General features: G+C 56.8%; 3 protein-coding genes across 5 annotated transcripts in view; 1 reads left to right on the top strand and 2 right to left on the bottom strand.

Moving 5' to 3' along the window:
* Window positions 1-1215: 1215 nt before the first annotated feature.
* On the bottom strand, window positions 1216-21657 carry LOC148090730 (adenosine receptor A1). The gene is made up of 3 exons (XM_087829076.1): window positions 21541-21657; window positions 20342-20721; window positions 1216-2029 (listed from the first exon to the last, which is right to left on the bottom strand). The coding sequence occupies exons 2-3, from the start codon at window positions 20680-20682 to the stop codon at window positions 1390-1392; spliced, it is 981 nt and encodes a 326-aa protein (XP_087685202.1). The 5' UTR covers window positions 20683-20721; window positions 21541-21657; the 3' UTR covers window positions 1216-1389.
* A 16809-nt stretch (window positions 21658-38466) lies between these two features.
* Window positions 38467-41071, top strand: LOC148090731 (myogenin). Its single transcript, XM_087829240.1, has 3 exons — window positions 38467-39056; window positions 39642-39723; window positions 40280-41071. The coding sequence occupies exons 1-3, from the start codon at window positions 38511-38513 to the stop codon at window positions 40399-40401; spliced, it is 750 nt and encodes a 249-aa protein (XP_087685366.1). The 5' UTR covers window positions 38467-38510; the 3' UTR covers window positions 40402-41071.
* Window positions 41072-44450: 3379 nt separating this feature from the next.
* LOC148090732 (liprin-alpha-4) overlaps window positions 44451-68610 on the bottom strand; it is a 25059-nt gene continuing 899 nt past the window's right edge. The window contains exons 2-29 of one of the 3 annotated variants that reach the window (XM_087829121.1): window positions 68273-68374; window positions 67796-67960; window positions 67462-67536; window positions 67173-67262; window positions 66423-66614; window positions 65981-66127; window positions 65622-65756; window positions 65153-65236; window positions 64791-64922; window positions 64610-64672; window positions 63900-63991; window positions 61946-62042; window positions 60487-60695; window positions 59476-59716; window positions 59078-59113; window positions 58820-58953; window positions 58429-58595; window positions 56648-56741; window positions 56115-56196; window positions 55504-55704; window positions 55144-55206; window positions 54545-54571; window positions 53051-53226; window positions 50902-50999; window positions 50168-50343; window positions 47168-47236; window positions 45046-45187; window positions 44451-44587 (exon numbers count right to left, since the gene is read on the bottom strand). In XM_087829121.1, the coding sequence (XP_087685247.1) occupies window positions 44538-44587; window positions 45046-45187; window positions 47168-47236; window positions 50168-50343; window positions 50902-50999; window positions 53051-53226; window positions 54545-54571; window positions 55144-55206; window positions 55504-55704; window positions 56115-56196; window positions 56648-56741; window positions 58429-58595; window positions 58820-58953; window positions 59078-59113; window positions 59476-59716; window positions 60487-60695; window positions 61946-62042; window positions 63900-63991; window positions 64610-64672; window positions 64791-64922; window positions 65153-65236; window positions 65622-65756; window positions 65981-66127; window positions 66423-66614; window positions 67173-67262; window positions 67462-67536; window positions 67796-67960; window positions 68273-68374 (3339 nt within the window). In that variant the 3' untranslated portion in view covers window positions 44451-44537. Of the gene's footprint in view, window positions 44908-45045; window positions 45188-47167; window positions 47237-50167; window positions 50344-50901; window positions 51000-53050; window positions 53227-54544; window positions 54572-55143; window positions 55207-55503; window positions 55705-56114; window positions 56197-56647; window positions 56742-58428; window positions 58596-58819; window positions 58954-59077; window positions 59114-59475; window positions 59717-60486; window positions 60696-61945; window positions 62043-63899; window positions 63992-64609; window positions 64673-64790; window positions 64923-65152; window positions 65237-65621; window positions 65757-65980; window positions 66128-66422; window positions 66615-67172; window positions 67263-67461; window positions 67537-67795; window positions 67961-68272; window positions 68375-68610 lie in introns of all 3 variants that reach the window. The other 2 variants (XM_087829123.1, XM_087829122.1) reach the window with 2 other exon arrangements.

Genomic DNA, 68610 nt, shown 5'->3' on the forward strand with positions numbered 1-68610 from the left:
TTTTTCAGGATCTTGCTTTCACATTCAGGGCTTGCCACGCCAAGATAATAATTATAAAAATAGACACATCCCTCGCTAGAACCCCCCTTACTACGAAGGCTCCACATCCCCCGCTCCCCACTTCTCACCCTCCCCACTGTGTCCTCTCTGCCAAGGTTGTCTGTCAGATGTGGTGGGTGGCTGCCCATCGGTGTGCTCTCCATGTGGTTCACAGTCTTTTATTAGTCAGGTGCCCCCCCTGGGAGTCAGGGCACAACCCACCTCTGAGAGAGGCAACAGCCTGGAATCAAGGCCTGGAGTCACCATTCACACTCAGGATCCTGCCCCTCCACCTCTCTGCACAAGGGGCTCTGGGCTTGGAAGGGGGTGGATCCTTACCCAGATACCCTAAATTCCTCAACTCTGCAGCAGAGCCCCAAAGCCCCTGAAGCCCGGGCTAAATGCCAGAGGTACTGAGGGCATTTAAATACCAGTGGGACCTTCCTGCCTACTCTCTAGGGACGGTGGTCTCCTCTGTCCTGCTCCAGGCTGTCATACCTCATCCCTTCTCCACTTCCCTGTCCATCCCCTTGCCAGACAAGCACAATGCTCCCAAGAGTTGACAGGTCTCCATCAGGCCCAGAAGCAGCAGGGATAGACGCTACTTAGGTGAACCTGGTGAGCTGGTGGCCCAGATGACAGGTAGTCACACTCCAGGCTCCTCCTCGGGATGCTCAGGGCTGCCACCTGATGGCTGTGTGAGGCACATACCACCACTCCACACTTGCTTCCGGGGCTCTGAGCCCCTACAGGTTCCAAAGGCTGGTGTGGAAGAAAGCAAATGTCGGAAATGATGCCTGGATTCACTCCTCCTGCCTCCTTCCCAAGTATGATGGGCTGCTCAGGGCGGAGGGGGGGCAGGCACCCTGGCACCCAGCATGGCAGGGAACATGGGGTTGTGGGAGGTAGGGACTGAGATTCCTTCATTTCTGCCCTCAGTGGCTCTAGTCACCTTCTCCTACGGAACAGGAGAGCAAGGCCTTCACTCATCTTGGAGGGTCCCCTCTTTTCCTTAGGCCTAGCCCCAGGTCTGCACGGCCACCACCACAGAGACAACAGCTCCCCTGCCTGCGGGAGCTGAGCTTGCCCTCCCTGCCCACGGGGCACCTTTGCCTGGAGCTGGGGCTGCCCGTGGGAAAACCAGGCAGGTGGGATGGCTCGAGCCACTTTCCTCTTCCCATCGGGTTACCTGGTTTCTTCCTCACGGACTGCCCCCTAAACCTCCTGCAGGGCCCCGAGGTGCAGGGCATCCACACCCCACAGCCTGGCTGGGGAAGGCTCATGGAGACAAGTTAGACAGGAGGGAGGTGAGGACCGAGCTGAGATGCTCTGGCTGTGGGCAGGTAGAGTTTAGTCATCCGGCCTCTCTTCCGGGGGGTCCCCAGCAATGGGGGGTGCGGGCTGGCAGCGGAAATGGTCATTCCAAATCTTGAGGAAGGTGACCCGGAACTTCTGGATGCGAAAGGCATAGACAATGGGGTTCATGGCCGAGTTGCCGTGCGTGAGGAAGATGGCAATGTAGGTGAGGATGCTGGGCTTGTGGCAGGAAGGGCAGAAGAGGGTGATGCAGTTCAGGATGTGCAGGGGCAGCCAGCTGAGGGCGAAGAGGAGCAGGATGAGTGCCAGCGACTTGGCGATCTTCAGCTCCTTCCCATAGTACTTCTGTGGGTCCCCGGCGGAGGCCGACACCTTCTTGTTGAGCTGCCTGCGGATCAGGTAGAAGACCTCCAGGTAGATGAGGACCATGAGCAGCAGAGGGGGCAGCACCCACACGAAGAAGTTGAAGTAGACCATGTACTCCATGCTGATGACCTTCTCAAACTCGCACTTGATCACCGGCTCGCCCACGCTGCCGTTGGCCACCCAGGCCCGCTCCACCGCACTCAGGTTATTCCAGCCGAACATGGGTGTCAGGCCCACCACAAGGGAGACGATCCAGCAGCCGGCGATGGCCACCGCAGCCCTCCGGGGCGTCACCACCGTCTTGTACCTGGGGAGGGAGGGCAGAGTGTGAGGCCCGCTGAGGCTTACCCGGCCCCAGGAGGAGGCCCCACCTGCCAGGGCCCAGGAAACAGGCAGTGTGTGTCTTTGGCTAAAGTGCGGGGTTTTCAGGATCTAATGTTTGGACACAGCCTGTAATGCGGTGGCCCGTCTCTCCTGGTTAATGATAAAAATCATAACAGTAAGCAAAGGATGCCCTTTAGGAGTTTTAATAAAATCACCAAAGTAAAAATTGCTGCGTGTGCTAGGCATGTCCCCCCTGGTGATCTCATCCCTGTTTCATGATGGCCCTCATGAGTGGGAAAGCACTGGCAGATGAAGAAACGGAGGTTCAGAGCCATCCCGTGAGCTGCTGAGGCTGCCTGGAAGGTGGCAGTGCTGTCCTGTGCCTCCCAACGCATGCCCACACTGACCACACAGCCACTGGGGAACAAACCACCCTCCCTCTGGGCTGACAACACTCAAAAAGCATCCACAACCTTCCTTCGGGCTCCACTCACACTCCACAGCCACTTCCCATCCCCCACCTCCCTTCCCCCTCCCCGTCACTGCACCCAAGCCCCTTGGGAACTACTGTCAGGAAAGAAAGCTGGTGTTCACTGAGCATCTGCTAGGCGGAGGTACTTGCATCTCATGTGCGTGCTGGAGCATTTGTTCAGCAAACACTTCTGAGTGCTGTTTGTCCCAGGCACCACTCTCTGCTAGGAGTGAGACGGGGGACCCGCCTCTGTGCAGGTTGCACTTTGGGAGAAGACATGGATAACACAAAAGTAAGGAAATTAGTCGACAAAGCAACTATAGGTTGTGACATGTACTTGGAAGGAAACGCAAGGGACAATATCAAGGGATGGGGCCACCGAGATTTTACATCATAACACACAGACAGCTGGATGACACGAAGAGTGACAAGAAGTCCATGGATGGTGACGACCCCGTACCCCACTGAGGGCTGAGGGTTTCAATGTCCCCACCTCCCCTTAAGCAAATCCAGCCAGCAGCCAGCATGTCCTCTGGCCACACATGGGCCTTGGAGAAAGTGCCAAAGGCTGGGCCTCTGGCTCTGCACTGAGGAGCTGGCTCAGCACAGCAGCTGCCCAGTTGTTATTTTCCAATGCGGCTTCCAAGACAGGAAGACGGGTGCCCTCCTGAGCCTGTAAACAGCTACTGAGACCCATGGGCGTGAAGGGGACCTCCCTCCAGCTGCTGCTTCTGTCCCATGCCTGTGGCTCTCTCCTTCATAGAGATGATACCTAAGGTGCCTCTCCTCCTGGAGGCCTTTCCATCCACTGAAACCCACTGTCCCATGAAGGCTTTATGGGAATGGAAGGGGACGGTTTGGGGGTGGGAGAAATCAGGTCCCCTCCCTGCCCCATCTACAAAGCGAGGTAGATGGGACCTTAGAACCTCATTTCTAATTTCCTTGTCTTTGCAGCGGGGACACTGAGGACCCCAGATGACTCCAACATCTTTGGTGTGGTGACCCCTCCCCTCCCCTGTGATCATAGAGTCCTTGTGCCTCCAAAGCACCAAGCCCTGAAAGCTGCCCACTTTGCTGCACCTGCCTGAGATTCTCTTCGCTTGGACCCTTGTTCTCTGCTATAGCTGAAGCCCATCCCCTCCACAAGGATTCCCAGCAGGAAGGCCAGCCTGGTGCTCCCATCTGCAACCACCTAGACCAAGTCTTCCTCTGTGAAACGAGCCAGCAGGACCCACATCAAAGGGTGAGGACCAGGTGAGATAACGTGTGAAAAGCTCTGTAAAAACTCCACCAATATTCATGTGCCTGGGCCCCCACACCTCCAAGCCCCTAGAAACATTCACACCTGGAAAATCTCTGGTATCTCTAGATGCTCAACAAACACAACCTCTGCAAACATCTGGCTCGGGGCTTGTTCTCGATGACCCCAAGTGCTCCCCAAACATCTCAAAGATGCTCTGGCCACAAGTCTATGGGGCCAGAACAAAGGGACACACATAATTCTGTGAAGAGAGAAGAAAGCTAAGGGGCAGCAGGGGGTCGGGGGGGGGGGGCAGCCTCAGCTGCAGAAGGAAGGGCAGAGTCCTGGCACTGCCCATCACCTGTAGGGTCTACATCACATCCATTATTGACAAGCCCTTTTACATTCATGCCTCAGGGAACCCATCACATCCTGTGAGGAATCCGTTTCACAGATTAAAGATTTAAGGCCCAGAATTGGGGTATCACAAGGCCCAGAAATGGGGTATCACATGCCCATGTCTCCTGTCTCCTGACTCTGACACCAGCTCTCCCTCAGGGCGATGGGCTCACTGGGGGCCGTTTGGATGACGGATGATTGGCAGATTGAGAATGTCTCTTTCCTACAAGCTTAAAAATGGGACCATCTGGACCCTCTTCAAAGAGGGTACCACACAGAGATGGGGGGGTGTAATGATGGCCCACCAAGAGAGGAGGCAGATACTGACAGTGTCCCAGGTGGGAGACAGGGTCAGGCAAATCATAGCTAGAGAGGTTCCCCCTCCCCTCCCTCTGGCCCTTCTAGACTTCCTGGAGCCCCTGGGTCAAAGCGTTCCTGGGGCTCCTCCAGGGCCAGGTCCCAGCAGACCCTGCAGCTCAGGGTATCAGTTCTCATCTGTTTTTCTTGCTATTTTCTCCATAGTGGGAAAGGGCTGGACACAGGACCTTGGCTGAGGTGGGGCAGGCTCTCACAGGAAGGGCTGCCACTCAGGACCGGGGAGCGACCCACCTCTCCTACACGTGGGAAAGAAAAGCAGAGGCTGCAAGTCCTGGGGTGCACATGGGGCAAGGTGTGTGGAATGTCCCTCAAAAATCAGGGTGCAAGGCCTCACCACCTCTGGGGTCATGCTGGGAACTAGCCAGTGAGAAGGCTGACTTTAGGAGTGATCAGTCCCAGATGAATGCAGGAGGGGGTGGCCAAGTGGAGTCAGGGACACTCCAAGTAGGGCCCTGTCCACAGGCAGCTCCTTGAAGGTGTCACTGAAGGGACCAGCCACACACTACCTCCAGTACCTCCCTCCCAGTGCCTAAGATCCAGGGGAGAAAAGAGTCAGACAACACTCAGATTTTGATCCAGACCACTGCGCAGAGCCAGTGCCATTCCCAGAGCCCAAGGATCTCTTTCCCGAGCCTTCCCTGTAATCTGAGCCCTGCACTCGCTGTGAAGTCCAGCCACTGCTGGAGGCCCCTCTGTGAACACATCTGGGCATCTTCCACCTGGGGCCCTGGCACCTGCTGCTCATCCCCAGGTGTCTGGGAAGGCTCCTCCCCTCGCCTCAGCTCTCAGCTCAGAGGTCACCTCCTCAGAGAAGAGTTCACTGAGCATCCCACAGAAGTGCCCGTTTAATCCCCATGTTTAATTTTCCTGATAGAGCTGATCACTTCCTGATTCCCTCCACAAGCATTTTATTATCTGTGTCTGTCCAGGAGAATGTAAGTTCTGTTGGGACAGCGCCTTTACAGGGCAGGCTCACCACGGCCTCCGCAAAACCAAGCAGTGCTCAGAAACCATCTGCACAGTGGGCCATACATGTAAAGATGGGGAAATGAATCTATACACCACTTATTCAATTACTTATGGCTTATTCAATGATAAATAAAATGTATTCAATGATAAGATGATCTCTTCAATCATTTGTGACTGACTGAGGACCTGCCACGGGTGACAGAGATGAAGGTTACATGGTAGGTACTCAGTTGGAGGTCGGGTCACAAAGGCAGAGCCAGAGCCCTGGAGGAAGAAACTTATTCCTAGGTCCTTCCCCGGTGCCTGGGAGCTGTGGGGAGCCTGCCGCCGAGTCAGGTAACTACTGGTCCCTGATCAGGTCCTGCCACATAAGGCTGCTCTGACGAGGGCCTCAGGAGAGGTGCGAGCCAGTGCCACCTGCCACCAGCCAGCTCCAACACGGCCAGGGCAGGCAGAGCCCCATGCTTCCCCGCACAGTGTGAGACCAGCAGAGGCTCCTGGCCAGATGCAGCCCCCATGGAGTCTTCCAACCTGCAGCCCAGAGAAGCAGGTCAACTTAAGCGAAATCCCAGCAGGAGCCATGAGCGCGTGTCCCAAGCTCCCCAACTGTCCTTTGCCTCATGAATAGGCCCTTTTCACGACTGAGTTCACTTCCAGTCTGTACACAGGGGGTGGCCTTTCCCAGCCCACAGCCTCGGACGAGGGCTCTTCCCAGACAAGTGGGGACTGAGTTCCAGACTGACACTGAGGTGCTTTATCATCTGGCATCAGAGGCCGTCCACTGTAAACACCTAAATGGCCTCTGTGTCCTGGCCAGACCCCAATGGTTCAGGCGTGACAGTGAGCAGGAAGAATGGAGCTCAGTCACCACAAAGAACTCCCTGCCAGAGGGACTGACCAGCTTCCTAATAAGTGTGTGTTGACTCAGAAGGAAAGAGGAGAGAATCCACACAGTGGGTTTGGAAAAAGCACAGCTGTGTTTGGAGCCAGGCCAGGGACGAGGAAGCATCCAGCCACCTGCTGAAACCAGGGCAGGGTCCCCAGACCTGGTGCCGTCTCCCTGTCCTGGCTCCTCACTCAGGCATGGGGCCCAAGGGCCAGTGGGGGGCCAGAGGGGTCGGCACCCTCTGCGCCCTGAGGCTCGGATGGCGCAGGCTGAGCCGTCTTCCTTCCTCTTCCTTGGCATCTGAGGCTCTGGTCCTCTCGTCCCTGCCTCCCTCCTTAGCAAGGATCTCAGCCACTTGTAACTAAAAACTTGGATCTCAAGACCAGGGAAGTGAGGCTTTCAGACTATTAAACTACTTCCTGCAGAGAGACTGTTGTCCCAGAGGAGAATAGGAAACCAGATACAATCAAAGGCACTGGGCAGACTCCAGGGGCCAAATATTTAGCAGTAACTTTGCCCAGAGGAGTCTGGATGAAGGGCCCCAGGAGGAGCCAGGTCAGCTGGGTCCCGACAATCCTGCTTAGAATCTTGCTGCTTGGGCCCTATGGCATGACACACCATCAGGGAATATCAGTGTCACTCATCCCAAAGGGGACCATCTGAGCCCCACGGCCGGCCTGCAGAGCTGCCGGCGAGGAAGGGACCCTGAGCTCCTTGAAAAAAGGAGCAGAGTAAGTGGATTAGATCATTAGTGTGATGGGCCTTGGAAATAGCTCCTGGTCACTTACTGAAGACAAATAATTCCACAGGCTGGTGGGAAAGACAAGTCTCTGGGTGCCTCCCCCACTCTCCCGTCTTCTGATTTGGTTATTCCCTTCCTGCATCGGGGCATCTGGGAGCAAGCAGAAGAAAGGCATCTCCTGCCCGAGGGAACACATCTGATGGGAGGCACAGCCGCTGAGCAAAGGGAGCCCCCAGTCGGGAGAGAGGCCAGCTAGTGCTGAAACATCCAAGGCTGAACCCCCTACTCAGAGGTAGCAGGGCATGGGCCTCACAAGTGCTGTGTGCCTTGTCCCCACTGTGCCCTCCCACTCATACAAAGAGGGGTTTCTGTTTGCTCAGAGGGTCTGACCAGGAGGAGTCAGGGAGTAGGGTGTTGGGAAGGAGGTTCTCAGATGTAGGGAAGGCACATTTTCAAAGCATATTTGTCTACAGAGCCCACCCTCTCCCCAAGCCCAGGTGTATGGAAACGAAAACAGGAGGCATAGGCACTGTGCTTTGAAATAAGGTCCTGGGTGATTCTGAGATGCAGCCACCTCCTCACCACCCCCAGAGGGAGCCAGCTCTCTGACCCCCAAGGCCAGGTGCAGCCCCCACATCCCAGAGGCCAGTGGTCCTTGAGGAAGAGGGCATCTGACTGGAACAGTTAACTCAGAAAAGTAAGCCCTGACCTCCACACTCCTAGCCATTCCTTGCTCTGAGGCTCGAATCTCTCCAGCCCTAGGTAAAGCCAGGATGGTGAAGACACCACAGTCAAATGGTCCCACCTGCTGTGGGTGACTTTCTGACTTAGCAGGTGGGATGGAAAAAACCATCCTGTCAGCACAGAGATCCAATGACCTGTGAGTGGCTGCGCAGCGAGACCTCCCCAGGCGTCCACAGTGTCAAAGGAGGTAAAATTCCTTTTGCAGCCAAACGGAAAGGCCTGACATTATAGGGAAAGGGAGCAGACTATGGTCACTTGCAAGAGGTGGAGAGAATCCCACAGCCTGGCTGGCACATTGGAGGGATACTGAAATGTTTACTGTTTCATCTCATTGTGCCCGGGCTCGAGAGTGCAGAGAAGGACCCATGCTGCTCAGCAAGGGGGGCCTACATGTGAAGCAGCCACATCAGGACCCCCGAGAGCAGCCTCCTGCTTGGTCAAGGCCGGGAGGGAGGGAGCTGGCCTTGTGAGACCCCTCCCCTGCAGGGCATCTGTGTCCTCAGAGGGATGATGTGACTGAGTGAGATATTCCCAAGTGCTGGCAGGCCTTGCTTCCCCTCTTCTAGACCAGCTGGGCACTGGCAGAAGGGAGGGAGGAACTTGAGAACCAGCTTGGGGAGGAGGAGCCCAGGGGCACATTCAATTACCCGGAAGGGCGGCCCCGGCTCTAAGGATGTCACGCTCTGCTACTCGCCCAAGGAGGGGATGAAGGGAGCACCGCGGAATGGAGAGAAAAATAAGTATTTGTTGAGTGAATGGAGTGCTGAGGAGTCAGATCTGAGTACAAACTGTGACTCACAAGCTAACAGCTCATAGCCCTCAGCAAGTCACAGTTCCTGGCCCTGGGTCTTGTCCTCCGCACAACGGGAGGAGGAGACTAGCTTGGTGGGCTCAGTGTGGCCACGAGGCTGGTGCAGTGACTGATGTAGGCCCCGCTAGGTGAACAGTAGCAACTGGTACCCATTGTTATCACCGCCCGAAGGACACCCTGATTGCTCAGGGAAATACAGTCAGTGCCTAAAGAGATACAAGCAGGTGCAGGGACAAAGAAACAAAAAGTTACTGTTTCACTTTGGGAGGCTCTTCGCATGGCTTCAGGAGCCACTTTGCAGCCAGCTCCCCCACCAAATTCAACCTTGGTACAGAATCAGTCTGAGTCAGGAGGGGACTGGGTGGGAGAGGGCGCTGGCTGGCCCAAAGCTTCACCCTGCTCCCCGAGCGCAGGAAAGGCCTCTGGAGTAAGTGGCCTGTCTGGAACCAGGGGTGACTCAGTCTCTGCCTAAAGGGCTATTTCTCAGCTGGAGAGACCCTGTGCAGACTGATGCCCCAGTGCCCAGACCTTCCCTGGCCTGGACACAGGAACGCCCTCTAGCGGGAGTCTACCCCCAGTTCCTCCTGCTACAAGACCAACCCTCTGCTCTCGGCCTGCCCTGGTGCAGGGGGCGAACAGCCAGTTCTCCTCTGTGGGTGTCGCCTGTGCCCCTGAATGGAGCAGCAGGGAGCCTGGCAGCCTCCCAGAGCAGGGACCTTTGAGGGGTGATTAATCAACTCATTCTCAGTCAGTTCTCCAACCTCAGCAAAGCCCTGTGTAGCACTCACATGTGCCAGAGCCCTGGATGGGGGATCTCAATGATGGTGTGAGGGTGGGAGAGGAAGCTTAGTAAATCAAAGCCTTTTTTTTCCATCTACCATTCATGAAAGCTTGAAAGCACAGTGCTTAGAGCTGGAAAAAGAACATCAGTTGCTGACAACAATGAGCGTTAGAGACTGAACCAGGCAGAAATCAGGCAGGACCCATGTTGCAGCTTCGGGGCAGGGTGAGGGCGACACCAAAGTGCCTTCTCTCACCCCACTGGAATCAGCCCCTCAGTGTAGGCCCTTTGGAAGTTCCAACTCTATGCTCTGGAACTGTCCCATCCATGAGGAATTAGAGCCCAGCACCAGCTTTCAGCCTGACTACCATACCTGTCCCTCCTCTAACCCCTGACCTCTGTGGAGCTGATGTCTGCTTGCCCGACAGAGGGACACTGGTTGACCTGGAACAAACACTGGCCACATTAGACAAGGTCTGTCTCAGGCTCAAACTGCTGTCAGCGAATCTCACCACCTCTCAAAGCCTGTTTCCTTGTCTGTGACATGAAGTGACATCTGTCGCCACCTCCCAGATTTCCAAGGTCACCAGGGCCCAAGCTTCCCAGCAGTCTCCTTCCTCTCCTTGGTCCACGCACCAGGGTGACTAGCCCAAGGTTATTCAGCTGATAGCCAAACAGGAATTGCAACTTAGGTCAGAAGCCTCTAAGGCCTGTTCTGCAGTTCAGGTATTGAACTCCCGGTGCCATGAGGAATCAGAGGACAGAGCCAAGTCTTACATTACCAGTGTCCATTACTGTTCGAGCTTCCCAAAGCCCAGTGGCACTCAGTATCTGGCTCAAAAGAAGCTCTGCCCCACTTCGTCTGGGGAGGAGGCTGACAGAGGAGCCCAGGAGGAGGAAAGCATTGTCCTGGGTCACGCAGGAAGTAGGACTGTGAATCCCCACCAGGTCCACGGCCAATCCACTGTCATGGACAGCAGCACCCAACACGTGCGGAGAGAAAGGAGGGACCAGGATGTAGACAAGGGGGCAGGAGCTCCCACCTCCCAGGCCAGCAGGTCCCACAGCACCACTCACATGGCTTTTGTTGTTGCTGTTTTACAGATGGGAAAACCACGGCCCAGGAAGGTTCAGGGAGTGCCCAGGGCCACAGCAGGGCTGGTTGGTGTTGGAGCTGAGCCTGGCCCATGCTCTCTGCACGGTGCCTCTACCTGTGGTGCATAAAGGGCCTCCCTGAACCCATCTCCACCTCTCACCTTTGAGCGCCTGGTGGGGTTATTTCTGCTGCCATGCTGCTAGCAACACCTCCAGATTTAGCTTCCCTGCACTTGTGATCAAGGCAGCCCTACAGATGAAACACACAAGCCCCGGGTCCAGGGAGGAAGCAAGCAGGGCCGACAGGAAACCACACCAGCCTGCGCCCACCAGCAGCCTCGGTCCCAGCTGTCACCCTCTCAGCTCAGCCTGTACCCATTTCTCTTGTCATCTGCAAAATCCTATGTCTGGTCTCAGCTGAGAAGCTCCCTGAGGACAGTGGCTGAGGCAGCGGGTTCATCACTCACAGCATTCACCTGGGCACCCGCCAGGCAGGTGTTCAAGTCCCAGTTTTCTACATATTAACTTGTTTTCAAGTCCCTTGGTCTCCCTGGTTCTCAGTATCTTTATTTGTAAAATGGTGTTGATACCAGCCTTGCAAAAGTAAATAAAATTAAATATGCTACAAAGTTGGCACCCAAGCTGCTCTGACGTCCAGGACAGTGTCACCTGGCAGGAGCCCCTACCCCACCCAATGGAGGGTCTCCTTTCCTGGGACCCTCTCCTTCCAGGCTGCCCTCAGGCTCACAGACAGGCTCAAAGCAGAGAAAGGGGTGCCCCAGACACACCCTCACCTGCACACAGGGCTCTATGTGGCTCCCAGCTGTGCCACAGGCACTTCCCCATGGTCCCGCTGGCCAACACTGTCTGTGTAAAGGAACCTCAACTTCACTGTGGGTGGGCATGTCAGATGCCCACCCAACCACAGAGACAGACAGACACACACAGCACACCGCTATGCACCTCTCGCTCCCTCCCAGCAACTGCTGGAAAGGGGAAGGAGCCCAAGAGGCTGGGGAGAGATCTGTTTTTACATAGGAGCCTCTCTACAATTCCCTGAGGTACATGTTAGTATTTCCAGTTCACAGATGAAGAAACTGAGGCTCAGAGAGTTTGGCCAAGGTGAGAGCAGAGCTCAGACTGAGAGGCCAGCGTGGCAGCCTGACTCCAGATGCCCTGGGTCCTGTGGCACCCTGAGAAGTCAGGCAGGAACAGAGAGTCCCCTTCCCGATGAAGTGACTTGTCAGGTGGGCCAGTGGCAGACCAGGCCCTGAGCTCCAGCCTCTGAGTTCCCAGCCAGAGATCCCCTCCGTACCGGGCGGATTGGGGGATCTCTTCTCTCCCAGCATCTCCATGATGGAGGGGGCTCCCCTACCCTTGAGTCTCCCCACAGATGTTTCCTTTGAACATTTTTCTTCATGTCTTGACTACAGACTGAGTTCAGACCCAGGCCACATTCTGACAGGACAAGGGGGCCTCAAGAATGTCCCCTCCTGGCCAATGCAACTTCAGCAGTGGGGGGAGACATGCACTCCCAAGGAGACCCTTGAGGCCCTGGAGCTGCCCTGGTATTGAGGGACTAGAGTCCAGCCCCAGCTGCACGTTGGATCAGCCCCAGGTGCCTCCCCACCTCATGGGGTCAGGAAGTTCTTGTGGGTCTTGAAGCTTCCGTCTCACTGGCCTTCCACTGCCCACTGCCCACTGATCACTGAGCCACACGCTCATCTTCCAGCAGCCTGGAGGGAGCCATCCACAGCTTCAGTAGGTGGGAGACGGAGAGGAAGCAGGTCAACTCCAGGCATGGGGCACACCCACTCCCTCACTGCTCCACTGTCTCTTGGGTCTATACTCCACTCCCGTACTCAGATCTACAGCTCAATGCCAGGCAGTCAGGCAAGCCCTTGGGCAGCTATGAACTGCAGGCCAGAAAGCAGATAGCAGGGAGGGGGGTCAGGGTGCCTAACTCTCCTCCCCCACACACCCAGAGCCAGCTCACCCTTGAACAATAAAGCTATTCCCCCTTCCCATTTTGAGAGTGATGCCTTACAAATATTTGCAGTAGGGATTAGAATTAAGCCCATTTTATAGATGTGGACACTGAGACCCAAACAGGTAAGTGATTTACCTAAGATCACTCAGCATTAAGTGTTGGAGTCAAGGTTCAAATAGGGGTCTTTTCATTCATCTGTTCAATCATTTATTCAAAAATTCTGTTTACACTTAGCAGGTAGGTGGCTGTTAGCAAGTTGTTTAACCTCTCTGAGCCTCAGCTTTCTCAGAAAATGTGGAAAATAGGGATATATTATACTGTTAATATAAAATGCTATTTGTGCCTCTTCATAAAATTGTGCAAGAATTTAAGTCAGAGAATTCACATAAAGTATTCAGCACAGGGCCCAGCAAACACTCCAGTCGCTTGTCGCTACCACCATTCACTCAGTGATTCACTGGGTCAGTTACTGGATACCAAAAACAGGCAGAAACTATGCTGGACACTGTGGAGGTAGAGATGCTTGGCTTGAATGGCACCCTAAGTTGCTCACAGGACAGAAAGGGATGTTTGACAAGGGCTGTGTTATAGGGGAGCATACAGACCTGTGGGAACATGAAGGCAAAACCAGGAAGGCTTTCTGGAGGAGGTGTCATCTGAGCTGAATATTAAAGAATGAGCAGGAACTAGACAGACAAGAGAAGGGAACAGATTTCTGGGGTGTTTACATGTGTGGTCGTACTCCTCTCAACTCCAAGGCCTGGGCAGGTTCAAAAGAGATGGCCAGGAGGCAGGGAAGTGTTTTGAGCACAGGTAGAAGGCAGTGTGGGGCTGAGCACTGCAGACTGGGCACCGTGTACCTGGTGTGAGCCAAGCCTGCTTAGGCCTCCTGCCGAGGGGCAGCTGGTGAGTTATCAGCCTGTGGGTCTGTGCCCTTGAGGACAGAACTGGTGTTATCAGAAGACACTTGCTGACTTGAACATGTAAATTGTGTTCCTGCCTCAGGAAGATTAATGGTGGGGGTGGGACACACAGGAAAGAGCAGAGCTTGGTTGGGACTCATATCTGGGCTTCTGAGAAGAAGGGGCTGGCGGGAGGGGACAGGGGTGAGCAAGCAGAGTCCAGTGAAAGATCTGGAGCCCAGGGCAGTATGTTTTGACTTCTAAAAATAAAAATAACACCCTCAACACACGCAAAGGTGTGAATGTGTAAACACAACCCGTGCTAATTGCCTAAAGCCACTGTGACCTCCTGTAGTGATGGGGGGGGGGGTCATGCCTTCACAGCCTCACTGGCTCACTCAACTGTCACAGCAGCTCTGAATGGTGTCTGTGTTTCTCTCAGCCCTCACTGGGCCATTGTCATCACGGGGCCCTAGGAGGCCATAACGCAGGGGGTGTGGAGGGGGGAGGTGTTGTGTTTACTCTGCAGAGGACAGGCCCCTGGGGCAGGTATGTCTGCTGGGCAGAGCAAGGCCCCAAGCACACTGAGTGTTTTCCTCCCCAGAGGCAACTTTGGAGTTGGCTGCACCCAGGGGCCTTGTTTCTGCTCCCAGAGATGGCAGCGCCTGCAGCTGCACCGCGTGAGGCCCTCAGGAGACAAAGAGGGATCGGGAGGGCTATTCACACCCTTCCCTCCAAAAAACAGGAGTCTGCTTGGGGTCAGGAGACCAGGATACTCCCCCTAACTTGCCAAGTAGCTGGCCAATTACCCCTCCATGCCCCAGCACCCCCCCATCTCTTAGGAATGTTTTAATGAAATAACCCTTCATTCCCCAAGACCTGCCTTTGCCCTGTAGGTGCAGATGAAGCGTCAACTAGCATACTCCAGGGCTGCCCAACCTCCCCAGCAAGGTTGTTCCTGCATTTAAGCATTCTCCCATTCCTCCCCGACAGACACTGACTCAGCCACCTACTAAGGCATGTGCCAGGTACAGGACACAGTGAGCAAGACAGGAGAGAACCACGTCTGTCCTCACGCGCTTGCAGCTCATTTTGACACAGACCTGAACCCCATGGACTGCAGGGGCCACATGACATCATGTGGTAAACGTAAAACAAGCTCCAGAAAATCTGCCACAGTAACAGTCCCCCTTACTCGGTGCCGGTATTTGCCAGCCCCTTCACATCTCATCTGAAAGCCTCATGACAACCGTGAGGAAGTGAGAAAGGCTGTTTACCAAAGAAGAAATGGAAGCTCAGAGAGGTTAAGCAGCTTCTCCAAGATGACACAGCTCATGGGCCTGAACTGTCTGCCTGGAAGACTGCTCTCACCCTTCCTCCCATGGGTGTATCTCTGTAAAACAGGGGAGAGAGATGCCTCTGTGCTGTGGTCCCAGCTGGGAGCTGAGAAGTGGACACGGTGGCCTCTGAGAGTGGGCTGCCCAGTGAGAGCTGTAAGTCCTGCCACCAGCACCTGTGCCAAGCCCCCAAATGCACTGCAAAGCATTCTCTGCTCCAGAGGCTAAAGGAAACTGTGTCAGCATGGGAGAGCTGAGGGGCTTCTCCGAGCTGACTGGGCAGTGAACACCCGCGCCCCCAGGCCTGCCCGCTCTGCCTCCCAGGGCTGGGCGAGAGCTGATGATAACTGCCAGCCTCTTGAGTGACTATCCTCTCTGCACGTTAGCTGACACTTGGCCACTCAGTGCTCCAGAGCAGCTGTCACAGGACTGTGCTGTGCAGCAGGGAGGGGGTGGGAGGGACCACCCTGCAGTGGTGCCACAGCCCACAGTGCCCGGTCACCAGTGGGGGCTACGATGAGGGTGAGAAAGGAGGTTGTGGAGGCTCAGGATGTGCACGAACAGGACTTGCCCGAGAGTGGCTGAGGAATGGCAGAGATTTGGGGGGACCTAGCTACCCCAGAAGCCACCGTGTCTCATCCTGAATGGAGCCTGGAAGGAAGGAAGAACCCCCAGCTCTGATGTGGTCCCTGCCTAAGAAAGCCCAGAGCCTCCTGAGAAATGATAACAGCTGGAGCAGCTGGAGGTGCCCCGGAAGCCAGCTGGGTGTTTGAGGGGCCCCTTCCTTGAGGCCAGGAAAGTAGGGGCCTGTCTACCCAACTACAGGAAGGGATAGAAGCAGGCGTGAGCAAGAGGAACCACTGGGGGACCTGCCATCAATGTGGCGAGTACAACACCCTTGCACACACAGACTAGCCCTATTTGGTTGTGACATAATTTGCTTTTTATATATCACTGCATTTCATTTGCTAATATTTTATTAAGGTCTCTTGACATTTTAAATATGTAATTGGGATTATGGCATTCCCTGTTTAAACCACTTTTGAGGCTTCTTAGTGCACTTAGAATAAAATGTGAACTCTTGACCCTGAGCCTCAGGGCCCCGGCCTACCTCAGTCCTCGGTCCCTGTGAGTCTCTCCAGACACTGACCTGAACTCTGGAGAAGCCAAACACAGAGAATGCCACAGGGAATGCCACAGAGAATGCCAGGATGGCTTCCTCCCTCGAATTCTTCTCTGTTGTAACTGTAGCTCTCTGCCTGTGGACCTATTGGCTCTCTGCACACCAGTCTCTAAGTTCCACAGAGGCAGTGACCTCATGCCTGTCACAGAATCTGTCACCTCTAAATCCATGAAGGAATGAATCCCCAGGGCCTTTGCCCATGCCGCTGGGCACAGCTGGCTATAGACACACAGAGTCTCGCTTCAAATCCATCACCAGGAATTTCAAGTGGCCCTTTCTGCTGCCCCGGTTACACCAGGCTTCCTGACTCAAGTCACCGCCCCACGTCCAAGAGAATGACTTCACACCTGTGACTCCCCATCACCACCTCCCGCACCCTCCCTTTCAGTCGATGACCTGGCTTCACAACTCACCTCCCAGCACCTGCACCCACACTCTGCCTCCTGCCCGTTAGAAAGTCTTCATGCTCCTCTAACACCAACCCTCTGCGTGTCTCTTACGTCCCAGCCCTGCTTCCTAAGCCAGGACTTCACTCCAGAAAGCCTCTCCTTTGCCCCATCATTAGTTTTGCACCCTCTATGGGGCCACCTCAGGTAGTGCACAAACACTAACGCCCCTCTTCTGTTAGAGCACAACACAAAACAAAACGCCTTCTTCCCACTTCTCTGCCCCATTACTTTGCTCTCCGTGCAACAAAGTGTCGAGGAAAGTGCAGGCTAGTCAGGGGGAGGAGGGCTACATTGATGCCTAAAAGCTGGCACACCCTCATCTACCAGAGTTCTTTCTCCGCCTGAGCCTGGTCCAGCAGGCCAGCCTCCCCCACGCCTGGCTGTGCTTCCCGGTCAGCAGCCCAGCTGGGCAAGCTTCCAGCTGTGGACAGAGGCAAGGCTACCGGGGCTCCTGTGCCCACTGGAGTGAAGGTGAGGAGGGAGGGAGGAGAGCCTGTGGGCTGAGCAGGGTGCAGGGAACATTGGCGAAGATCAGAGGAGAAAGATCACCCTGCTGACAGCCTTGAGGAACCTCCTCTATAAACCCTACAGCTTCTTAGACATGATTCAAGATGCACATGGGCTCACTGGTTAAAGATATCGGTTGACACGTCTGGATTTCAGTCCTGTCTCTTCTCCTGACAAGATGTTTGTCTGGGCAAATTTCTGAACCTCAGACCTCAATTTATCTAAAAAAGTGTCTGCAGAATGGGGATTTACAATCACCTCTATACTACTGAGAGGCTATGAGCATTAAGTGAGATAAAGCAGATAAAACCACAGCACCATGCCTAGTTCTTAACACTAGGAGCTAAAAACAGAACACAATTTTCCCAGGATCTCAAAACAGCACTGTCAGGAGTAAAGACAAGGAAGAGCCACAGAGAGCAGAAAGGAACCTTGGGGACCTCGCGCCCAGCCCCTTTGTCTAACAGATGAGGGGGGAAAGGATCAGAGAGGTCGAATCCAAGGTTGCATAGCTAGTTAGTAACAGAGCAAGGTTCAAATTCAGGTCAATCTGGCTCCCAAACCCCCATCACCTCTCACCCCATCCCACCCATCTGGGTCTCCTGCCCACAAAGAGGGCACTGGTCAGGGAGCCCTGCTGGCACTCCTCCCCATAGCCAGCCCCCGGAGTAGGAGCCACCAAGATACCCCAGGGTGAGTGCCCAGAAGTACGAGCTGAGGGGAATAGGGTGGCAGTTACCAAGCATGTGAAGGTGTTATGCAAATGACATGCTAAGTACATGTAAATGAACACAAGTTATTGATAAATCTACCACTTGAGGTACTTATTTTTATTTTTGTAACTGGATCACACTACATGCTGTGAGCCTTTGTCTCTTTGTCTTTCTGCCAAGTGGAAGGAAATAAAATGTGTGGTTGACTGACCAACCCATGCCTCACCAGGTGCCTGGGGCCCTCCGGCTGCGAGGTGCTCTCCCAGACCCCGCAGCCCACTGACTCCAGCAGATCAGCAGGAAGCAGTGACAGGCAAGGGCCCAGAGCGGCCAGTCGGCTCAGCCCAGCCTCCAGGATCCCGGCTTTGGGAGCTGGGCCCTGGCAAGAGAAAGGTTCCTCTCCATGGGGCACTCCAGGCACTGTGGGCCTGAGCTGATGGGCAGCATGGAGATCTTAGCCCCAGCAAAAGGTTGATTAGAGGGCCGGCATCTGGAAGGCCTGCCTGAAGCTCAACCTGAAGCTCTGCAAGCTCATCTAGTTCAGCCCACGTTTACTGAGTGTCTGCTACACGCCAGACACTGTGCTAGGCTTTCTGGAGAAAGAGCAGAAACAGACAGAATGCCGAGCTGCCCTGGTCGCTGCCCTTGGGACACTGACGACCCACCAAGTGAGAAAAAGCAAGGACAGGTGTAACTTCACGGTGCCTGGCACTTCTCTGGAAACGGGGGGGGGGGGGGGGGGGGGGCTACTGTATGAAAGCATGAGTAGGCGGGGCAGAGCTTGTCTATCCAGCCCCACTTTGAGCCAAATGTTAACAGTGATGAAACGACAAACATAAACCTACCACGTGTGGCTTGCACACAACATGTCGGACACAGAGCTAACTGCCAGTGTCCCAGGGAGAAGGTACAATATTCATGCCTCCTTTTATAGACGAGGGAACCACAGCTTAAAGACATCAATTAGTGACTTTCCCGGGGTCACAGCTGGAAACTCACAGCAAGGACTGGAACCCGAGCCTGTTTTTTAGCCTCTAAGCAGGCCACAGCCTCAACCCTCAGAAGACAGCCCCTCAAGACCCCCAGCTCCTTGAGACCGGAGCACAGAAGCTGCCTCCTGCAGGAACAGGCCTGCAGCCACCACCACCCACAGGGCAAGGAGGGCACATCTGCCACTGTCACATCAGGACCAGGCCTTTGCTCAGCTTCATACCCCTCCAGACAGAACTTCTGGAGCAGCTTCTACATCTGCACATTCGTGTTTCCTAATGTGGTCTGCTCAGAGGTCCAGCTACTCAGATGGGCTGAGGCCAGCTTCACCCTCACGGCCACCGTGACCTGGGACCAAGGGCAGCACAGTCTCCTCAGTGCTGAGTTTCTGAGTGGCCTTCCCTGCCTCTTTCTCCCCTGAGCAGCGGTCTTCACCCCACATCCCTTGGGAAGCCTGGAGGCTGAGGGAGGTAGGCAGGGCAGAGGGCCGGCATTAAGGTGCTGGGACATGGGGGAATCAGGAAGTTAGGTGAGCAAGGGGACCCAGGCTCTGCTCCCAACCAGCAGCAGGAGACCCTCTGGGTCTGAGTTTTCCCTTTACCAGCTCCCACTGTAGCTTCCTGATAGGATCACGGTGAGAACAGGAAAAAATGGTGCATGAAAAAAAGCTTCAAAAAGTTGCACAAATTTAATGCAAACGGGAGATACGTGGGAGGCTAGGCCTGCCTGGGCAAATTGCCAAGTGAGGCCAGAGGCCCCAGTCCCAGATATGGAAGCTACTCCAGGGATGGCAGGTGCCAGTGATGGCCAGAGCACCTCTACTGCTGACGAGACTTAAAGAGGGGCCCTCACAGAGTGTCCCAGCAGGGCCCGCCTGGCAGTGGGCCCAGGCGTTCACTGGCACTTGGTGGCCCAGGCACTGCCTGGTGACGAGATTGTGGCCTGGAAGCCCTGGCGAGGAGCCCCAGGGTGGACTAGACACCCACATGAGGATGGCCACCATCAGGCCACCCACCCTGGTGCTGCCTGGGCACAGCATGAGTCCCTCTGCTGTGACTGGCAAAGACTTGCAGGGTTTTGTGACCGAACAGAGCATTAGGAGAAGGTACCCTCATTTCTCCCTCCTCCTGCCTGCAACAGAGATCCCAGCAGTGGGAGTTGGGCAGAGGTAAGCTGGCGGCTTAGGCCCACAGTTCAGCCCCAGAGGGTGGAGCCGGCTGGCAAGATGCATGTCTGCAGGAAGGCTCTCGGGTCTGCTTGGGGGAGCAGCCCTCTGGCTTCTGGAGGGCCACCCTCGGCGCACGACCACCCCCCCCAGCAACCTGCTCTCCCCTTCCGCTCTCCAGAGATTGGTGGGCTCAGCTCATTCTGCCCAGCACTCACTGTGACTGTCTTGCCGGCCCCCCCAACCCCCGCTCCAGACTGGACAGCTGGCCGTGTCCTGAGAACAGCAGCAGCTTAGCTGGGGGCTCCTGGGCACTGCCAGGGTCACATTCCTCCAGCCACCCAGCATCCTCCTGCTTCAACCCCAGCTCAGCCCAGCACCACAGAGCAGAGGGCACAGAGGCAGAGTGGGGACTGGGCACAATGGCCCAGAGGACATCTGGCTTTCTGGGGTCTTGTTTCCACCTTCTACCATCTCTAGACGGCCCTCACACCACCTAGCATGGGTGTGGTCAGCACCTGCCGCTGCTGCTCGGGACTCACCGGAGAGGGATCTTGACACGGAGGTAGCGGTCCACGGCAATGGCCAGCAGGGCCAGGATGGAGCTCTGGGTCAGGATGAGGACAGGGCAGGCGACCATGAGGCAGGTGTGGAAGTGGGTCTGTGGCCCAATGTTGATGAGGATGGCAAGCGGGATGACCAGAGCGCCCACGGCCACATCAGCCACTGCCAGCGATGCGATGAAACAGAAGGTGGCATCCCGCAGCGCCTGGTTCACCTTCACTGCCCAGATCACCAGCACATTCCCAGGCACAGAGACCAGGGCGATGAGCACCTCAATGCCAATGTAGGCGGCCTGGAAGGCCGAGACAGAGGGCGGCATTGCAGGCAAAGGCCGGGCACATCAGCGGACAGTCGGCACCTATGATCAAGAAGCCTGGGGTTGGGAGGCCTGCACCTGGGAGGGGACAGGGGCTCTGGAAGTCCCTTCCCTTTGGGTTTGTGCCGCACTTGGCACAGTCAGTGGCTTCCCAGGCTGGCGAGATACCCTGGCCCTTTCTCTGCCTAATCTCTGTCCCTCCCCTTATCACCCCCAGAGGTTTCATTCAGCAACTTAAGATAGCAGCGTTCACTCCTCCACTGGCTTTTTTATCAGGTGTGAGGCAGCTCCGCTGCACACACCCCACCAGGGTCCCCCATGCCTGGCTCTGCCCACCTATGCCCACGGAACAGGATGCCAGGAGCTCACCAGCCTGCCTGCTGGCAGCCAGGGGGTCCCAGAGGTAGTGCCCAAAGTTGGGGGCACCTGGTGCTGCCCAGAGCTCCCAGAGGCGCTCAGCGCTGGACTCTGGGCACCGCGCGCGCAGCAGCTCATCGCCTTCCCGGCTCCGCTGCAGTGCCGCCGGCCCAGCCTTTTCAAGCAATCACATGGTGCGCGGAGGCTCGGCCCTGGACGCTTTTAAAGAGGTAGCGCCCTGCTCCACACCTGGGACGAGCCGATGGACGTGGGTCTGGGGGACTGGGCTCAGCACCAGCAGGGGCGCAGGGCCCCCTTTCCCCAGCGTTCGGCCGCCCACCTGAGACGATGGGCACCAGCCTCCCAGCAGAGCCCTGGCCCCGCTCCAGCTCTGCGGGGAACCTCGCCCACCCTGCCCCTAGAAGGGGCTTTCTAGTCACCTTTTTCAGCCCTCTCCTGCATCCCTCTCGGGAAGCCCCAATGCCAATGGAAACACAGACCTACCCAAGGTCACCAAAGCTGGCAGAGCTCACAGCCACCTGAGCAGTTCCGTCCAAAAGCCCTCCCAGCCCGACTCTTTCCGCAGCCGCCAGCTCGGGGATGCCTGGAGAAACCTGGGCCGACCCAGCAGGTCGGGGGATGAAGCTGCTGGGACTCCCCTGGGGCTCCCCAGCACAGGAGCCGGGTGACAAACGAGCTCCACACAGCAGAGGGGCGGGGGGCGGTGGCGGGGTGGCACCGCGGGCCCCTCCCTCCTCGCCCTCCATCTCCTTCCCCACCCCCTCTGCTAAACAAAGGAAGTGATTCTGGGTGAGAAAAGCTGGGAAAATGCGAGCTTTCCTTGGGGGCCCCTGTGTGAATCCAGCCTCTAGAGTAGACAGAGGTGCAGCGTCCCTGCATCCACTCCCCCTTCTTGATGCCGGATGCCCCAGAGGAGACCCCTCCACCAGCTGCGCAACATCCCCCACCTCAGGCTGCTCTCTGACTTCCCCCACCGCGCCCCTCAATCTTGAAACCTGGGCACATTCGCAGGAACTAGCATCCTTCCTGCACGCATCGCTGTGCAGACTCTCTCCTGAGTCACTACACCCTTTCTCAGCTCTCGTTAGTCTGTCAGCAATTTTCCTGTTACAGATGGGGGTGTGGAAGCTCTGAAAAGCCGCCTTGCTTCCCAAGATCATCTCCATCATGTCACCCCCTCTGGTGTCCCCCCTCTGTCCTCTCAGCACAGTCCAATCCGCTGGCCTTGCAGATGAGCCCGGCCAGGGAAGCAAGGTCCGACGAGGCCCTGAACAGTCCTCCCCACTGTTCCCGACCCAGTCCCCTCTTGGCTGCCTCATGCTGCAGGTTCAGGTAGGCCCACTGGTACCTACTAAGGACCTCCAAATTCCCAGGGCAGACCCTCCTTCAACACAGGTGCCTTGCAGAGATCCTAACCTGGGAAATCCTTGTTCGTAGATGGTGTGCAAGGGCCCTGGCAGGGCAGAGTCAGGGCTGGGAGAGCTGGGGGGCCTCATGCCTTGAGCTACTCCAGGCCCCTCAGGCTCTGCCCTTATTGCACCTCACGATGCCCAGAGAGTTCTGCCCAGAGGAGGAAGGTCTTTGCTCAGTCTCCAGGGGTGGATAACTTCCATTTCTGCCTCAGACAGACAGCAAAGTTTGTGGTCCTTCCCTAGAGCCTAGTGGGAGAAACTGGGAAGTGTCGATTCTTCCCCAGGCTCCGCCCCAACTTCCCCAGCACCCCCAGGGGCATCAACATTCATCACTCCCCCGCCCTTGAGAAAGTCTTTGCATCCATCCCCCTGACTCTCAGAGCTTTCCTTGTGATCTCAGCCCAAGTTCTTTTGTGATCAAGGCTTTCTCTTGATTTTCACTCAGCTTCCTAATTTTGGCTCATCTAGCTGTCACAAACACCTGCAAAGACTAAGGCAGGCCTGGCCTGGCACAAGGGGTGGGTACTGAGTCACCCATCCAGCAACCTTCATCTCTGGAGGACACCTGAGCCTCTCCCGCACACACTCACCCCTAGTTGAAAAGCAGTAGATACATTCGCAGACCTGTCAGAGGCAGCAGCAAGCTTGACCAGAGATTAAAAGGCAAACCTAAGAGGAAACATGGAAGAGCAAAGATGGACAAGACAGATGTCACGTGGGACCCCTGGGCCCCTTGGCCAGCCAAGCAGAGCAGCTGGGGAGTGAGGGGTAAAGGTGACTTGGTTTCAAGCTCAGGTTCCTGGAGAAATGTGATGGTGGAAGGATAAGAAGTCCACTCCTGGACGAGTGGAGTGGGATGTGCCCATGTGGAAGGGGTCCAGCAGGTCCAGCAGGGCTTGTGGAAGTGGCTGAGGGGACAATCAGAGCTCCAGCTGAGTCTTTTCCACTGAGGTGGCAGACAAAGCTCTGGGTGAGATGAGAGGGCTCAGAGACAGGATGCAGAGAGAAGCTGGAAGGAAATGGGCTGTGCACACCCCAGGGGAGCTGCTAGTGTATGTCTGTGGCAGGGTGCTGAGGGGTTCAGGGCTGGGGAGCAGCTGTGAGTCATCCAAGGGGCAGTGGGGACTCAGCGACAAGAAGGGGGGTTAATGCTGAACCAGGAAGGAAAGGATGGCGGCTGTCGTGCACAGGAGGCTTTGAAGAGCTTGGTGTGGAAGAGAAACAGAAGATGGGCTGTTAGCTGCAGCAGAGGGGGGTCAAAAAGAGGTTGGTTTAAGCAGCTGATCTGAGCATGCTCCTCACAACCTGAGAGAGGGTAGCAGTGGCAGGGAAGAGGAACTGAGAACAGACCCCACCAGTCAAGGTCCTCAGTGGCTAATGACAGCCAGCTGGGCACAGAGTTCTGGATGCTAAAAGACCTGGAGTAGGAGCTGTCCACCTTCTCCAAGCCCCTCACAGCAGTCGGCCCCACGTGTGTGCCACAGTTAAAGAATCAGCCTTCTCTTGGCACCTGCAACTCCTCACCTGGCGGCCCCACCCCTGACCTCAGCCTAAGGGCACCAGCCATGGATTTCTGGGCTTCTCTGGCCCTGACTGCAGCCAAAGAGGGGCTTCTGGGTGATTCACCTGCCACCCCACTGCCTGGAGGACTTGGATCAGCTCCACCACATCACGGAGTTGTTACAGCTCAGGCCTCTGGCACAGCCTAGCTCATCCTTGTCTGTCCATTCACCCCTCCTCCCCAGACCCTCACACACCACCCCCAAGAGTGCAAGGGCAGAAGGGAAATCGAGGCAGGGAAAACTGTGACTTCCTAATGCTTCCTTTACTCCTTCCAGCCCATGAAGCAGTGCTCTTGCCCCTCAAGGAAAAGAAATATGCCCCCTAACTTTTGTATGTCCTGAGGGGGAGAGGAGGCCATGGGTGGGGAGCAGAAACAGAGTTGCCAGATTAAATGCAGGTCACCCAGTTAAGTTTTATTGGGATATAATTTATATATCATAAAGTTCACTTATATATTATTATTATTTTTTTAATATATCTTTATTGATTTCAGAGAGAGGAAAGGAGAGGGAGAGAGAGAGAGATAGAAACATCAATGATGAGAGAGTCATTGATCAACTGCAGCCCACAACCCGGGCATGTGCCCAGACCGGGAATCAAACCCTGATCACCTGGATCCTAGGTCGACGCTTAACCGCTGAGCCACACCCGGCCGGGCAAGTTCACCCATTTAAAGTGTACAATTTAATCATTTTCAGTATACTTACAGAATTGCGCAACTATCTCCCCAATTTAATTTTAGAACATTTCCATCACCCCCCCAAAACCTCGAACCTGTTACCAGTCATTTCCAACCCTACCCATCCCCTCAGACCTGGGAACCACTGATCGCCTTCCAGTCTCTATGGATTTGCCTGTTCTGGGCGTTTCATATAAATGGAGCTGTGTGACCCGTGGGCCTTTGTGACTGGCTTCTTTCACTTAGCATAACATTTTCAGAGTGCATCTAAGTCATACCTCCTTATGACTGGGTGATATTCCATTGTGGGACAGACCAAGTTTTGTTTATCCATCTTTAGTCGATGGCCATGGGGTTGAGACCACTTTTCTAGATAATGCTGCACTGAAGTGTGTGTGTGAACTCGTACCTGGCTCTCAAATTTATCTCAAGCATCGTCACGCTACCTGGTTGGAAAGCTGTTATGATCCCTTATCAGAGTAAAAGACCCCAGCTCAGAGGGAACCCAGGAACCACCAAATGCTAGAATGAAACATGAGCTCAGGCCTCCAACTCCCAGCCCAGGGTTCTCTCCAACATGTCCTAGGAGCCCCTCTCAGGGAGCCTGCGTCTTCCCCAGGGAATAAGACAGATGGGATTGGAAAGCAACATAGCTGTTAATTAGGAGCTTTCTGGACTGAGTCCTGGGGTGAGGGCTGAGACTGAAGCCAGTGGCTCCTTGGAAGGAGCGAGGTAGGAAGCTAAAGTGCAGCGGTCTCCTCCCCCAGGGCCCTAGAGCCTGTCACGAGCCCACTACACAGGTGCTCAGTGAGTCCCACGGAAGCCAGGAGTCACCGTCACATGGAGGAATCTGAACTGGTGGCATTCCTGGGAAACGAACAGATAGGAGACCTTTGAAAAATGCAGGCTTGGCCCCAGATTTGCCTTCCGCCCATTCTTTTTGCTCTCCTCTCGTCCTGGCCCTGACCTCCTGACCTGTAGCACAGCTGAGTGCTGGTCTGGAGGTGCTCTGTCCTCATCAGCCCTGACATTCCACCTCTCCCCCAAGGCCCTGTCGCCAGGGCTTCCTAGAGCTCAAGACACACTTGTCGAGTGTCTGCAATGACCTTCTGCAGGACAATCACGAACAAAGTCTCTCAAACTGACTTCTTGGTGGAGGAACAGGATGGCGGCGCAGGTAACCGCAGTCCACGTCGCCTCCGCAACCACATCAAAATTACAACGAAAATATAGAACCACCGTCACTCAGAACCTCCTGAAATATGGCTGCACAGAAGCCCTACAACCAGGGAACTGAAAAAGCATCGAGATAGTAGGAGGGGCAGAGACGCGGGTGGATCGAGGCTGAATCGCAGAGACGCAGCCGCGGGCCCACACCCGGTGCCGGGGTTTAAACCCTGAATGGACATCTCGGCAGCGGGAGTTTCCCGGAGGAGTGAGGGGTCGCAGCCTCACAGCAGGCCCCCAGCCCAGGGCTCCAGAGCTGGGAAGAGAAGGCCCCACAGCTTCGGGCTGTGAAACCAGGGGGACTGTCACTGAGGGTCGCGGACACTGGTGGAGTCCCAGGCTTTCCTCTCAAAGGGCCCGCACGGACTCACTCCGACGCGCTCCCTCTGAGCCCAGCGCCGGACAGCAGCCTGAAAGGACCCGGGACACTCGGGGAGGAACTAACCTGCCTGAGATCCAGGCGAGAGGCGGAGGGCGGCTTCCTCCCGGGCAGAAGGGCTGGCGGAGGCCATGGCTCCTTTGGCGAGTCCTCCCCGCACACAGCCGGCAGTCAGGCGCCATGTTTGAATCGCCAGCACCTGACTCACGCCTTTGGCCCCGCCCCGTGATTCCCGGAGGCCCCGCCCCTCCCCACCTGCAGCTCATCCAGGCCATTTCCAGGGGCTTTTCTGTGCAAGTGGCCTCTCGAGCCTCATGCTTAGGACTTTCCTAGAATCTCTCAAATAAGCAGCAGCTGGCCTCATGCCCCATGGGGCTTGATAAGTGGCCCCAGGCCTGGCACTAGTGGCAGCCGCATTGGTTCGTAACTTGGCCTCTCCTGGGCACCTCCAAGCCCAGCACATGTAGCAGCCAACTACGGTTTGCTGTGTAGCTCATGCTGGGTGGTCCTGGGCAAGGCACTGGCACAGGCTGACTCTGCACCTCCCCGGAGGCCCCACAGACAGCGCACCTGGTGGTCAGACCCGACCACGCTGGATTACAACCCTACCACATCCATGAGTGACACTCAAGGGGTGCACTTGGTGAACACCAAAGCTCCACTGAAGTAAATCCTGCTCCATAGGGGTGTCTCCAGCACAGCAGCTCTCCGGCTGTAGCTGCAGCTGGTCCTCACAGCTGATTGGCCTGGGGGTGAGTTCCTCCCAGTGACGCCAACAGAAACCAAGGCTCAACTACAACAGGACAGTGCGCACGGCCCACACAGGGGAGCACCTAGAAGTCCCAGCTCAGGTGACTGGGGAGGCTTAGCCACTGGACCCTACAGGACACCTATTACACAGCCACTATACCAATTCCAGGAGACATAGCAGCTCTACCTAATACATAGAAACAAACACCTGGAAGCAGCCAAAATACGGAGGCAAAGAAACATGTCACAAAGGAAAGAACAGAAGAAATCTCTAGAAGAGGAACTAAATGAAATAGAGACGAGCAAGCTGACAGATACAGAGTTCAGAATAATGGTTATAAGGATGCTCAAGGATCTTAGTGAGACTATTAAGGAAACAAGTGAGACCATCGATGACTTAATAAAGAACCAGACAGAAACGAAGGCTGCACGAACTGAAAGGCAGAATAGTTTATGGGGAATCAACAGTAGAGTAAAGGACACTGGGAATCAAATCAGCAGTTTGGAGCACGGACACAGACAATGACGGGGTGAAGGCCTGGGGAGGGGGTGGGAGCGAGGGGGAGGGGGTCAGTTGGGGGGGGAAATGGGACACCTGTAATACCCTCAACAATAAAGATAAAGGAAAAAAAAGAACAACAACAAAAAGAACAAAGCCTCTCAACACTCTGTTGTTTAGACCCTTGAACATCACAGTATGGCTGCTAAGCTGTGGGCTGGATCCAGAGCCAGGAGCAGCCGTCCCATCAGGGCCTGTGCCTGGGGCTCGGGGTCCCCCTGCTGGCCAGATGGAAGCCCAGGACATGGGGTGAGGTGGCACGCCTGGTGCTCCCTGCCCACTGGGTGCTGGTTCCTGAGCTGGTAGGAGGAACCAAGTCTTTGTCAGGCTTCAGGGAGACTCTCCACTGTACCCCACCTCTCAAAGGTTTGTGAGCTCACCTGGAGAGCTGAAGACCACCTAAGACTGCCCAGCAAACCTCCCCGTCAAAGAATAGAGAGACTGTGTGCTGGCCCCCAATCCAAGGTGCTTTGTTCCCTTTTCTAGGCCAAGTCTCCTAAACCAGCCCCAAAGGGATGAGATCACTCCTGTTCAGAGAAATCTCCAGAGAAAAGCATTTTCAGCTTTCACGGGACCTGGCTGCCCTTTGTTCTGACCGTAAGAAAGTCGGACCTAGACCCACAGCCTCCAGTTTCTCCTGGAGCATTTCATTAGTTAAATCCTTCTCAGAGGTCATGAATTTTGTCTCTAGTGTCAAAGAAATTTGGCGTCAAATCTCATTTCTCTCCCTTCTCGAGTGTCTGATCAAGAAGCCTTAGTTTTCTCACCTGTGAAATGGATGTTATACTTTTACAAGGGGCTGTTGGGAGGACTCCGTGATGTGCTATAAAATCAGTAGCACCGTGTTTAGTAGACGTTACCTTTCCTCCTCTATCACTTACCTTAGAGAAGAGAGGGGTGGTGGCTACAGGGTACGTATGAGTTCTGGACAGAAAAGTGTGGCCTGGCCTGTCGTCCTGCTCACCTCCTTGTGTTCCTACCCCTGTCTGCAAAGGGTGGCAGCTGCTTTTGTCCCCTGCCTGGGCTCTGACCCAACCAGAAGCCTGGCACAGCTGTTGGAATGGCCCAAATGCCTTGGGTTTAGGGTTAGGCCCAGGACAGCCGGGCTGGGGAGGAGGGGAAGGGGCCCATAAGGAGCATCTCCTTTCTCACTGTGCCCGCTCACCCCGCAGCTTCCGGAGCCTTTCAGGTTGGCCTGCCCCAGCAAGGGATGGGAGGGGCCAGGAAGCAGTCCCCCTTTCCCTCCCTGGTCTTCTGCCCTCTGATGCCTTCTCCCATGGCTGAACCCACCCCACCCCCACCCACTTGCTGCCAGCTGTCCCTGACCTGAGCTGGGCACCCTGCCTGCTGCACACGCGTGAATCGCCAGCATTCACACTCTGACCCCAGAGCCTCCACCTGTTCCCCTCGGTCTAAGCAGCAGGGCTGTGTGGCCCCATCTGTTGTCCTCCATCCAGCCCTCAGTGCAAGAGACTAAACTTCAAAACCCCCACCTTCCACCTGCCAGGACAGGGTGGGGGACGGGCTGAGGGGCAGGGTCTGAGTCGGAGGCCTTGTCCTTCCGGCCCCAGGCCCACCAGCACTGTCTGGAACAACCTTCCGATTGCAAAAGGCAAAAAGCCCACCCTCCCCAAAAGGACATTTGCATATTTAATAACATCCCCTTCCTGCATCTCATTTCTTCATGGCCAGCATCTGAATGAAGAGCCAATCAGTGTGCTATGTCAACAGAAAGACAACGGCAGCAACGTTGTTTAAACTAATTTTTGTTATGCGAGCAACATGTGAATAGGTAGAGGAAGCCCTGTTGAAATGTTCTTCCTGAAAAGGAGTGCCTGGGACATTATTTGCTGTGTATAGGCCGGCTTGGACAGCCGTGATAAAACACCACAGACTAGGGGCTTAAACAACAGAAATTTGTTTTCTCGCCGTTCTGGAAGCTGTGAGTCTGAGGTCAGGGCCCATCATGGTCAGGTTCTGGTGAGGACCCTCCCCTTGGTTTGCAGATGGCCACCTTCATGCTCAGCTCACTGGCCCTTCCTTGGTGCAAGCAGGTGAAGAGAGTAACCTACCTTCGTGATCTCAGCTCACCCTCATTACCTCCCAAAAGCTCCTTCTCCAAATGCCGTCACATTGGCAGTTAGGGCTTCAACATATGAATTTGGGGGGACACATATTCAGACCACAGCAGACAGCCACCAGATTAGCTAACTACCTTCTTGCAGGTTGGGAGGTGCTGAGTCACACAGGATTTATGAAGAATGTGTGTTTTGGGGGGGGGGGCTGAGAATGAGAATGCAGACAGGTCCCAAGGAGTCTCACCTAATCCCCCCAACAAGGCTGTGCGCTTGCTTAGCTCTGGGTACTCAGAAAACCATGACTTCCAAACCCCTTTGCTGTGGCGCCTGCCCCTGTCCCTCAGGTTCTCCATGCATGCCCCACCCACCTTTTAGCTGCTGGCCCTGCCCAGCCAGGCCTTGAGGAGGGAGCACTACCTCTGTGTACTTTCTCTAAGTGGGCACTTCCTTCCAAGAGAACTGTCCCCAGAGGTTTCCTCGACATCCACAGTGATGGAGAGCTGGGGGAGGAGGCATGAAAGGGAAGAGCTTTAAGTTCTAAAGGAGAGAAAATAAAATTCTGCTGGAGCAGAGGGAGATGGGGAGAGATGGAGAAGGGATCTAGGAAGCTCTGCTTTGGTATCAGCATTGGGGTTTCATAGGACAGATGGAGGTGTTATTTATAACTCAAAACAGTCAGAGCTGAGATCCCACAAGTGCCAGGGGCTTTGCTGACAATGGATGGGGCAGGGTAGAGACTGAGGCCTCCTCAAGGACTCCTGGATGCTGGTTTGGGTGGGGGGGTCACCGTTGAAAGGTTGTGGAACCCATCCTCCAGGCTGGGTGGGAAGCCCTCCGGAGAATCACTGCTCTCAGGCAATAATGGCTCCTCTAGTCATAACAGCTGACTGGGTGCCAGGCACTAAGCTAAGTATAGTATTTTCCTATTTGCAGAATGAGAAATTGAGGCCTGGAGGGTAAGTAACCAACCTCAAGTCTCACAGCTATAAGTGGCTGCTCTGCCCTGGAGGTTGGTACCCAAGGGCAGAGCAGCCTCTGCCTGTCCCCTGGCTTGTGTGGGAGGGAGGGGAGGCCTGGGGCCTAGACATCCCCACTTTCACATCAGCCCTGAGCCACAGAAGCCTGGACAGTGAGCTTTGATGGGGGTGGGGAAGGGGCAGGGAGCTCGCCAGCCTGGGAGAGGTGCCAGGGAGGCTCCAGAAAATGTGCACACACATGTGTGTGACTGTGTGTGCGTGTGTGTGTGCATGTGAATGTGCACATACACACAAGTGATCCTCCAGGTGAAGGCAGTGTGATGATACGTAGAGGGGCTTAAATACTTTGGAAATGAATGTTTCCTGGCTCTGAGGATAGGCAGGTGGCTGGAGTCCAGGACGGCTCATTGACTCTGCCATCTGCCCCCGCAGGTAAGTGGCCCCCTGCTCTCCCGTTCTTGGTCTCTGCCCTTGGTCTGAGGTTCTCCCAGCTCTGCTCATTGTGCATCTATGATTTCACGGCAGCCCGCAGTATCAGGAGGGGGGCTTGGAGTGTCTGAGGTCAGAAGTCAAGCTCTTGGCTACCAACCTCCAGGGCAGAGCAGCCAGTGAGAGCAGAGCACAAGGAAGACATCAGGGGAACTGTCTACTTGTGTGGCAGGGATGAGGTGCCATGAGCACTGCAGATCATGCCAACACCTACTCTCAGGCTCCAGGCAATGCTCCAGGCTCTCCCGCCCGCGGGTAGATGGAATATTCCTAAATCCACCACTCCAGGAGGGAGGCTGCCCATCTCAAAATAAACAGAGCCCCCAGTGGCCCGATGCGGCTCACCCAGTCCCCTGGAGGGCCACGTGTCCCGCCTCCCATCTCTATTTTACAACTCCATGCTCCTTGGGACTACATCCCTCGCCTTTGCCCAGTGGGTAACACCAACGTTGGCAGAACCAGGAATTCACTGCAAGTCACAGAGTACGTGAGCTGTGATGTTCAGGTCACCCAAGAAGGAGAGATGGTCCTGCACCCTCACTCTGCAGAGCAGGGACTGGCTTTGATGAGCTGCTCTGTCTTTCAGTTCAGCTGATCAGTGAGTATCCAGTGAGCATACCATGTGCACTTGCTGAGTGCCTGCTGCATACACGCTAGAGAGGAGCTGGTCCCCGCTGCTGCCCAAGGCCTGATTTCAGTAGTAATCTCAGTGGACAAGACTGTTCCCTGGTGCTAATCCACCTCCTGTTAGTACGTGAGCAAATTTCTCAGCCGTGACTCCCAGTCTAAAAACTGAGGAACAATACCCCCCCCACCCCCCGAGTCACTGAACAGTTCACGTGTGTGGAGCGCTTATCATAGTGCCTGGTAAACAGGAAGCTCCTAAATGGCGACGTCACCTTGGATGATGACCTGGTCACATTGCCCCCTAGTCGATCTTGCCCTGGGCCCAGGGGGCATCCTCAGGCCTTCCAGCCCCACCGGAGACGCTGCAGGCAGAATCCAGCCGGCTCTGGGTTCGGGAATCTGAGAAGACACTGCTCCTTGCCTGGACCAGGAAGTAGGGGAGCCTCACTAGCCAGCAAAGGAAACAGTCACTTTCAGAAACGAGGTCAGAGCCAAGAAAGATGAGGCACAGGCAGGTGCCTGGAGACGTGGGAAGCCAGACACTGGGCTGTGGAAGCAGCTCTAAGGAAAGACTCGGTGGGGAGGACTGGTGAGCGAGGCAGGGGCCTGAGCCTCAGCCGGTCCAGTTCCCTGACCCTCCTCCCGAAGCCTCGACTTCCCCAACTGCAGGGGCAGAAAGGTTGAGGGGAGGTAGGGCTGTGTCTCCACCGTTGTGGGGGGCACAATGAGGGTGAGCCTGGGAGCTGGTAAGCGCTGGGGCTGTGCGGGTCTGAGGAATGTCGGGAACAGAAATGGCTGGTGGAGAAAAGTTCCTGGGGCTGGGCAGCCTGTCCCAAACCCCACCCCTGCCACCAGGAGGCCATCTGCTGGCCCAAGCCCCTGAGAAGAAGGGATTGGGGCAACACAGCTCAGGGAGAACACCCCGGGCACCAGGGCCCTGAGGGCGGAATGCGGCATCCCCACCGCCCGCTATGCGGGGAACGCAGCAGATGGACTTGCTCTGACTCCCAGGAACATTTGTTTCCGTGTCTCACACCCACTCAGTAGAGAGGATCTGAGGGGCCCGGGGACAGACAAACAACAGAAAAGCCTGGGAAGGGCAGGGAAGCCAGGCCAGGCGTGACAGAGTGGGTGATGGCTGCAGTCATCAACAGACATACTCGATTCCAGAGCCTGCAGGACATGGAAGCGAGCCGTCCACCATAACCTTGGGCCTGTGACCTGCAGTTCAGGGCGAGAGTACAGGCGTGGGAGCCATCCGCACACCACAGCACAAGCAGCTAACCTCTACCAGCATCGCACACAGAGGAGGGAGCCCTAGGTCAGAGAATGGTTACCCGGGGGGCTGCAGAGGAGACGTCTAAGAAGAGAGGTCCCTCTTAAAGGGCAGGCGGAGAAGCTCGTGAGGAGGAAGAGGGGGGAGGGAGGCACGAGAGAAGAAAACCCAAGGAGGAGCCAGGAGATTGGGGGTCGTGGGAGCTGGGAGAGCAGAGCTTCAGGGGACTGTGGCCAACAGCGATGAGCAGTACAGAGCAATCGAGTGAGATGGAAACTGTCGCCTGGAGCTGGCACCTGCTGAGGTGTCCGGTGTCTCAGGGAAGGTGGAAGGCACTGAGTAGACAGTGAGTGTAAAGTCCCATCCCAGAAACTTGGTGACGAAGGAGAGGCTGTGACAGAGCCTTAGCTGAGGGCAGTGTGGAAGAGGGGGGTTTTGATGAGAGTGACTTCAGCATGTTTCTGCTCAGGGGAAAGGCCAGCAGAGACAGAGAAGTAGAGATATTTGGGGAAAAGAGAGACGTGGGATAAAGTCCTTCAAGAAGACAAGAGGAGCTCCAAGTCCCTACAGTTAACAGGCAACAGAACTAGTGGCTGACAGGGAAACACTGTTTATCATCCCATTTTAAAGACAGAAAAGTAGAACCCAGAGGGGAAGAGACTTGTCTCAAGCCACACAGCCTGTGACGTGGCAGAGCTGGTCCTGTGCTTCACAGGCAGCCCCTGCCTTTCCATCCCAGGAAGGTCCCCTGTGCCAGTCTAGAGCACAGGCCAGCCCTGAGGAGCCCAGGAGAAGCTGGACATCCAAGTTCCCAAGAGGGGAATGCAGGGAGGGTCCCACAGCACATTCTGGGAAGGGGTGGCTATGGGAGAGGCATTGGGGAGGAGAAGACAGAGCCAGGAGAAAAGCAAAGGCATCTCCACCCAGGCGGCAGCTGCTCCCAAATATGTCACAACTTGTCAAAGAGGCAGAAATAGAAGCTGTCCAGGGGGTGGAAGGGGGCGGTGTGGCCTCTCAGGCTTCTGGACCCATGAGGAGGGCAGAATGGGGCGGCTGGAAGGGAGGGCAGGAGGGGGAGGAGTCCAGACGTAAGCAGGACAGATAGATGCCAGGTCTAGGTGGGTTGGAATGGGTCCAGAGAGCCATCGGTGGCATTTTAGAGAGACTGGGTGTGGGAGCAGATGTGGCAACGGGAAAGGAAGAGACACCCACGGACATGGTCCATTCCTCGGGCAAGGCCTGGCTCAAAGGGCTCTCAGAACAGTTCTCCTACCCGACCCCATGAGCACCTGCAGGCCCACGTGCTGAGGTGGAACAAGAATGCCATCTTTCAAGGGGCCATTTGGGTCACTCAGTCCAGCACCCTGATATACACACGGGGAGACCGTAAACCAGAGAGGAGAAAGGGCAGCAACGCGCCTGGCTCCTGACCCAGGGTTCTTTCCTCCACTGGCCTTAACTTCCCCCTCTTGGGCGCTGAAGGCCCGGCTCAGGAACTACTCATAAGAAGTCCTCACCCACACTTCCAAAGGCCAGGTTCTCACTGCCACGCACACTGCTGAGCCCCATCGGGTTATTTTTAAACCCAGCTCTGTGCTTTGTGACCACCAGTCACCTCCCCAGACCCCCCACTCCGCAAGGACCTTCCTCTCTGGCTCCGGCTCCAGGCCTCACCTTCGCCCAGGCAGAGGCCAGAGATTCCTGGTGAGTGAGCCTGGCTCTGGGCTGCAGATTCCAGGCAGGGAGGGATTTCCCAGTGGCTATCTGATGCTTGTCCTCAGTGGAGACAATGTGGGACCTCCAGGCCCCTGCCCTCACTGCTCCTCACCCCCCCACCCCCCCACCCCCCACCCCCGTGCCAGTTCCCATTTGCCTCCAAACTCTCCTATCTCAAGCCCTCAGGCTCCCGTCTCCCCAGCCCATGCCCCTTAGCCCTCGTGTATCTTCTTTCCATGTCTCCATCACTACTTCTCTGATGTCTCCCTGAACTCTCCATTCGAAGCCTAGAGCACCTCCAAATCCCTAGGGCCTCCCACCTGTGCCCGAGCCCACTGGGAAGCATGTACTCACTGTGAGAGCCCGGCCTTCTCCACCTGTAAGCCTCGGGGAGGAGAGGAGGTACCTGACGCAGCCCCAAGGCCTGAGCTCAGGCACCAAGAGCCAGCACCCCTCATCTTTCTGACACTAGTACTCTGTGTACCCTTGGGCGAGTCAATTTCCTTCTCTGGGCCTGTTTCCAGTGTGTAGGAGGAAGGAGGTGGACTGCTGACCTTCAAGGTGCCTCCCAGCTCAGGCTTTCTGATTCTGTGATCTGTTCTCACTGCAAAGCTACTGCTCCACAGAGAGTTGATGCTGGTTTGCATCCATTGTCCTGGCTTCTGGGGTCTGTGGGAGCATTTTCCTGCCACCCCAGCCATGGACTCAGCCCAGAGAACGGAGCTCAGGCATGTTTGCAGAAGCCAGAGGCTCTCACCCTTCCAGACCCTCCCCCTGATTCCCAGCACGTGAGACTCTGGACTGGAAACCTGCCTGGACGTTAGCCAAGCAACCTGGCAACCCAAGTCCGCCCACCTGAGAGGTGGCTGGGACTGGAGGTGCTGGGAGTCAGAGAGCCGGGTATGGGTGAGCAGTAGACAGGGAGGAAGGAGTGGGGAGCAGATGAAGAAGATTCCTGAGACCATGCAAACACGGTCAGCCCAGCATGCAAATAGCCAAGCTGGGATAGTGGGGCGGGGGCTAAGGGCTTCCTCTGGAGGGGCCAGGACTGCTGGGGCAGGAGGCTCCTTGGGGCAGGGGCCTGTGGGCCCAGGCCAGTAGGGTGGGGATTAGGGCCTGACGCCCTGCTGTCAGGTCGCAGCTGATGGATCTTCGCTGCTGGGAGCACAAAGACTGCTCTGTGGTGGCCCCAATGTGTTCCTGTCCATCAGAGGGCAGCTTTCAGGGCGGGGTGGGGGGACAGACCAGGGTGCACAGGGGAGGAAGGCCAGGCCTCCAGGTGCCGCTTCTCCACAGCTCGGCTCTGAGACGAGTAAGGTGGGTAAAGGGACAGTCCTCCATCAGGGTGCTGAGGTCAGAGACACTGCGCTGCCCTGTCTTCTGAGTCCTGGGAGGGCCTGTGCCCGGAGCAGGGTCGTGACAAGGTCCCCAGGCCACTTACTCAGACACGCATACTCACCTACAGATGGAGTCTCCGAAATGCAGACGCACAAGGTCACCCTGACCCCAGGAAATTGAGTCTGCAGGTCAGGAGGGAAGGACAGACCCTTCCCTTTTCTGGGTCACATCACACTTCTGTGTTATCACCGAACACTTTCTACCTTGGTGAGAAAGCTGCTCAGCTTCCTTACCCAACTGTGTGTTGCAGGCATATTTATGTCTTGCTCACACCACTGACCCTGGCATCCAACACCCGGTGGGCAAGACTTGTTTCTTGACTGAAAGTGTTGAATAAAATATACATCACACGCAGGTGGGGCCAGGTTTTCCCTCCCCCATCTCCGCTGTTCTGGTTCCCTGGAGACCATGAGGACAGCCAGGGAAACAGACTCAGGGAGAGGCCAGGTGTGGAGGAGAGGTGCCTCCACCGGCCAGGTGCCCTTTCAGTACAACAACCACTCACCTGCCTCACACACGCGCATACACACACCATCCTTTTGCCAGCTGATACACCTGTCCTCACCCGGTCGACACGTCCTCCCGCCTCTGAGTGGGCTGTTCTGCATGCAGGATCTCGGCACCTTGCTCCTGAAGGACTGTCGGGTCTTACGCGTGGTGACCCCTCCATGCCCAGCTGGGCACCCCCCGACCTCTGCAAGCCTATGTGGAACCCTGAACTCCACCCAAACCCATCCACCCTTCCCCATCCCTCCTCCTCTCTTCCGGACCCTGTGTGACCTCCCGACCCAGCGGTGCTCTGCCCCTCACGCAGATCCTACGAACTCCTGACACGCCTCTTTGATGAACCCACTCATTTGCCAGGGATGGCAGCCCCCACAGAACTAAAATAACTTTCTCGCATTTTAACTTAACATTCACACTTGTGTCCAGGTTCACCAACTAGACAGTGAGATCCTGGAAATCCTCACAAAACAAGCCCAGTTCTCCTGCTCCCATTTTTAGAGGATGTGGACACGCTGTTTGGGGGCAGATTGGATCCCAAAAGGACAAAATGATGCAATTTCTAGGTTTCCATAGTAACTGCAGCATCACTCCTATGCTCAGGGCTCATAAGACTAAAGTATAAACTGAGGCAAAGTTTTCTTTTTTTCCTTTTTGGGGTGTGTGCATGTTAGAAACATTCTTCCTCTGTCCAGCTGGTTGGGCAGAGCAGGGCTTCGAGCCCCCAGCCCCCACCAGTCGTTTTCTCTCTCACTTACTAGATAGGTCAGGAGCCTGTGCTGACCTCTCTGCTCCCCCTCAGCATGCTGGGGTCTTACTGGGGTCTCATCTCTGTTCCCTACCCCAAGGGACACCAGCATTTTCCTGGCTCCTCCCCACAGACGAGGAGAGGAAGGGAAGCAGGGTCCTTCAAGCTGCATTCGCATCTCCCTGTGACAACTTCTCAAAGTCCCCACACAGTTTCTCTTCCTCTGTTGTCCTCATCACTGTGTGGGACTGAGCATGAGTCTCATCTGTCAGAGAGGAGGGATCAGACTTAGTCCACACAGCACCAAGCCAGGTGGTGAGGGAGAGGGGAGATTTAAACTGCGTGGAAGGGCTCTGTTCCCGCTGGCTTTCCACGGTGGGGATGGAGGCCACGTGACCAGCGCATTCAGGACTTCCACTGACCCCTGCCAAAAAGAGAAACAAGACCCCAAAATTCCTCTTTCCTCAATTTATCCCCAGTCACATGAGCCCTAAGAGACACGATGTCAGAGCTGCTATGGAAACCCAGGAGTGGAAGCCACTTATTCCGAGTTTCAGCCCTTCTTGTCCCCGGACACTGAGCTCCCACGCCTGCCCTGCCCGAGCAGCAGCCTTGCCCTCCGGGAGGGAGTCTCATCTGGCTGACGAGTGGCTTAGAGTGCTGTCAGGAAGCGGAGGGGTGAATTAAATGACGTGAGACCCCCTTCCAGCCGAAACCCACCCACAACTTCACTTCTTTAGGACTAGCAAAGAGAGAGCAGGCAGGCCCCCCGCCAGGAGTAATTGAAAGGAGCAGATGAGAATGTGTGTCCCCCCACCTCCCCTGCCTGCCCCATGGGGGCTGCGGAGAAATGAAAACTAATCGAATTACACCCGTGGCCTCCCTCCCGGGGCACAGGAGCTGATGGCCAGGGCAGGCAGGCTGGGTGGGTGGGTGGAGGCCAGGCAGAGGGGGGTTCACGTCTAATCCGCTGTGAACGTCTTGATGTGCAGCAACAGCTTAGAGGGGGCTCAGGTTTCCGTGGCGTTGGCTATATTTATCTCTGGTTCCATGCCAGCGGGGAGGGTTTAAATGGCACCCAGCAGTTGGCGTGAGGGGCTGCAGGAGCTTGGGGGCTGGTGGCAGGAACAAGCCTCTTCCGACCCCATGGAGCTGTATGAGACGCCCCCCTACTTCTACCAGGAGCCCCACTTCTACGACGGGGAGAACTACCTGCCCGTCCATCTCCAAGGCTTTGAGCCGCCAGGCTACGAGCGGACTGAGCTCAGCCTGAGCCCCGAGGCCCGGGGGCCCCTCGAAGACAAGGGGCTGGGGACCCCCGAGCATTGCCCGGGCCAGTGCCTGCCCTGGGCGTGTAAGGTGTGCAAGAGAAAGTCGGTGTCCGTGGACCGGCGGCGGGCGGCCACCCTGAGAGAGAAGCGCAGGCTGAAGAAAGTGAACGAGGCCTTCGAGGCCCTGAAGAGGAGCACCCTGCTGAACCCCAACCAGCGGCTGCCCAAGGTGGAGATTCTGCGCAGTGCCATTCAGTACATTGAGCGCCTGCAGGCCCTGCTCAGCTCCCTCAACCAGGAGGAGCGGGGTTTGCGCTACCGCGGCGGGGGCGGTCCCCAAGCAGGGGTAAGTGGTTGCCCCAACCTGCCCCGGGGAAGGAGGCACAGCCTCAGCCCCCCACATGGGGCTCATCTGACAGTCCTCTGTCAGAGCTGGGCTGTCCAGCTGACCCCCATGTCTCAGTGTCCTTTCCAGACAGGACAATGACTTTGGGAGGACAAGCAGAGATGGAGGGGTGGGCAGAGGACAGAAGGAGGGGTCAAGGAGCAAGTCTAGAGCTAGCTGGCTGCAGTGCCTGGGGATGGGGCCCAAGAGCAGGGCCAAGCACAGGGGTGAGGACAGCTCTGCCCCCTACCTGGAACCCCAGCACGTGCACAGAGAGGCCCTGGTTGGACCGGACACCCTGATCCCAGGGTCAGGAAAACCAGACACTCCTTTAAGCTGTTGAAAGCCAGGAAAGGCCTGGAAACCAGGGATCTAAGGCCAGGTGGAGGCAGGGAAGGGGCTAATTGGCTAATTGTGAAGTTCCCTGATGGAGGTGACCTGGGCTAGGGGGCTGTAGCCTTGGCACAGGAGCTTCTGCCAATGGGACTGGACAGAGGACACCACCTGGAATGGCTGTGCCTGACCTTGGGCCTCGGCATCTTGCAGGTACCCAGTGAATGCAGCTCCCACAGCGCCTCCTGCAGTCCAGAGTGGGGCAGCGCCCTGGAGTTCGGCCCCAACCCAGCGGGTGAGTGAGATGGGACCCTGATCAGCTTGGCTCAAATCCCTCAGCCTGTGTCCAGCCCAGGTGGCCCCTCTTACCTTATTCCCTGCCCCTGGCTTCTTCCCTTGGCCTCTGAAGGGACCTACTGAACCCAGGGTCCCAGTGGGGGACTGGGAGCCCTGTGCCTCCCTGAAGCCTTGACCTGTTAAAAAGGCCCCAGCCTCCTGCAACTCCCAGCTGGTACTTGGTGCCTGTTGCCTGACCTTCTCCAAGGGGAGGAGACTGTCCCTGTCCCAGGGGTCCCTGGGGGTCACTGAGTCAGTGCTGCTTAACTGACCAGCAAGGGCAGGTCCATCTCCCAGGACACGCCATCACAGCTCCACCTACCTCCACCCCCACCGCAGTCGGAAGAGCTGCTTCCAACCCCAGCCCCACGAGCAAGTTCACAGAGGAGGCACACACATCATGCACGTGCTGTGGGGATGAGCAGTAGAACTCCTAACCTTTGCTCACCCAACTGGCCTGGGTCTTGAGACACCCGGTATAGCCCAGGTAACACCCTCCCACCTCCTCCCCACAGACCATCTGCTCACAGCTGACCCTACGGACACCCACAACCTGCACTCGCTCACCTCCATCGTGGACAGCATCACCATGGAGGACGTCTCTGTGGCCTTCCCAGATGAAACCATGCCCAACTGAGGCTGTCTGCCGGGCCGGCGTCCAGGGGGCCCACAGGCTGTCCACAGATGCCGCCACTTCTGCAGAGGGCCCGCCTAAGCCAGGCTGTCCTGATTCCAGAAAGCCAGCCTGTCCCCCTCCTCACCCGTAGGTTAATCCACCACCCAGAGAGGGAATGGGTGCTCTCATTTAGCTGACTGCTCAGAGCACGGGCCATCCCCGTTCCAGGGAGATAAAGCAGGGGACCAGAGCACCCCGCGTGTGCCCCGGCTCAGGGGCAAACTCAGGAGCCTCCCTTTGATTATAGCGCAGCCTTCAACTCCACCCTGAACTTCCTGTCCGTGCCTCCTCCTGATGCCAGTGGCCGGGCTGGGCCCGCCCTAAATTGGGAGAGAAGAAAGGGACAGTCCTCTGTTCCCAAGTCCCTGGGGGGCCAAGATTCTGCAGCGAATACTGGGAACCTTCCAGTGGGTTTATGTTTTGTTTGTTTTGTGTGTTGTTTGTGAAGCTGCCATCTGACCAAGTGTCCTGAGCAAAGTTGCCAGGGACAGGCAGGGGTGGGGGGCAGGGGCTCTTGGGGTGATTTCCTTTGATAACTAAAGCATCGTGTGGTTTTGCTATTGTTTTGTAATTTTTTGCTAACTTATTTGGATTTCCTTTTTTAAAAAATGAATAAAGACTGGGTGCTAGATGTCCGTGATGATGCAGACAGAGGGGTGCTTGCTGCTCCTCCCCCTCCCCCTCAGTCCATACACCCCCAGGGATGGGCTTCCAAGGCCCTGCTGCTGGTGGTCACCAGGCCCTGAGACCCCTGCTCTTTCTGCTACTTTAGAGGAAGCCAGGTCTGGTCCACAGGCCAGGTGCAAGGCACCCTGCTGAGGGTCCATCACCCTCTGATTCATGACACTGGGCACTCACTTGACATCCCACCAGGTCCTCGGATTAACTGAGCACATGCCTGGCATTTAGCCCACAGCCTGTGGGCAGGGGCGCAGCTGGAATGCGTGGGCTTCCCTCCCTAATCCCTACCTCTCCTCTGGTGTAACTGTCCCAGGAGCACGTAGGGAAGTGGGAAATGACCAAATCAGGCTGACCGGAGTCAGACACTGTCTGTCCACCACAGCCCTCCATTCGCCAGGCAGAAGGGGATTGTGCCCCAGTCTGCAGCTCAGAGGATGAAGGAGATGCAGCTGGGGGACAGGGGTGGGGGCTCACCAAGAGCAACGAAAGGAGATGCAGAGGCTGCTGCTTTCCGAGGATTCTAGACATCACCTGAGGGTCAGCTGGGGAGGCATCAGGAGCTAGAATTTCAGTGGACCACGAGCACACACTAAAAACTTTATTAATTCCAACTGTTTCAGGTTAAGTGTCTGATTTATTGCAAATTTCAGAATCATTACATGCAGCCCCCAGGGTTTCCCCAGAAACTCTGCATAAAACAAGGAGGCCCCACTCTGGGGCTCAGGCCCGGTGGGGAGAGTGTCAGGGCTGGGCCTGCTGGGAATCACAGGTGGGCCGACCTGCCCTGCCCTGCCCTGCATGTGGGGTTTTTGGGCCTGCTGGGAATCACAGGTGGGCCAACCTGCCTTGCCCTGCATGTGGGGTTTTCTTCTGCATTTGCATCACAGTGTTTCCAGCCTGACCTTCTGGGAAGGGCTGAAGGGAACACCTGGGCCATTTCCAAGACTCGGCCTCCCTGACTCACTGGCCTTTGGGGTAAGGAGAGTCTGCTCCGGCCCTTAAGGAGCTGGTAGGTTCTGGGGCTGCTGGATGCATTTTTACATCATTCCTCTTCAGTTATCATGTCAGTTGGAAACTGAAGTTCATTTTCATAACCTGCTAAGAACGAACAGTCCTGAGCAACGGCTATCAGGGTTGGTGGTGCCAGCCATGGCCCGGTGGCCACTGCCTACATATTTGCTTCCCACCAGGAGAAAGGAGCTGCTGGGCTCCACAGGTGAGGGCAGGCTCTGCCAGCTTCAGCTGTCACCGAAGCCCAGGGACTTTCCTAAACTAATGAAAGCTTAGCCTCCACAATTGCATTACAGATAAGGGTTAATGAATAATGAGAGTGGTTCTTTAGGGAAATCAGCTTAAGTTCTGGCCTCCAGTGGAAGCTCCTACAATAGACCAAACTGGGTTAATCAAACATTGCCAAATAGTAGCCTTTGGGGAATCAGGCTGGAAGGAAAAATAATTACTGGGAAGGGGAGGTATCAGCCCCTCCTCCCCCACCCCTGGGGCACCAGCAACCCAAACAGTCATCTCCCTCAAGCCTGTGGTTATGTGAGCAAACAGAAGGTTCCCAGCTACTAGTTCTTACAGCTCTGATCCTCACTTCCCAGGTTACCACCCTTAGGACTGGGGAGGAACATGGACACGTCAGCTGAGCTCCAAGTTGAAAAGGACCAGAGCCATTTTTAAGTTGTCTTAAAACCAGGCTGTTTATTGGTGAGCGCTCGTGCACGTGCACACACACACACACACACACATGCGCGCGCGCGCACACACACATACACGCACACACACGCACACACACCCTCCTGATGCCCTGAGCCCGCACAGCTCTGAGCAGGGGCCTGATAAGACACAGGAGGCTGGTGAGGGGTTCAGGCCACTGGTGACTCTGCAAATACATAGACTGACCAAGGCAGTGGTCTAGTCTGGTCAACAGACAACAGCCTCCCGTCACTGACCAGAGGTCTCTCTCCATCACCTCCCTGAAATATTCCAAGATGCCCTGAAGGGACCTGCGTCCCACCAGCTGCTGCTTACTAGCCCATCAGGTCCCCTGACAGAGTAATATGGCCTTGTGGTCCCCAATTCCACCAACCTAGGGGTGTGGGGTTTCTCCATTACCTCATGTCCATCACCCAGGGACAGGGGCTTTCTCTCCCCATCCCACTCATCTCTGCAGTGGCTGATGCACAGGGAGGGCAGGGCACGTGGGGAGCCACCCAGCCCAGCACGGGGACCTCTCCTCTGCTGAGAGGTGGCCCAGGCACTGAGCCCTGGCACTGCCCCACCGGCTAGCCCAGCCTCACTCAAACCCAGGTCTATAAGGTTACAAATCAGCCACTCAGGCACCTTCAGGGAAGTGTGGCCCCTGCACACACCTGCCTCCACTCTCACTTGGATGAAGCCCTGGGTTCCTGAACTCCAGTCCCAAGTACTGTCAGGCACCTCGGCAGCGTGAGGAATGGGTGAGGAAGAGGGTTTCCGGGGAGTGACCTTTCTACCAAACCTGATACTGAGGTCAATGAATATTCAACCCACCATCAGGAGCACTGCTGCAGGCTGGAATTACTACAGAATGGGCCAAGGGGGCAGGGTGCGGGGAGCAGAGCTGGCAGTGCCTGGTTGCTTAGCTCTGTTCTGCCCAGAGCTAAGGGCCACAGACTCCATCCCCTCAGACCAGCAGCAGCTCCATCCCACACTAGGCCAGAGGCATCCCCATGCCCTTTAGGGGAGAGGCCAACACAGATCTCTGGCTCTTCTCCCGCTGGCCAGCCTGCACCTCACTGAGTGGGGGGCTGAGAGTTTCCCCACTGGACCCTTGGCCCAAACCTCAGGGGCCCATTTCTCTCAGATTCTTCTCAATTTCACACTTGGAATTCAGCTTAAGCCAGGGCCTGGGACCTCCTCCCATCCTCACCATCCCAGGAGGACAGGCCTTCTGCAGCCCTTCAGCCCGCAGGTCATCCTGGAGGCAGAAGCCACAGGTGTCCAGCCATTTGGGCACAGCCAGGACAGGGACAGGGACCAGAAGGCCAAACAGCCCAAACTCGGCAGGGTCCGAAGTGCCCTTTTCTTGCCAAGGCTGTCCCAGCCCTGGGCAGTGTCCTGGTCTCCCATGGAGGTCGGAGGTCAAAGTCCAGACCAGGCCAGGACCAGGAAGGAGGTGAAGTCACACCCGCCAGGGCTCCGTCTTCTGCCTCCTGCAGAATCTGCACAACTGCAGAAGGACCAGCCACATCCACAGGAAACGACAAAGAATATGTGGGGGACTGGGGGAGTGGACTCCCAAGTGGGTGGGCAAATATATTCTGAGATCCAGGAAAACTGGAGAGTCACCGAGGAGGCTGGGAGCCATGGGAGGAAGGGGTTGAGCAGGAGGGGTCCGGGCTGGCAGGAGCCTGTGGAACCCTGGGGCCTGGCTAGTCCCGGAAGGCAGAGAGCATGTGTCCATAGAGATAGTGGGAGTGAGCTGAGAGAGGGAGAGGGAGAGAGAGAGAAAGAAAGAAAGAGAGAGACAGGCGTTGGCAGTGAGCAGAGTCAGTGCCCTGAGGCGGGAGAGCAGGGTTGCAGGGTACTGGCTAGCAAGCATGAGCACCAGGCCAGATGCAGCAGAGCGGGGCCAGAGCCAGCCAGGAGGAGCAGGGAGGCTGCAGGGAGGGCTCAGGGCTGGGCCTGGCCCACTTACCCACCGCCACGGGCACACTAGCCAGACCCCAGACCCGGGGAGGGGTCAGCAGGAGTAGGTCCGCACCGTGGAGGTCTCTGGTCTCTGCGCCCCGGCTGTCCGGGCTGGGAGAAGTCAGCAGCCCGGAGAACACACAGGGCGGCGGTTAGTGTGAGCGCTCACGCTTGGGCTGCCACGGCCACAGCCACAGCAGGGTCAGTGCAGCGTCAGGGGGCAAGCTGGGTGTCCAGCCCGTCACTCACCTTCAGGCGCGATCTTCTTCGGAGGGGCTGGTGGAGGCTGCAGGGACCCCAGGGTGGACACGCTGAGCATGCCCCCCGAGAGGTCCCGCGGCCGGAAGCGCTTCCTCCAGGAGGGTGCACGGCGGAACACCTTGTCCTCCCCCTGCAGTGGGGACACAGGAAATGCCACCTCCACTCCCTGCCCGGGCGGACAGTCACGGCTGGTTCTAGCGGGTGGCTGCCTTGCAACTGAAAGTCTCTGTCTCTCGGAGGGAGGGGCCCCTCTGATGGGATCTGTCGCCATCACGCAGTTGAACCATCTCCCTGCCCACCCCAGTCACCTCAAACTGGGCTTGGAACACCCCATGACCTTTCAAGTGTGCCTCCCGTCCGTGTCACCCGTGGACGTGGTCGCCAGGCAGCCCCCACCCCACCCCTCCCTTCTGGGACCTCAGGAGGGTCAGGAGTCAGACCTGGCTTCTGAGTGACCCTGAGCTGCCTGTTTCCTTGTCTCTCAAGCAGGAGTAACAATCCACTCTCCCCAGACTGCCCACCCAACGGGATCAGGGACACTGAGTAACAGATCAGGCAGCGAGGCAGTGAAAGGCAGGCTCCTAAGGATGGGTGGGAAGCCCTGCTCTGCCCTCCCCAACACCAGCCTCTTCTCCAAAATAACCACCTCTGCCAAAGGGTACCGGGGAGGTAACCCCAGGATGCCCCTGGGCACAGAGCCCAATGTCCTCCGCCCTGTGCTGCCACCATGTGTCACCTCAACAACCCACTCAGCCCCTCCTAGGGTCTGTTGTTTACACCCCAAGTGGGCCAAATGCCCCATTCGTTCTTAGCACCACATGCCTCTGTCTCAGCCCTGGGCCTAGTAGCATTTTCACATGTACTTCTGAGACTATATCATTAACCTCTCCCTGCTTTCAAATTCTTTATTCCATGGGACAGAGACTGATCTTTCGATCAGTGCCTCCCTGGCCCCTGCTCGTGCCCAGGACACTGCAGGCACTCAGTAAGTACTATTGAGTGAACAGATGGCAGCTGGCTTCCTGTGTAGGCGTCCCATCCCTGAGTTAATTTTCCTGTCATTTCTGTGCCCTTTACCGAGCCCACAGCCTTGCTCCCCCATCTCGTTTCCACCTTAAGCCAACCTTAAGGATTCCATATTCCTCCCGTCCCCTAGAGTCTCATGCTCTCCCCGCTGCACTGCTCATTTCCTGAGTCCTGCTCTCCCGGCAGGTGGAGAATTGGATGCAGCCTTCTAGGGCCTTGGAGCCTGAGAGGGGAAACTGAGAACCAGAATTAATGGAGAGAACAGTTGCCGAGATGCTCCAGGTTGCTGCTGATGGACCTCTCCTGTGCCCACGACCACCAGTACCACCATCTACTCTAAGCAGTGAGAACCAGTCCTCTTCAGCCCCACCCAGATGCATCCCAGAGACCCATGGAGCTGCCACCTGACGTCACCCACTTAGCAGCTCTGGGCAGCCAGGTGCACACACTTCTGGAGGCGTGGGATGCAGGGGAGAGCTCAGCCCTGCTCTGCCACAACTCGCCTGTCAGGTACGGTCATGACCCCAGGTGTGTGGGGTGAACAGGAGGGCTCACAGTGCAGGGCACTGGGGAGATTAGATCTCTGAGAGTGGTGTCCGACAGTCTACCTCCTCGACTGGAACACACACACACACACACGTATACTACACATATGTGTGGATATACATGTTTGTTAACAACACACTCCAAATTCCAGGGTACCCCGTGCAGAAAAGCCCTCCACAAGTCAGTCCTGGTGTCTCACATGTCCTGTCTGCTGAGGCAGAGCGGTCACCCCACACAGGCCGGTTTAGCCCAAAGAAGAAGGAAGCACTAAGGTGGCTCAGAGGCCAGCAGTCCAGCATCGGGGGCCTGCTGCACGAAGCACAGTGAAGACGGAGGACCCACAGTCCGGGGTCTTCCGTAACTTGTCCGGAACCAAGAAGCTAAGGCAGACCTGATAGGCAAGGGCACATGAGGTTGGGGACAGGAAAGTGAGCTGTCCTCAGGGACCTGGTGGGGTGGCACGTCAGGCGTCTCTGATGGGCATTAAGAACCAACAATGACCCAATCCCAAGGCCCCTAGTTCATGGCAGGCACTCACATCATCCAGCTTCCGGTCTGTGCCCAAGGCCAGCAGGTTGTTGAACTCTCTCTCCATCACCTGGCGTGCCTGGAGACCACAGGTAAGGGGAGGGGGGGGGCTGCAGTTAGTGGGCTTTGTGCCCTCTGTCTGTCACCTGCTTCCTAGGGGTTCAAGTCCAAGGGCAGACATGGGGTTTCAGGGCATTTAACCCACTAACTGACCCGCCCCTTCACACAAACCTGTGTCCTCTTATAAGTCAAATGACTTGTGAGCCTGGGCTCTTTCCTAGAGAGCAAATTAGAAAACTAACTTTTTTAAAAGTATGGTCACAGGACAAATAGAAGGACAGGCTTCACTTATTGGGGAAAAACCCACATTTTATATTAAGTGAAAACCATGCCTTTCGGGGGGACGGGATAAATGAGCATGTAGGCCATGGGTAGTAAGGATTTAACTTATTTAGGTTAAGGGAATATATTTCACAAGGCCCCACATCAAAAACTTAACTTGGGAAGGTGGCTCAGTCATAGGTTTGGTGGCCCTGGGCTGATCTCTGTGAGTCTTGGGAAATGCCAGAAATAAGCAAGTTTTCAAAAATGCCACTAGATATTATAACCATTTTTAACAAAGGATTCCTACTGGTTTGGATCCCACCTCCCCAACAGCTGAGCCATGACAGCGTCAGGAGAGTAAGAAGGCTGAGCACAGGCTGGACCCTGCTCCTGCTCTCGGGTGAATCCCGTCCACAAAAAGGGGTGATGCAGAGACGAGAAACCACAGGTGGAGAACTCAGGTGAAAACCATCACCACATTGTTCAGGGAAGACTGGGAACATAAGATTTTTCTAAGTGACTGGGAGGGACGGCCCTCTCCTCTGGGCAACAACCGTGAGAACCACACTCAAACTGGAAACATCTCACAAGATTGTGGGAAAGGAGCTGCAGACCAGGCCGGAGGTGAGCAAATAGAGAAAAAACACATCTCGGGGGAAATCCAAGCTCTCCTTAGAGAACAAGGGGTCTGCGCTATCCACTGTGACTGCAGAGAGCCTAGTGGACACCCTAGCCCCGTGTGCTGCCATCACCCCCAAAAGGCGACCCCCTACCCAGAATTCCAAGACAATAGAGCCCTCCCCTCACACCAGCCAAAACACATCTGCTGCCAGAATAGCTCGTGCGGCTCTGGGGCTCTGGGGCTGAATTTCAAGAGACCTGACAGCTGCACTCTGTCCAGACAAGGGCGGCTAAAGTGATCAGGGCAGGAGGGAGCCTATATGAGGAAAGGCTAAAGGAATTTAGAGTCCACAGAGACAAGGACTTGGGGCCAGAGGCAACACAACCGGAGTTATGAAATCACAAAAGCTGAGAACTGGTAAATGAAACATCCCCCCTATCCAAACTATATAGGGAACTCATACAACTTAACAAGAAGACAAACAATCCAATTAAAAAGTGGGCAGAGGACCTGAATAGACACTTCTCTAAAGAGGAAATACAGATGGCCAAGAGACACCTGCCGTTCATCATCAGAGAGATGCAAATTAAAACCACAATGAGGTGTCACCTCACACCTGTCAGAATGGCACCATCAACCAATCAACAAATGACTCGTGCTGGCGAGGGTGTGGGGAAAGGGGACCCTGGTGCACTGCTGGCGGGAATGCAGACTGGTGCAGCCACTGTGGAGGTTCCTCGAAAGATTAAAAATTGACTTGCCATTTGGCCTAGGGATCCCACTTTTAGGAATATACCCTAAGAAACCTGAAACACTAATCAGAAAGAACATATGCACCCCGATGTTCATAGCAGCGCAGTTTACAATAGCTAAGATCTGGAAACAGCCCAAGTGCCCATCACTAGATGAGTGGATAAAAAAGCTGTGGCACATTCACACCATGGAATACTACGCAGCTGTAAAGAAGAAGGATCTCGCCCGGCCGGGTGTGGCTCAGCGCTTGAGCGTCAACCTAGGATCCAGGCGATCAGGGTTTGATTCCCGGTCAGGGCACATGCCCGAGTTGTGGGCTGCAGCCGATCAATGACTCTCTCATCATTGATGTTTCTATCTCTCTCTCTCTCCCTCTCCTTTCCTCTCTCTGAAATCAATAAAGATATATTTAAAAAAAAAAAGAAGGATCTCTTCTCCTTTGGGGCAGTATGGAGGGACCTGGAGAAAATTATGCTAAGTGAGATAAGCTAGGCAGAGAAAGACAAAAGTACCACATGATTGCACTTATATGTGGAATATAATAAACAAAATAAACTAATGAACAAAGTAGAACCAGAGACATGGAGCAGACTAAGGGGTCTCGGGGGGGGGGGTAGATTAATCAAAGAACTTATACGTTTAGAAGCATAACCCATGGACACAGACACTAGTTGGGGAAGGCCTGGGGGTGGGATGGATGCGAAGTGGAGGGGATCAATGGGGGTAAAAAGGGGACATCTGTAATACTTTCAACGATAAAGATAAAGAAACTTTTAAAAAAAAAAATGCTCCCAAACCTACAAGACTGGGCAGAGGTTGTTCTCTTCCCCAGGGCTCCCCAGGGCATTTTTAGGACAAATAAAATCAGAAAATACTTTGCACAGAGGTAGTATGTCTAGAGTCCATTATCCACAGGAAGGGAGAAAGCCGAACACAAGTAGGTTCAAGAGAGTTTAGATATATTCTCGGATGGCATTCCCAGGACAGTGAAGACGTGTAATTTACGGAGTGGACCTTCAGGCCCCAGGGCTAGTTGTCATCTAAGAGGTCGGGTCAGGAAACCATGCTGAGGAACAGGTAGGCAGGAGAGGACGGTGCCTGAGGGATCGGCACGGTGCCAGGCACTCTGTGTGGGAAGCACGCCTGCTCCTGGGGGCTTGGTGACTCCCAGGGACCACCTGGAGGTGTGGGGACGTGGTGATCCCCTGGGGTCCGGTCCCAGAAGAACCCTCCACACTCTCTAAGCCTGTGCAGGAGGAAGAGGAGGACTGGGGTGAGTAAGCTGGGGTCCCTGACACCAGAGATGCCCACCTGGGTGTTCTGTGTGGGGATCTGCAGGACCAGGGCCAGCGTGTTGTGGTCAAAGTTCTCGTCCAGGGCCAGCAGGGCACCATGCACACCGCTCTCCTGCAGGTTCCCTGCATAGTCCCGAAGCCCGATGGACTGCACCCAGTGCACCACCTGCTCGTTGGTCCAGACCAGCACGTCTGGAGGCGGAAAAAGGAAGAGCAGAAAGAGCCAAATGGGCAGAGGTGGGGCTCCCCAGGCCAGAGCCCAGCCTTCCCTGCTCTCAGTTCCCCACCATGTGTGGCCCCCTCTTTCCTCCCTGGCACCAGGCTCCTGGGCACCAGCCCCATTCTGCTCTGTCCCTGCCAGCCTGCAGGGCTCAGGGTCAGGACAGCGGGCTCCTGCCTTCTCCCCAGAGCCCTGGGCTGCAAGGGCTTCCTCTTTCTGCCTTTGAGGTCTCCTTCTTGTCCGGCCCCACCCAGACCACAAGCTCCAGCCTCACGCCAGTCCACAGTGCAGTTCTGGGGACTCCCTGCAATAGTCCGAGTGGTGCCAGTGTATGGTGTGGGGGTGACGGCCACGGGGCCAGGGCTCCTTCCCCATCAGGTGGCAGGATCCTGCGGGCATGCACCATATCTCCCTCCTCAGTCCTGGAGCCCCCACTCCTTCCCTCTCAGCTTTGGAGGGAGGACCCTGCACCCCACCCTACCCCCAGCTCCTTGTACCTTCAGAGGAGGGCCTAGAGGCAACACGCTCACCCCTGATCTCGTGCTGGCTTTCCTCCCGCCTCTTCTCCAGCTCCTTCCGGTCGTAATTGAGCCTCTTCAGACACATGATGCCGTACTGAAGGCTGGTTCTGCAGGCACAGCCCACCCCCCCCAGCCGCCACAGCCTCAGGGGCCACGTTCTGGCCAATCTGCCCCATGTCCACACCCACATCCTCCAACACAAACAGCCCCCAGCCCACTCTGCTCCTTGCCTGCACACGACCCACCAAGGCCACTTCCCTCTCTGCCTCCCCACGTCTATCCTCCCCTAGCCCTAGCCCGGCATGGGCCTCACACGAAAGGAAGGTTCTCACAAGGAAAGCAGCACATCCCTCCCTCTCCAGAAACTGAGTGACAAAGACCTGGCTGCCCACTGGTCATGGGAAAAGCATAAACGAGATGCCTTTTGTGTTCCATTTCACTCGACTCCTCACAAAAGCCCACAGATGCTGTGGGATCTTCCTACACCGTCGTCTGAGCTCCCTGGCTGCATGCTCTGTCCCTCGGCTGCAGGGGCACTGACATCCCTGCCTGGCTGCCACAGGCCTCAGGGCCTTTGCACTGGCTGTTCTGCTGCCTGGACCACTCTCCCCAGTCTGCTGCTTTATATCTTTGCTCAAATGTCCCCATGCCCACCTGACTATATGACCATCACCACCCCCAGGCCACACTCCCAGCCCCTCCACCCGGTTCTAATTTTTTCCTATCACCTCTTGATACCTATGATGTAGCCTGCCAGTTAGCACGAAAGCTCCATGAGGGTGAGAAACTTTTTTTGTTCCCTGATGGATCTCAACCTCCTAAACAGTGCCTGGCACACAGTGCACATCATAAATGCTTAATGACTAAAACAGTAATTCACGGGAAGGACTGAAAGCACTTACAATGTAGCAGGTGCACAGGGAGCACTCTGGAGCACTTGCTAAATGACAACCAATAATCAAGAACCACAGAAGCTGTGGGTTACATGGGACCCAAGAGGCCATCACACCAAGAGCCCACCTAATGCAGGAGTCAGGACACCTGTGCCTCGGCCCTCTGGTGATGGAGAGCTCACTACCTCTCGGGGCAGTGATCAGCGTGGCTGCCCCTCCTTAACCTGAACGGCACTGTCTCATAGCCTCTGGGTGCCATCATCTGTGAGGCTGAGGAACGGGAGAGAAACTCTGCCAACCCCAACTTCTCTTCACTCTACAATTGAGGCCATTGCTTTGTGAGGTTAGATTGGGCAGACAGCTCCCTCCTCTGGCCCTCAGCTCCCCCAGACCTTCTGCCTCACAGCTCAGAGACACCCCTTCCAGGAACTACAGGCCTGTGCAGCCTGAAGCTAGTGCTAGAAAGGACTTCCGAAAACCTACCACTCCTCAAAACATTTCCAGCCACCTGTTCTCCAACCCAAATGCCTCCTGGGGCCAGGCACACATATTTCAAATGGGCGAGAGCTGGCTGGGGGGACTGGGGGGGCTTTGGGGGCCGGAGAGCACCTACACCTCAGGGGGCTGCCCTATCCAGCTCCAGCTGGTTGTGTCCATGCTGCAAGTGTCAACAGACCTTTCAGTTTTTGAAGAGCCAGACATGCAAAATTCTGTGTGAAATTTCCTAGTGCTTAAAAACTGGCAACTAAATACTTAATTTTTAAAATACCATGTGGGCCAAATAAAACACATCTGTGGGCCAAATCTTGCCCACGGGCTGCCAATTTGGGACCTCCACAGCAGACACCTTTGAACAGAAGATATTTTCAGCAAACAGGAGGGGAGGACTGGATACCGTCCTATAGAAGAGAAGGTGGGTCAAGAGCTGCGAGGCTCAGATCTGGGACATCAGCAGGGCAGGCACTCAGAAAGACCTTTCCTCCAGCTCAGAAGGAATCAGTCACCTAACCTAAATGCTGGGTTCTGTCGAGTCTTCTCAGGGTAAACAGAGAATCCAGCCCTGGGAGAGACCTCCAAGAAAGTGAAACTAAAGAGATACGACTTTTTGTGTCTTAAGGGTTGAACAGGAGAGAATTCAGCTTTTGCAAGAGGGAGCTGTTACCACCCAGAACGGGCCACAGAAAAAGATGGGGCGCCTCTATCCTGAAGACAGAGCCCAGAGCAGGAGGGACTTGTCTGGCGGTGGCCGGCCCCGCCCTGCTTACCGGTGGAAGCTGTCCACCATCTTCAGGTGCACCCGCAGGTCCTTCTTGGTCAGGTGGTCCAGCATGCGCGCATCCACCAGGCACTCCATGAAGTAGCTGCGGTACTGGGGCAGCCCCAGGCTGGGCAGCCACTCGTTCCCGATCCACTCGTGGTTCATGTCCCCGTAGGCCAGAGTCTAGGGAAGAAGGCAGGCTGCAGTGGCCTGTCTGGCTGACAGACACAGGACCCCACCCCCTCAGCAGTTCAGTGAAAATTCAGCTTATTTGCTCAGGGGCTGGGAGTGCTGGGGCTGCGGTTTAAATGGGACTTTTCTGGGTCCCAAAACCATATGGTTCCACTCAGATACCAATTATCTGCACTAATGACAGAGCAGCTACCCAGAGCAGGGGACGTGACCCTCCAGTCCCTGGAACGCGGCTGTGGCTGTGTGGCAGCCACCTTCCGGATTTTGCAGGCTCACCCCTGCTGTGCCCAGGGCACCGGCTGCAGGGCAGAGCAAGCCAGACTAGGAAAAACCAGGACGGCCGTCTGCTCTTCCCCACTAGGGGCCCACTGCGCTGGGCTTTGTATCCCTTGCTTGAAAAGTCTCAACAGTTTTTACAATCACCAATATGTGTTTCTCTAAGACGGCAATTTTCAGCCTCTTTCCTCTCACAGCACATAAACTAATTACTAAAATTCTGCAACACACCAAAAAATATATTGTATTTTTTGCAGATCAGACAAAAAAAGGTATGATTTTGACTCATTCACACTGGATTGTTGCGTTGCCTGTTGTCACCTTTTTGACAATCTAAGGGAAAGGAGGTCAGTGCCCCTGACTCAATAGTCAGCTATTGCACGTTTTAAAAACTCTTGCAGCACACCTGTTGAAAATCACTGCTCTAAGCAATACACTATCAGTTTTGCTTGTTTTTGTTTTAGTATAACATCCTGACATTGTATTTTGAGGACCCAGGCACTCCCTCGCTGCATGCGGATGGAGTGACATCCCTAATGCACAGGTTTCCCTGTGAGGATCTGCCGTGCAACTCAGAGCTCCACACTCTCCATGGCACTCGCCCAACTCGCTGTCCACGGGTTTGGTTGTGTGTTTACTGCCTGTCTCCACTAGAATATATAAGCCCCAAGAAGGCTCAGTTTGTTTACTCCTGTATCCAGAGCCTGGGAGGGCCGAATGCCTTGTACCTGTTCAGAGAACACTTGCTCAGTGAGTGAGTGGAAAAGAGGACTTTGCTCAGCTCACCAGGGCCCCCAAGAGGGGCAGAGGGAGAAAGAGGATTCTTCCAACCCATCTCATTATTCCCGAAGGGAGTCCAACTGGTGGAAGAGGCAGGCACGAGGTGGGCACAGCCCCCCAGGGCTCCTCACCTGCCAACCTGAGAAGCCTGGACAGCAGTTAAAGGGGAACAGGGAGGGAGGGTCCTCAGCAGGAGGAGCACCTGTGGGAGATGCTGCCCTGAACTCCAAGTCCCAGACAAGGGGAGTCTTACCTGAGCCCAGCTGCCCTCCTCACTGTCCTAGCAGGAACCGTGCAGCGTGAGGGGAAACAGGCCAAGTCAACGGCAGGCACCCCGGGGCCCATCCAGAGGGAGCCCACGCGGAGAGGCCGGGCGCGTGACGAGGGGAAGCGTGTTGTGTTGGTGAAGAGAGAACAGGAGGCTGGGGTGTGCCATGTTTGTGGTAAGAGGGCAGCAAGTGTGTGTGTAGGAGCAGCATAGCCCAACCCCATCCCCGCACAGGGCTCAAGCGGGAGGCGGGACCTGGGCCCAGGCCCACACAGGGCAAAGCTCTCCGCACGCGAGCTCAAGCCCCTGCAGCCTGGGCCGAGCTGTGATGGTGGAATGGACCCCGAACACACGCACGCACACACGCACACACACACATGCACACACACACACATGCACACACACGCACACGCACGCACGCACACACACCACTTTGTCTCGCTTCTTCCCCACCCACCCTCTACCTGAGAACAAGCTCGGTCGCACATCAGGGACACTAATCTCACATTGGGTCAACTTCCCACAACCTTCCCCTCACCCTTGGGGGGTTGTCAGCCCTGACCCCGAGCCCAGGGCTGACTCACTGTTTTAGTGGATGTTGCCAGAGTTTCCATCTCTTCATGGGTGACCCAGACGTTCCCGGACGACTGTAGACAGAAAGGAAATGTAGCTGGTCCTGCAGTGGGTCCCCAGGTGTCCCCATCAGGCTGGGACCCCCAACGACAAGGACAAAGCTCCCTTTCCAATCTGCCCACAGGCCCGGCCCAGGGCCCATGGTGTCGTGTGGGAGGCAGGAACTGGGCCTGCTGGGACCCCAGAATCAACGCCACCCCTCTGAAGACCAGGTGGAACCTTTTGTGGGGATGGAAGGGAAGGACACAGCTACCATCTCCCCAAAGACCAATGGGAGACTACAGAAGTCGTCCTGGGGGGGGGGCACTCACAGTCCTGGAGGTGGGCGGGGCAGAGGGGCTGGTCAGCGATACCATCTCCTGGATGGCCAGCCGCAGCTTGAGCCGGTGCAGGGCGTTGCTGATGCCGATCTCCCGCTGGATCTCCGTGTCCGACAGGGCTGACATGATGGCCCCACTCTTGACGTTGGCCCGGCAGGCTGCCACATACCAGGCAGGCATCCCTACCCAGAGCTGCAGATACGGGCATGGGGTCACTCAGCCCTGTCTCCAAGAGCTGGGCAACACCCAGGGCAAGGCCAGGCCCCAGCCAGGGCCTCAGGAGGGCAAATGTGGAGATGACCACCATCAAACACCCCTCTCTCATTTACAGTGAAAACAAGCCTGGGAAGAGACAGGGTTTCCCAGTACCGAGGGCGACCAGCTCCGGGGGGATAGAGTCAAACTGCCTGTGGGCGGCTCTGGCTTAGCGGTGACTGTTGCCCCAATCCATCACGGTAACTGCTGTGTTGCTAGGCATGGAGGGTGGGGGAAAGTGCTAGGTCACACGTGTTCTTGGCAGGGGAGAAGCATGTTGGGAAAGTTCTGCCTGAGGAGTCCTCGCCCACCCCTGGGCCCTGAACAAACCCCTTTGCCTAGGTTACCTCCAGCCAGGAGACCACGGTAGGGCCGTCCCACTGGGCAAAGGGCATCCCTTTTCTTCGGGCATCTTCAAGCAGCTGATGTCTTGCAGAGAGAGGAACAGACTCAGCAATCCTTCCCAGTCTCTCCACCATGCTGACTCCCAGGGACCGTGGGCTGTGCCCTATGTTGGGCTCCCCTCTCCCCGCCCCTGAACTGCCACCTCTGCTTCGCGCCTAAGGCAGTGTGACAGAAGGCATGGTGCAGAAACCCTCCATCTCCGAGGGTGAGGGCTCTCACTCTGCACACGGCCCGACCCACAGACAGGTCCGTCTGCTCTGCCAGAGCCACAGCCCCCAGTCTCCTTCCTCAGGTCATCCTGACAACCAGCTCCCAGCCCTGCTGTGACCACACAAACCAGGCCATCTCTGCTAAGAAAGGGCCTTGCTGGGCTCTGGCTGCCTGAGCTCAGTCCCATGGCACCCAGGGGAGGGGGAGGAGGTGGTGCCCCGGGGGCCGGGCAGTGGGTGGCACCCAGCTGGCCTGCGGTGCTCACTTCTTCCTCAGCCGCCGGTCCTTCTCTGCCTGGGTCCCCAGCTTGGCAGGCACCAAGGGCTCCTGCAGCCCGAGCTCGGAGTCTGTTAGCAGAACTAGAAGGGAAGCAATGGCAGGTCAGTCAGACCCTCTGCTGGTCCCCCCTTGGCATGGTCCAGGACTGGGGAGCAGACCAGTGGAAGCTACTCCCTCAGTGCTTGAAAGCCAGGGCCCGACAGGACCACCCACAATTCCGGGAGCCTCCTCTCAGTGTCCCCGCGCCCAGGCTACCCCAGCCCAGTCTCCTGGAGCCTCAGCCCTGAGGGCATTTTCCAGCTGGATGGAGCCACATTGTGTGACCCTAACGGCAGCAGAATCCTAACCGGAACTTGTCCCTCCTCCAAACCAAGGTGTAAAGGAGACCCAGAGAGCAGGGCACGAGGAGGCTCAGAGAGGATTCTTCTGACCCAGGTCGGGCGGGGGGATGGCCTTTCTCGGGTGCCCTCACTTGCCAAAACCACAGAGGAACATGCACAGGTCTGCCCTCTTCTACCACCGACCTCCTGAACACAGGGCACACGCCTAGAGGTCCTGGCAAGGGCAGCTGATCCAGAAACCAACCTGAGAGGCCGGCTTAGGGTTAGGTGCCAACATGGTGGGAGGAACATAGGGAATCAGGAGGCTTCACACAGAGCCTCTCCACTGATCGGCCGCAGCTCCCTGGTTTGCGGCGGCTCAGCTCCCGGTGCAGGGGGCAGGCTCCATCGCCTGCTGAGGCTCCCGCACGGAGCAGAGGTGTCCCTCCCTCCCCCTCCTCCCGGCTCCGCCCGCTAGGTTCTGAGTCATACCTTCCCGGGTGCAGGAAGGTATAATTATGCAATTATGCAATTATGTATTGGGCTCCAAAGTTCCTTTTCTCATTGATCATGCAGGTTCCTCCCCTGCATGAAACTGGTGAATGCGCCCACTGCCTTGGGGGCTTCTAAACCTCTTTGGCTGATTTTGCCAGGTCCTTATAAGCTCGTCTCAGTCTCAGGTCCAAGCCTCCCCCCCACTCCCCACCCTATCCTACCCACATTGAAAACTCCATCGCAGACAGAACTCTCACACCCAGGCCTTGACCCCTCTCAGACCTGCCAGTGGAGGCAGCTGCTCCCGTGGCCCCCGCTGCGCTACGCTGAGTCCAGAGCTCCCGAGGCACCTCGGGCATCTCGCTGTCATTATGCTGTCCTGGAATCGTCCCTTCATTTTCACCTTTTCATTAGCATTCCTTGAAGGAATGGACCTAATACTGAGCCTGCATCCAGAATTACTCAATAAATGTCTGCTGAACAAAGAACTGAGGAGACATGGGGACGCGAGGAGAGAGGGAGGGAAAGCAGAGGGCTAGCACGGGCTGTGTGCCTACCACGTGCTGAGCACGTGCTAGGACTTCACACCATCTCACGGGTGCAGTGCCCCTGCTGCCCAGCACCTGCTTGAATACAGGGCCTACAGAGCCATAACCAGCATTAGGAAATGTAGAGTCCTGGAGGCCAAATGAGTAGAAATATGTTCTAATCAAGACCTGACTCTCCTGAAGAACAAAGGAGCTTCTGAGGGTGCCGAGCACAGAACGTCAGAAACCCTCCTCGCTGGCTGGTGGACACCTTCTGTTCCACACAGGAACCCCTCTGACAGCTGCTGCCTGACACGGGAGTGGGGGAGCCCCACCTGGCCATCTGCGGTGGAACAACAGGCTAACAGAAGCCCTGCCTGCCTCTGACCCTCTGCTCGAGCCCGTCTGCTAGGAGGGGCAGAGACCATGGCCCGTGGCTCCATCGCGGCTCAGCTGGGTCAGCCGGCCCCTCTCTTTCTTCCCGAACAAGCGGCCGATGGACGACTTGATGCCTCTGCGCTTGGCACCCTTGTGCAAGGAGTCCTGGCTGCTGCTGCTGCTGCTGGGGTTGCTGCCCTGGTCCTCCACGGCACTGCAGGGTGGCACCAGGAGGGGAGAAGAAACAGACTTAAATCACAGCAGGAGGGAGGAGGTCAGGCCTGGGAAGAACTTACAGTAAGGGGGGGGGATCAGAGCAGGTGACAAGGGGGACGTGGGATTGTCCTCCCCGATGGTGTTTCAAGAAAAGTGAGGTGTTGAGACACCTGGACAGGTGAGGTGGCTGGGGGACAGACAGCTGGGGCTGGCTCCCCTTACCCCTTGCCGTCCTCCTGGCTCAGGGCTGGGTGGCCAAGCGTCTCCCGCCGCAGCGTCCTGGGTGAGGAAGGAGGGGAAGTCTCACATTTTATGGCGGCTCTATCCTCTCGGTTCTGTTCCCGAGACACTGGGGACTGAACAGACAGCGGAGCCATCAGGGGATAGAGGGAGAGATCCGAGGCCGCAGGAGAAACGCAGTGGGGAGGCCCTGGGCCCTGGGGAGAAGCCAGAGGGGGCCTGCCTTCAGGCCGCACTCACCTGCAGCTTCCTCCGGTGCTTCCGCAAGTCACTGGGCTGGAAGAGAGAGCAAAGCATGACTCAGGCTCACCGGAAGTCCACCCCAAGGGGAGCCCCAGGTCTTAGAAGACGACAGGATTCAGGGCCTTGTGCAGGTCCGAAAAGAACATCACACCAGAAAAGGGTGGCCCAGAAAAATTAATCAGGGCCCCCTCTGGAAGGGAGAAGAGGCGTGGGTGGCAGGTGGGCTTCCTGAGCACCTTTCTTACCCAGGGAGAGGCCCGTTCCCGAACCAGGACGTGCTGGTGGCCTGACATGTAGGGTGCGCGCACACCACAGGAAGATGTGGAGCCCGTGCAGCCCCCAGAGCTGAGCCCAGTGATGACCAGGCTGCTCCTCTACTGTCCCGAGACTCTCACCAGGGTCATGACCCCCATTCGGTCCAGGTCCTGGGCAGCACTGCGCGAGGTAAACTTCAGTGTGGAGCGGCCACTGAAGGCAGGGGACGTGCTGGCCAAGGACAGGGCAGTCAGAGAGGTGGGAATGGGGCCACGTCTGTGCGGCTGGGTCAGGTTGAGGGCCTCCATGCTGCCGCTGGTCACTCGCGTCTCAATCTCTTCTGCACGGAGCTCTGTGGATTCCTTCTCCTCCTGGATCATCCTGGAGGTTCAGACCCAGCATCAGCCCCAGCCATCAGCTCTGACCATCAGCTCTGACCCTCAGCCCCGGCCATCAGCCCCGGCCATCAGCCCTGACCATCAGCCCCGGCCATTAGCTCTGACCCTCAGCCCCGGCCATCAGCTCTGACCCTCAGCCCCGGCCATCAGCCCCGGCCATTAGCTCTGACCTCAGCCCCAGCAGGCCAGCAGGAGGCATGTGCTTCTGGTGTCACCGGGCAGAGCCCACTGCAGTTTAGAAACAGTCTCCTCTTTCTTATGAGCTGGGCTAAAGCAACAAAACTCCCAGTTTAACAACAGCAGTTGCTTTTCCCTTGCCATTGGTCCTAAACACTAACAAACTCTCTACCAAGGCAGGAAAAGTGTCCGTCTGGGTAGCTTTCTGCGTGATGCCTCATTGTGGGGGCAGGTTAGGCCCCAGTCTGAATCCTGGCTCTGCTACTCGCTGAGCCACGTTAGGAAATCAATTAACCTCTCTGGTTTCTGTCCCTTTGTCTGCAAAGCGGAGATGCCGCTGCCTCCCCCAGAGACTGTGGTAAGAGGGCAACAGCCTGGGTGAGCGGGAGTCGCGCCCTCTGTCCACTGCAGGAGCTGCAGGAGCACAGCCTCCCCAGCCCCGGGAAGTCAGTCTGAGGTCCCGCCTCTTGGGGCCAGTGCTGGGCCACAACCTCAGGGTCCCTAGAGGGTCGCACTCTCAGGAGCATCTGTAAGAGACTTTCAGGTGCTCACGGCTTCACGCGGCACGGCCCTCACCTGATCTCCTCGTTGATAGCGTCCAGCTGCTCCTGCAGCATCATGGCCAGGGTTTGCGCGTCGGAGTGGCTGCTGGGGGAGACGACATCCATGGAGCCCACCAGACCCCCTGGCCCACCCTCATCCGCGTCGGAGACCTCAGGGTCACTGTCGAAGGCAGGGGCGGCCGTGGGGGCCCGCACACCAGGCAGTGGAGACGGCTCCCAGTCCTTAGCAAAGAAGGAGGGAAGAGGAAGAGCCATCGGACACCCACCCAGAGCCGCAGCAGTGGTGTCTCCCAGCAGCCTGTTAGAGATGCAGAGCCTCAGGCCCCACCCAAGACCTCCAGGTGCAGAACCTGCACTTAAACAAGAGGCCTGGGTGACTTATTTGCACGTCAAAGTCTAAGCAATATTACTGGACTGTCATGGAGCTAGACAAGAAAAGCAGTTAGCGACAGATCCCAGAGGCAGAGATGCTCCAGCCAACACTGGCTGTGCAGCCACAGAGAAGTCAGTTCACAGCTCTGTGCCTCAGTTTGCTCATCTGTAAAATGGGGTAGTCACAGGACCTACATCATAGGCAGCTGTGAGGATCACAGCTCTTAGCACAGTGTCGGGCACAAAGTAAGTACTAGAACACAAACAAAGGGTGACCCAGGGCTGTCTTGGGTCCCACAGTTTGCACACAGCAGGACCTCTGGTCAACCCTGAGAAGAGCTAGCTTCTCAGAAATACTCCTGCGAACGCTTCTGGTGGACAGAGGCCTGTAAGAGAGGGCACAGACCTGAGCTGGGACAGCCAGAAGCACAGAGGAGAAAAGGGAGGGGGCTGGGGCAGAGAGGGGCCTGGGCAGCGGCTGTGTTCTCATGAACAGAAAGGAGGGTGAGGGGAGAGAGAGAAAGAGGCGCCTTCAGACTGACTCTCCATCAGACTAGGAGCTCTTTCCTTCTCTGCCTGTATCTCTGGTGCCCTGGAGCACTGGGGGGAGGGGGGCTGGGCTGGGGACAGAGTAGGTTAACCAGGCCGCCCTTATCCTTCCTGTTCCTCCAGGCTCCCCCACAGACTCGGTGAGAACTCACAGCAGCTTCTCAGGAGACTCCAGGTGCCATCCCAGGGTCAGCTAACTTGCCATCCCTCCCACTTCCCCCATAAACCACAGCTTTGCTCCAGAAAGCATGCTAATTCCATCCTGCCCCCCAGACCCTTGCCCAACCACACGCCCGCACACCCAGGCACATGTGCACACACTTCAGTGGGGCCCCAGGGACCAGGAGGCTGGGGGGGGGGGGACACAGCTGTTGCAGCTGCCAAGGCCCCACCCCAGGGCTGCAGCTGTCCCTGACACGGGGGGGGGGGGGGGGGGGGGCAGGGGGAGGATTTGCACCACACGCCAGCCGACTGTGAAACTGGAGCCAGGCACGCGGCCGAACTGACCCCAAACTCCCGGGAGATCCCCACCCTCCCCCTTCCCCCCTCACCTTGGCAGGCTCTTCCCGCAGTGAGTAGCGGCGGCGCAGGCCCTGGGGGGCCGTGCTCAGGGAGAACCGCAGGTCCACTGTGCTGCCCGCGTGTGGCCTTGCATGGGGGGCAGGGGAGAAAGTGGGGGCTGAGCCAGGTTCACAGGCACAGGGCCCACAGAGTCAAGGTCCTTGGCTTAGAAGAGAAGTCTCTCCAGGACACAGAGCTACCCTTGATGGTTTCAGGGCTGCCCTGTAGGCAAGAGTTTTACTCTTCTCTGGCGCTCCAGGGATCAGAACAATCCAGGGAGAAAGCTCTGGGGAGGCAGCTTCCCATTTAACATAAGAAGCTCCTCTGAACGGCAAGAGTTGGCTTATGAGCAACTGGTGACTTTAGAAAAGCCCAGCTCCCCATCACAGCAGCATTCCAGCGAGGCTCTGGGCCTCGGAGGAGAAGGGTGCGGGAGGGCTCCTGGCACCAAGAGGCTGGGAGGGATGATCTCTTTAGGTCCTTTCAACTCCGAGGGTCTCTATTTTTTAGTCTTCTCCCCAGCGACTTGCCTTGGGTCTCCCCATAATCTGGACCGAGTCCTGGCCAAAATTCCACCCAGGCATACTCTCCGTTCCCAGAAAGCTTCGGGAGGCCCTGACACTGTACCAGAGACATGGGTTGCCACAGGGGTCTATTCCAACCCTGAGATTCCAGGACCCCAGTAACGATCCTCTGGGATGTCTGGGTGCCTTCCCAGCTTGCAAGCCTTGAGCAAGCTCAAAGCAAAGGGACAGGGTGGGCCTATAACGCATTCCACAAGGCAGCTGGAGGGAGAGGGGAGTCTCTGCTTCTCCCCATCTGCACCCCTACAATGCAGCACCAGTTCTATGACAGGCCCAGTGTGTCTACAGTCAAAGCCAAGGATTCCCAACCACTAAGGAAAGCAAGCGGTGGCAACCAGCTTGATGTACCCTGGGCATGTCTTACTAATCGGGCTGGTCTCTCCCGAGCAGCCTGTAGGAAGGGAGAAGTCTGAGGAGTGCCAACTACTGCACTCTGTCTCATCCCGCTTCCCACCACACTCGACACAATAATGCCTGACGACTGTGAAGATGCAGCTGAGTCTTACTGCCAACACCCACAAACTCAGCACCCCTTCCCTCACTCAAGCCCTACCCACGCACGCACACCAGACACGGCTCCTTTCACCTCTCTGCAGGGAAGCTGATCCCCACTGCCCCGAGCTCCCAACTGCCTTGAGGGTTCTGGTCTAAAGGACTCTGGTTGGGGAGAAAACAGCCAGGCTGTGAACCTAGATGGTTTCACTCCAGTCTCCTCCTCCTGCCTCAGGCAGAGAGCCGTGGGCAGCTGCTTTCACAGAACACGGAGAGAAGCCCAGACGTTCCCTGCAACACGGGCCTAATTCATGCATTAGGAGGGCTCCACTCACCGTCTCTTAAAATGTTTTCAGGAAAGGGATGCACATCTGAGTGAGTAACAGTAAGGGAGTTCTTGATGTGTCATTTCAATCTGTCCCGCTACCTCTCTGCCCACTGCCTGCCAGCTGAACCTAGGTGGTCAGCCCTCAACTCAAGCAGCAACCCTGCAGACCCCTGAAGAAGGTGTCTCGAAAGAACCAGAGGGAACCAGACACTCCCACGGGCAGGCTGTGGGCCTTGGATGAGCGTGTAACGCAGCAGACCCTCTCCAGGGCATCCATCAAGAAGCAAGAAGCATGGCCTGTGTCCATGGCCTGAGGAAGGGTGTCCTGTGTGTGCGGAGCACCCCTTGGAAGTCAGGGGCTCCCTTCTAAACTTCCCAATGAACTGGGTGGCTTTGACCAAGCTCTCTGGGCCTTGTGTCCCACCCTGGGTAGGAGGAGGACCCTGAGGTCCTGGGCGGTCTTTTGGTGGGAGGAAGTCTCTCTCCTCAGGGTCCATCCAGGACCCCTCCCAGCAAGCCCAGCCTCCCGTGCTCCAGTACCTGGAGTGGATGCCATCCACAAACGGCCCCCCTCGACCCTTCAGCTGGTCCACCTCTTGGCGCAGCTTCTCAATCTCTTCGGACAGGCGGCCCTGTGCCAGGCAGACCCGGTATGGGGTGGGGGCCAGGGAGGGGCAGAGAGGGGAGAGAGGGACAAAGAGGGCAGCAGAGTTGGGGAGAAGCAGCAGAATGAACTGAGGAGTGCAAAGCCAAGGCCCAGGCCAGGCCCACAGATCACACCAGACACTAGGTCCGACAGAAGACCAAACAGAAGGTGGGTGGCAGGCAGGCAGTGCTGGGGCAGGAAAGGTCTGCCTGGGGAAGGACTTTGGGAGCAGGCCTGCAGAGCCCTCACCACACCTGGCATGACCCTGGAGGCTGGGCAGCAGAGGGCCCGAGCCCTCTGCACATCACAGACACTGGGAGGCAGGCACAGTGGCCGATCCTCCCAGAACCACCGGTCTGAGGCCTCACCAAGCCCTGCTGGGTCCTTCCTTGGGCCCTGGTCTCTGCTGCCCAGTCTATGCTCTGTGCTGTGGCCTCAGTTCTTCCCTACATGCAGATGTAACGCACCTACTGCGCGGGCTCTAGTGAGGATCCGTGAACTAACGTGTGCACATGGTCCAGCCAATGGGCTGGCTCTGTGTCGGGTCCCAGAGCAGCTGCACCCGGCACAGTACCCGGCCCTCCCAGGCAGCGGGAGCTGGTACCTTGTGATGGTGCTGCTCCTCAATCTGCCGCTGGGAGCTCTCCAGCTCCTGGATCAGCGTGTTCTGCGGGAGGACAGCGGTGAGCTAGGGACCCGGCTGGGCTCCTATCCCCCTGCCCTGCCCTGGCCCTCCAGGCCAGCCAGCTCCTCCGCCTCGCCCCTCCTGCCCCACCGCACAGCACCTTTTCCTCCAGGGCCGCCATGCGCTCCTTGAGGTGGAGCTGCAGGCGCTCATTGGACTCGCTAAGCAGCCGGTCCACAGTGTCTGACAGCCTCTTGTTGTGTTCCTCATTCATCTTCTCCCGCTGGCGCACCTGCACCGTCAGCCATCGCCCCAGGTCACCCAAGGTCACCCCAGGGCCACTCCGCTGTCCTCCCGGGGAGCCACCCAGTCCACCCTGTTCGCCTGTCCCACTTTCACCCTCCTGGAGCTTCTCTCCAGCTCTCCCGACCACCTTCTCCGGCCCCTCTGTGGCTCCTCCCCACCGGCTTCCTCCCTGCCCCATCCACAGCCTATCCTGGGGGGGGCCGTGCGGGGCCTCACCCTTGCCAGCTCCTGGTTCTTCTCCTCCAGCTGGCCCTCTAGCTGCCGCAGGTGCTCCTCAATGTTTCCATGCCGTTCCTCAGCCTGCAGGCAGGGATAGGTCAGTGCAGCCCACAGATGTCCGCCTTCCTGTTCAGGTGGCCCGCCTCACGCGTCCTGGTGCCAGGGTGGTCTTTGGGGATTGGGGCCTTAGGGACCAACAGAGCCCAGTCCTCCACCTGCTGTCCTTGAGCCAAACTGCCATCCCCTGCCTTTCTTCCCAGGCACTCCAGTCCCTGCCAAGTCCTCCCTACCCCCTTCTTCCTGCTCTGGGCCTGGCCTAAAACATCTGGGCCCTGGCCAGTGTGGCTCAGCTGGTTGGGTAACGAGGGAAAAGGTGGCTCTTCCAACCAACAGACACAGGGTGGGTTTCCTGCAGTCGCCAGTGGGAAGCAGCGGGAATGGCAGACACCCAGGCCCGGCCGCTCGCCTTGGTGAGGGCTGCGATTCTCTGGGCCAGCTCGGCCTCCACCTCCGGAAGTGTCTCCGCCTTCTGCAGGGTCTGCTGCAGCTTCTGCTCCGCAACCTCCAGCAGCTCCTGCAGGTGTCGAGCCTTCTCCTCACACTGGCGAGAGCGGAAGGCGGACGGTCAGGAGGGAGCACTGCAGCTCCCCAGGCCCCAGCCTCAGCACAGCACCAGGACAGGACAGGAAGCAAGAAACAGCCCTGGCTCTTGGCTGCCCAAGGCAACCTGCAGGACCCCAGAGGCTCCTGGCCACCCAGGGGGGTCCCACGTGAGCAAGACACAGGGTCAAGCCCAGCGCCTCCTCGCCCGTCAGCGGCAGTTACCTGGCGGTGCAGGGACTCCTTATTGGCCAGCTCACTCTCCAGCTTGTCGTTCAGGTCGTGGATGGACGTGGCCTCACGCTGAGCAGCCAGGTACCGCTTCTCCAGGGTGGTGATTCGTTCCTCCATGTCCTCCTTCTGGGCCAGAGCCTGGGCGGGAGAGCAGGGAACCCGAGGAGAGGCCATCAGCTGCCCCCTGCCCCCGCTCTGCCCGCACCTCCCCACCCATGCCTGGCAGGCTTGTATCCTCCACGCTGCCCCGGCCAGTGTCTGACTTTACCTCATCCCTCCAGCCGTTCCTGCCCCCACCGGACTCCCCCAAGTGCTCAGTCTTGCACTCCCCAGTGCTCGCCTGGGCCCCTCCACATCCAGGCTTCGGAGCAGTTGCCCTCCTGCGAGCTGAAGGCCCGCACCCGGCTGATGGGGCAGGCCGGGCCTTGCTCACCTCCCGCAGGTCCCGCTGATGCCTGCCGCTCAGCTCCTCCGACTTGATAAGGTCCCGGCGGGCCGTGCCCAGGTCCTCCTCCAGCTCAGCCACAGCTGCTGTCAGGGTGACCAGCCGCTCCCGGGCCTGGCTCAGCTCAAAGTTCTGCTTCTCCAGCAGCTCCTGCAGCTCCTCCAGCCGGCCTGCGTCATCCTCCGGGGACAGCGAGCTGTCAGTCTGTCATCGGAGCCCGAGACGTCCCACTCCCCTGCGCCACCCCAGGGAGGGGGAGGGACGGCACTGCCCCAGCCTCAGAGCACTCCTCCAGGAACACCTGCCTTCCTCCGGGCCCCAGGAGTTCACCGCAGACAGTGACCAAACACCCCTGTTCTCCTGTGTATCTCTTGAAAAGCAACAGTTTCTAGTTTGACCTGGGATCTCAGCGTCTGTAACCTAGAGAGGGGCGTGACTGGGGACACAGGCTGAGAGAGAGGGTCCTTCCTGACTGAAGCTGACGCACAGGTATTTGGGCCCTAACAGTTAGTTCAAGTGGACAAGCACCTTGTGTGCCTGGCAGAGCACTGGGCACGAAAACAAAATTCTATAGATTTCTCTGCAGATGGGGTGGGGAAAGAAGGAAAGAGAAGTGGGAAAGTTGGAGGAAGCCCCGAATTTAAGCTGAGCAGTTGCTCTACTGAACAGGGCAGGGTGGGGCACCACCTCCTGTCCAGGGGAAGACATGTCCCCTACTATGCAGCTCTCATGACCCACCTTCCACAGGCGTTTCAGTCCCAGCTCCACAGTCCCCTCCTCTTCGGCCACTCCATCCTGAACCCCTGCCCCCTGCTGCAAGGCAGACACCTGTAGGGCATAGTCCTAGCACAGTGAGTCAAAGACAAGAGAACCTCCATATGTTCCAGGCTCTTCTGGGTCCCCCGCCTCCCCTTGGCCAGCGGTCTCCAGCCAAGACAGTAGGTCTGCAGGGAGAATTGGATGGGGTGCCCAAGGGGCAAAGGGCTGAACCAGTTCAGGTACAGACAGAGGGTGGGCAGGTGCTTACCTGCTGGTGGGCACCTGCCAGCTGCTCCTCCAAGGTGGTGACTCGCTCTAGGGCCGCCCGGAGCCGCTCTCGCACCTGCCCAAGGTAAGAAGGTAAAGGGATGGAGGAAGAAACAGAGGCCCCACTGGATGCAGGCTGGGGAAGCCTGGGCTTGGCCGACCACTGCTGGTGTGAGGCAAAGAGAGTCTCTGCCAAGAGCAGACTTCCGAGGGGGAACCTAAGCCAAGCCCTTGGACACTGGGCAATGGCGAGGGAGCCCATTATGAGGCTAAAGAGCAGCTTTCCCTCAGCACAGGATGCAGAAATCACAGAGAAGAGTGCGCCAAGCAGGTACCTTCTCATCCAGGGCCTTGTGGTGCTCAAACAGCGACTTGAGGGCCTTCAGCACCTCCACCTCACTGGAGACCCCTGAGGGCGACTGGGCCTGGCGCTTCACCACCGTCATCCGCAGTGACCGCTCGTGGCGAGACACCAGGCACTCCAGGTGTTCCAGAAGCAGCTGGCAACGAACAGGGAGAAGAGAGGAAGGCTGTGAGCACGTGCGTCGGGGCTACAGGAGGGCCCATGTTATCACGGGTACACACAAGTACAGCTGTGTGTGCGTTAACATGTTGAAATACTGCCTTGTTCATAAGCAGCTGCTGCCCCGACCGAACACCGCCCCACACCAGCTGCCCTGGTCTTTCCCCCAGGACCCCAACTCCAGGTGAAAAGCCCAGCACCAACGGTGGAATAATCTATCATCCCAGACGTAAGGCAGGGATGTGCCTGGGCTGGCCGAGAGGTCACACGTGCCAGGTCACCCACTTACTCTCGTGTTGTTTCTCTCCGCTTTCAGCTCCGATATCTCTTCCTCCCGCTCTAGGAGCTGCTCCCGACACATGCTCAGCTCCCGGGTTAAGGTGGCAAATTCCTGAAACCCATGGCCCCTCAGTGCATGGGACTCGCCACGAGGAGCCTGAAAAGCCGCTGCCCTCTGCCCCTGCCCCTCAATTACTGCCTTTCCAGCAGAGCCACAGCCAAGGGGGTCAAGCACCTCACGCCCTGGCAGGCTTGGCCCTGGTGCTGGCTCGCCAGCTCTCACACTGCCACATGCACACTGTACCCAGACAGGACTCGACGGCATGCCCCAGCCACACTCCTGACACA

Source organism: Miniopterus natalensis, chromosome 22 (genome assembly GCF_054644295.1).
Source record: "Miniopterus natalensis isolate mMinNat1 chromosome 22, mMinNat1.hap1, whole genome shotgun sequence".
NCBI lineage: Eukaryota > Metazoa > Chordata > Mammalia > Chiroptera > Miniopteridae > Miniopterus > Miniopterus natalensis.

Bases quoted from the DNA above. Each gene is read 5' to 3' on its own strand.
- LOC148090730 (XM_087829076.1), bottom strand. From the start codon at position 20,682: ATGCCGCCCTCTGTCTCGGCCTTCCAGGCCGCCTACATTGGCATTGAG. The intron at 2,030-20,341 runs GTGAGTCCCGAG...CTCCCTCCCCAG, and splicing joins CGTGTCAAGATCCCTCTCCG to GTACAAGACGGTGGTGACGC.
- LOC148090731 (XM_087829240.1), top strand. From the start codon at position 38,511: ATGGCACCCAGCAGTTGGCGTGAGGGGCTGCAGGAGCTTGGGGGCTGG. The intron at 39,057-39,641 runs GTAAGTGGTTGC...GGCATCTTGCAG, and splicing joins GGGGCGGTCCCCAAGCAGGG to GTACCCAGTGAATGCAGCTC. The intron at 39,724-40,279 runs GTGAGTGAGATG...TCCTCCCCACAG, and splicing joins GTTCGGCCCCAACCCAGCGG to ACCATCTGCTCACAGCTGAC.